General features: G+C 35.9%; 1 protein-coding gene, 1 non-coding gene and 1 pseudogene across 4 annotated transcripts; 1 reads left to right on the top strand and 2 right to left on the bottom strand.

Annotated features, from left to right (window-relative positions):
- The first annotated feature begins 751 nt into the window (after positions 1-751).
- LOC130464575 (uncharacterized) lies at positions 752-852 on the top strand (annotated as a pseudogene).
- Positions 853-13,980: 13,128 nt separating this feature from the next.
- Positions 13,981-14,067, bottom strand: LOC130464697 (small nucleolar RNA Z195/SNORD33/SNORD32 family). The gene has a single exon (XR_008925052.1). It is a non-coding gene; the product is annotated as a small nucleolar RNA Z195/SNORD33/SNORD32 family (small nucleolar RNA).
- Positions 14,068-50,990: 36,923 nt separating this feature from the next.
- On the bottom strand, positions 50,991-61,034 carry LOC110787460 (protein GID8 homolog). Of its 3 annotated transcripts, none has more exons than XM_021992093.2 (7): positions 60,827-61,034; positions 60,522-60,596; positions 60,214-60,373; positions 59,996-60,099; positions 52,209-52,340; positions 51,574-51,730; positions 50,991-51,434 (listed from the first exon to the last, which is right to left on the bottom strand). In XM_021992093.2, the coding sequence occupies exons 2-7, from the start codon at positions 60,570-60,572 to the stop codon at positions 51,313-51,315; spliced, it is 726 nt and encodes a 241-aa protein (XP_021847785.1). In that variant the 5' UTR covers positions 60,573-60,596; positions 60,827-61,034; the 3' UTR covers positions 50,991-51,312. The 3 variants fall into 3 exon arrangements, with proteins under 3 accessions (XP_021847785.1, XP_021847778.1, XP_021847791.1); XM_021992086.2 differs by having other exon boundaries at positions 59,996-60,102; positions 60,827-61,031; XM_021992099.2 differs by having other exon boundaries at positions 59,996-60,102; positions 60,522-60,545; positions 60,827-61,030.
- Between the last annotated feature and the right edge of the window lie 11,055 nt (positions 61,035-72,089).

The raw sequence follows: 72,089 nt of genomic DNA, 5'->3' as shown, positions 1-72,089 counted from the left end.
TCCACCTTGATGGTTGGGATTATAACTCCCTTGGTTGTATTGGCCTTGATTGCCAAAACCTTGAGATTGACCATAGGGCGCTTGGCTTTGATAGCCTTGTGCTCTATAGCCACCTCGATTTTGGCTATCATACCCACTTCCTTGTCCATAGCCTTGGTGGGGACCATACATGGAGGGCCCTCTAGGTTGCCTAGCAAAATTAGGATTGTTAGAGTTATCATTCCTAGACCTCTCATTTACGGCATTAGCATACTCTACATCAAACTCGCCTTCATACGAAGGGCCATAATCCAAAAATGACAAGTTATGAACTAAGGGGCATGCATCGGGGGAATGACTATAGTCTTGGCAATTTTCGAAAAAGAAGGTGCCCGGAGGCATTGAGCCATAAGAACTAACCTTGCCCTTCCCCTTAGAGAGAAGAGTTTCCGAGGGAGGAGGGATTGTAGACGGTGATGGCGATTGGCTTGGTGTGTTTTCGAGCTTCTCCAAGCGTGAGGTAAGCTTCTCTATCATCCGTGCTTGCTCTATGGCGTACACCGAACCCTTACCATCTTCACTCCTACCTTTCCAATCATAATTCCTTGTGCCTACATGCCAAGATTGATAGTTTTGAACTACATCCTCAATGATTTCCTCTATTTGATCCTCAGTTTTATTCATGATGGGGCCTCCCGCCCCCGCATCAAGACTTGTCTTCGAACTTGGACTCAACCCCAAGTAAAATGTTTGGAGCAACAACCATTTAGGAATCCCATGGTGAGGGCATTCCCTTTGGTACTCCTTAAAACGATCCCAAGCTTCGAAGAGTGACTCATCTCGCTTTTGCTCAAAGGATTGAATCTTGTGGCGACACTCCGCCGTCTTCCCATGCGAATAGAACTTGTTTAAGAATGCACATGTCACTTCGGTCCAAGTGCGAAGTGAGTTGGGCTTGACCTCCTTGTCAAGCCAATCACTTGCTCGCCCAAGTAGAGAGAACCGAAACAATGTCAACCTCACATAATCCGATGTGACACCATTGTGTTAGATTGTGTCACAATAGTGCTCGGATTGTTTGAGATGTTCGTGAGGTGATTCATTACTCTTCCCACAAAAGGGATGGCTTTGCACCAAATTGATCAAGGCAGGCTTGATCTCAAAGTTGTTGGCACCCGTTGTTGGGGCTTGAATACCACATATAGCTTCGAATTCCCCCGGTATTCCCAAGTTCTTAACCGGGAGCACCATGTTCTCAAAAACGTGCTCACTTTCTTTTTGTTCCTCACCAACACTCAACGATGTGAATCTGTTATTGCTTGATGAGCTAGACCGTACACGCCTTTGTCTCCTAAGTGTCCTCTCCAATTCAAGGTCAAGAGGATGGAGGGTCCTTTGACGAGCACGCCCCCTAAAAAGCATACAAACTCAAGAAAAACCGTGAGCAATGCCAAGGAAAAAGAAAGCTAAGCGAAATTGCAATGTTTTTGTATTTTCTAATGATGAATTAGTCTCAACATAAACTCAAAAACAACAACCGTTCCCCAGCAACGCCGCCATTTTGATGGGGCATTTTTCTGTCGTTGAAAGATCAACGCCTCAATCAAACAAAATTTATAAACCACTAAACTAACCAACTATATCAACCATAGTGGAAACTAAAGGGATCGTCCCAAAGAAACGATGGTTCTTGAGTTTAAATGTCAAGCTAATTCGAACAAGAGGTTTGATTTTAATTATCACTAAGATGCTAAACTAACAATTACACTAGATTGAATCAAGGAAGCTAAACGTTAGGGAGTTGGGGATAGTCTAGGGAAATCGGGGGGAAATGAACTACCTTATAGTAATCATGAATAATGCAATGAAATAGCACTTAGGGGAATGAAAACTAATGACGTAATCGCCACCTCTCGGATAGAGCACGCGAAGCAACCTAGCCTATGGAAAGCTTTCGCATAGGCCTAAGCTAGATTAGCAAGCATATAATAGGTGATATCATTCACTTGCATGAATTAGGCTCACAATGTCTTGCCAAACCTAAATCATACATTCCAATCTAACTCAATCAACTAGCATTTGCAACTACTACTCAATTGATCATGGAAAATCCTAGCACTAAATCAATTTAATCACATCAATCATTAATCAATTAAATCATCAAATTCCCCTAATTAGGCCCCTAGATTCTCCCCTTTCCCTAACCTAAATCTACTCACTAGCCATTCTAGGAATCAAGAAATCCATTAATTCCACACTAGCAAGCATGAAATTGAAGGATTAAGAAGAGAGAATCAAATACTAGAACAATCAATTGAACAATCAACAAGAGAATTAAGAATCAAAGTAACTAAGTAAAATCAAGAAGAATTCAAGAATTGAAGGAATTATAGAACAATCAACAATCACAACAAAAGCAACAATTAAGAAATCGAATTGAATTGCACAAAATTAGAAGAAGAGTTTAGAGAATTACAAATTGATGCTTCAATGGAGGAGAGTTTCTCTCTCTAGAAATGCCGAAAAACTAACTTTTTGAATCTCCAATTATCAACTAAAATTCTACCTCTAACAAAATAATCGAAAAATCTATTTATAGGTTTCCCCAAATAGAAGCCAAAATTCGAATAAGAGCAGCCCGCGCAACCATTCGGTCACACAGAACTTTTGTGCGATCGAACGTAAATGAGTCATTCGAGCGCATACTGGGGCCTGTGCGAGCGAAGGCAGCGAAGAACATTTCCTTCGTCATGTGCGACCGAACGAAGAACCATGTTCGGTCGAATGGAGTTTCTTTGGCTCATAATTCCTCTGCAGCACGATTCGCTCGAACGAAATGCCTTGTGTGGGCGCACAACTCTTGTGCGGTCGAGTTGATGACCTTGTGCGGTCGCATCCCAAATTAGGGACATTCTGCCTCCAAAAACCAAATATGTGCGACCGGACAACAGAGCACGTTCGGTGGCACAAAACCTGTGCTGTCGAATTGTGGGCTCTGAGATTGCATCCCAAATTAGAGACCTTCTGACTCCAAAAATCAATCATGTGCGACCGAACAACAGAGCACATTCGATCGCACAGAACTGGATATTCCTTGTACTCATTTGCACTCCTCTTTTCGGGCGCACAAACCATCACTCGATCGCACAAGCCCTGTTTTGGCTTGATTCTACTTGTTTTCCATCACTTTTCATCATAATCACCTATAAAGCACAAGATGGAACGAAACTTATAAAATTCACACAAAAAGCTATTAAAAACTATAAAAAAGTATAAAAACTAACATAAAATCCTAAGCTAAGAGCGACATAAATGTCGCTCATCAATACTTGGACCAAGGGCATTATTTCCTTCACTGGTTGATCAAGGTACGTGTATGTAACTAATTATTATATGATTGAAATATATGTATGGTTTGACTATTAATTTCGAATTATTAATTGTTTTCAAATAGAAATTGTGAATCGCTAATTTTGAATTTATTTTGGATTTGTGCAAATTGTTTAAGGATTTTCGAAAGGTTAAATATTTTTGTTTATTTTTAAATTATGATGGATTTGTTCAAATGGTGTTCGAAATATTTGGTTAGGTTTTGATGATTTTTAAATCTTTATTTCAAAATACGTTGTTTTCTTTAAAAATACGTTTTATTAAATAAAAGGAGGATTATTGGTTTATATTATGGTTGGAATTGGATGGTCTTTCATGAAATTATTGTACTTTTATAAAGTCTCGAGGTGGAATGGATTTCATGGAACTTTTATGTGTATATGCATCACTTGTTGTGTAAGTCGAGGGTCACTTGTTGTCCATTATTTGGTTAGTACCCCAATGCATAGAATTGTGATGGAATACTAGCTTGGGGGTGTGCATATTTAGGAAGGAAGGGGAGATAAGAAGAGGTGTTTAGTTTCCATATTCTAATTGAAATCTATTTTTGTAAAGTTTCTACTTTTGAAATATTTCTATTTTGGAAAGTTTATATACTTGGGATATTTCTATTCATGGAATGTTTCTAATTTTGGAAAGTTGCTATTTTAAAAATCTTTATTCTCCAAATGTTTATACTTTTGAAAAGTTACTATATTTGGAAAGTTACTATTTATGGAAAGTTTCTAATTATTGAAAATGAATCTTCTATGATTTTAATTAATCAAGTTTGAATTAAATGGTTTGTAAAAGTATGTTCAACTATATATAAATGTTTTACATGTCTTGCATATATTCGTACATATCTTTCGCTAACCCGTATTTCCTATTTGTTTTGGCTTGATCCAGTTCACCTTTTGGTGAGTAATTTTCAAGAACTGAGTGATGATGTGGCATGCTTACATACGCGATTAATGGAGAATTTGCCTAGTTAGAATTTTGTTTAAGTTTATTTTAAGGATTTGATTTTCTTATAAGTTAGTGTTATTTTAAGGATTTGATTTTCTTATGGTTTTGATTTTAAATTAATTCAAAAATACATTATTGTTATTTCAAGTATTATTATAAAATAAAGAGAAATATTTTGATTTATTCCGCTCCATTAGTTGAGTTAGTTAGCCTTTAACATAATTACGTGGCGGTAATACTCCTAAGTTTCTCTTAAGGTTGACTTTATTTAATTAAAGGTTGGTTTTTAAAAAGAGAGAAATTTGGGGTGTTACATTGTGCCTCTTTCTAAATTGAGTTTATCAAATTGGTGTTGAAATTTTCTAATTTTGTCTCATGAACAAACAAATGGTGAGGGGAGTGTTTGTTTATTAAGCTGAAAATTACTTCTCTTGACTTTTTCCCAAATCCACGAATATTCCATGAGAGAACAATCATCAGTGATCAATTTAATCAAAACATGGAAAGAGAGGGGGATTTATTGTGTTGCATGCCAGTCCTCATCCTTGCGCTTCAAAATTGGCTCAATTCGGGCTTGTAGATTGCTTGGTGACCCATCATATTTGAGGCCCAACTGGTTTGCAAGAGCAAGGAAGGCAGCTATTGTGATGGGTTGAGGATGCGCATGGTTGGTTAGAAGGGGATTATTACTGAGGGCATGAGAGGAGGATGGGCGATTTTTGGTGGTCGTTGTGCTTTCTTGAAGGATTTTCTGGCTCTTTTTGCTGCGGGAGTTTTCTTGACATTGAGGGGAATGTTATCCTTGAAACATGGTGGGAATAATGGCCCATATGAGAAAGAGGATGATGAAGCAGATGAGAGGTCCAAACTTGTTGGATATTGAGATAAATGAGGCTTTTTTGTGAGGAGAGGATCGTATAGGAGTGTTTGGTTGGCCCAAATTTTGATTGGGCGGGTGGGAGTTGAGGGGATGGTTGAGATGAATCAGTTGTGTGTCTGTTTGACTGCAAGGGAATATTGTTATCTGATTTGGCAGGGAGTTTCAAAGGGGTGAGTTTTGTATTCCCAATAATTCTATCTTGGGAGGAGGTGATATTAATGATGACAACATTATTGTCTGGTGACTCAAAGGTTTTGATTAGAGAATCTAGAAAGTCACGAGGACTGAGACTGGATTGCAATGGGTTGTAGGCGTCGTCTTCTTCATTAGAGGAGAGGGGATTTTGCAGTGGTGTTGCGGTCTTCACCATCTCCCTTGGATAATGACACTCTTTTGAGACACACATTATGTGAGATTGTTCCACAATTTCTATTGCTACCTTACAACTGATTGAAAAAGACAATCAATTAGAATTGTGACTTTTGCACAGTCAAGCTTTGAATATTTAACTGACAAGATTTTGCCAAAGATGCAACCAATATTATAAAAATTAATTGTTGTATCCCCATTCACTCAAAGACACTCCATAAATCTTGATTATTATTTCTCTCCACTTTGATGCACACACTTCATTGACATTTCAGATGTTCATAAACCATATTTTGAGTCATTCACTCTAAATCATTGCTATTTTGTATAAAATTGGTTTCAAATGATAGGTGGAGCATTCCACCCATTGGCTTGATTATTATACAGGTTACTCCCTCTCCAAGGATATGTTCAAGAATATTGTTTGATGTAAACGAAGAATTATTCGTTGCTATAGCACTTCTTTTGAAAAGTTCTTCATTATCAGAAATTTTGGAGCCTTTAATGGTGATAAATTCTTCACCATTTATCTCCTTGAAAACCATTTCATCCCTGGGTTTTTCAATGTGTTCCCCCAATATGCGAGAACTCATTCTTCTCGCGAAGGAACGGTACAAATTTGAAACAATTCGGTTGGGGTGACGATTCATTGGGGGGGATTTTTTGTTAGTTGTAGTTAGGGATTGGGTTATGGTGGGGTCCTGGTTTTAGTTTGGGTGGTTGGTTTTCAGAAGCTTGGGGTTTTTTTTTTGGTTGAGGGGTACTTCCTTGTAGGACCCGTGGTCTCTGGCGGAGGGAGAGGTATTCTTGATGGGTGGATTTTATGAGGATTTCCTTGGTTGGGGTTGGGGATTGGTGGTTGAGGGTGTTACAGCAGGAACGTTTTTGTCCTGCTTCGCTGGATGAATGCGAAGGCGGTTATTGCCCATGATCCTTTCGTCTTCACCTCTAATTGCACTGGAGAGGGATAAGCTGGATTTGAATTTGACGAAAGTGTAACAATGTCGTCGGTGAGAACGGGGAGTTGCAGGTATGTGAATGTTTTTAGTTTCCCCGTATCTGCAGAAAAGGTGAAAGAGCTCTTGCCAGCAGGTGTTTACGGGGAGGAAATAGATGAAGCAGGTTTTTTGGGATATAGTGGTGGTGTTTCTGGGTTTTCTCCGGCTAACCATTATCCATTGGTTGGGGTTATGGTTTCTCTCTCTAGGCTCTCTCTCTCCATTTGATCTGCGACGTTTTGAACTTTTATCGAAAATTCTTGACATTAATCCCTTATTTTAGTGTTCGGTTTGGGTCAAATATGTGTGTTTCAAGGTTGTAACTTGTCAACTTCTCATATTTCAAGATCCACTGGTGGAACCGTGGAACTAAACGGGATACTCCGTACTTGAGGAGGCTAGTGTCGTTGGTCTTTTGTTCATTTTGTAACTTTTTTATGTGAAATTGGAACTTTACATGCTCATCATAAATATAGAATCTTTCAAATCTTTTCATCGTAACTGGGGATGGCAATGGGTAAGGTTTGGGTAAGGTCTAGGCGTCTAGCAATACCCAAACACGGACCCTAAATTCTTGACGTATACCCATATCTTACCCTTACCCCATAGGCTGTAGGGTCTAAAATTACAAGACCCTTACCCGGACCCAATGGGTCTGGTAGGGTATAGGTAGGGTCTAGGGTCTGTAGCGGGTCTCCAATGCTTATTTTTTCAATAACTTTTATCGGAATTTTTTGTATATAATCAGATTATTTTTTACTAGGTAAGAAGAAGGGACCCCACTTAACCAACACCTATCATAGGTTAACCAGTCCAGCTATGCAAGTATTCTCTTGAGCTACTCCCAAATATTTCGTAGTTGTTGGGCTCGACCTTATGACCTCTAAGAAACAAGGTGAGTTTTCCACCAACTCTACCAACTTATGTTGGATGTATATAATTAAATGTAATGCGCAAAAAATAATGCAAGACCATGATTAATTTGACAATTTAAAATAAATAAATAATTAGTCTCCAAAAAGCATCATTGTCTTTCCTTAAACACATCACAATTTGAGCGAATTGTTGGAGGTTTCCAAAAGCTCACAAATTGTAAAATCTCAAGTTCCCAACTACACAACGTCAATGTTGGAGGTTTCTTTGACTGAGAGAATTATAGTGTCGACTAAAGTTTAGAGGAGTGATTTTGTGAATTGCTTTAGGGTTTTATTTTTTTGTTCATTTTATTTTCTTTCATAAAATTTGAGCGGTCTAGTTTAGGGTTTTGATAGGGTTTAGGTCTTAAGGGTCTATGGGTAGGGTTTGGGTCTGAAAAATTGGGACCTTATCCTATCCTACCCGATAACTCATATACCCATATACTCATACCCTACCCTTACCCTTACCCTTACCCTTACCCTTACCCTGTAGGGTCTAAAAAATTAAGACTCATACCCTAAGTTTAGGGTAGGATCCAACAGATTCGGGTAGGGTCCTGGACCGCTGGCGTCCCTAATTGTAACTCAGATAAGAGTTATCAATTTATCCACTTAGTAAAGAGACTATAAGGTACATTCTCTTCACCTAAAATCACTTGAACTTATTTCAAAAATGAACTTAATTAAATGAACCGATCGATTAATTGTACCTCATTGTAATTTATCAGACGTGTAAAATAGATTTGATTGAAACTTATCTGAATTTATTGAACATGAAACTTGTTTTAATTTTAACTTTTTTTAACATAAACTTGTTTTTATTAAGGTAAAGAATAAAGAGAGGCAGAGAACACATCCTAATTGACATTTGACGAGTTTATATTAAAATAAGGAGCAAGTGTTTCATCAAATTGATTGTTTGAATAGGAAAACTAATGTTTCAACTTTCAAGTGATATTTGCACGACAATGCAGGAAATCGGAAAGAGGAAACATAGCCCAAAATGGAGAAATCTCATGTGCTTTATGAGTTTAAGAACAAAAACAACAAGGAATATACCGAGTAGTTAACAAAATGACACCTTATACACAAATAGAATTAGCAATTTCTGCTCTCATAAAGCAATATTGACGTTACTGTTAGAAACTATGCTTTGAACTATGGAAACTAAAATACAAAAATTAGATTAAGATGAGTTAATCTCTGTCCTCGGGATAATATTAGCCCCCATTATATTGTTGATGGAATTTAAAGCTAATCTATCCCCAGGATTCCTTAATCGTACGAACGGAATACAACAAGATCATCCATTCTCATGAACATGTGTTTTTGTGAGAATTATGAGAAAAACGTAATTAAGCATTAACCTTCTGCATTAGATTAAATAGGAAACCAATATGATAGTTACTATATAACTGTCCTTGGTGTTATCCTATTAAAAGAAATAATTAATAACCGCAAAAAAATTAACGTTAATTATGTCATTAAATAAACCGTGTGCGTGTCACATGCTAAGTCTTGATTAGTACTATATAGCCACATTATCAACCCAATATTACATGCCAAATATATGCCCGGCTACTTGGCCGAATAACTCAAGTCCATATCATATTCAATATATGTAATGTAGCACATAGATATATTTAAAGACATTTTAAACAACATATTTTTCTACGTGGGAGGATACTCCTACATACTCCGTATACAAAGTGAAGACTATTATCTAATATTTACTAGACTTTTAGTTAGAGTATCACAAGACACAACAAAATTCTATTTATTTGAATACTCCCTCCTTTTCGAAATATATGGAGACGGTTTTCTTATATGAGTGTTTCAAAACAATAGGCAAAATGTGTATTATTCTACTTGTGGTAGATGACTCACCATATTTAATGCATTCACGCTATTTTTTTTCTCACTTTACTTACAATATTCTACATTTCTACTCAATGTATTTTTATATTGGCCCTATTGGGCAACTAGCGGTTAGCTGTAGCGGATTATATTAGCAGATTTGGCTAGCTGTTGGTATTAGCTTGTCCGACTAACTGATTGTATTAGCTGATTATGTAAAAGTGTTTGGTATATAACTGATATATAATAGTTGTTTAATTGTATAAAATTACCAATAAAGACATTGACTTATTTCATTATAGAGAATTAGTAATTGCTTAATGTATGGATGTGTATGGTTAGATTTTTTATGGGAGTAAAACGTACTAACATGAAAATAATTAACAATATTTATAAAAAAAATTCAATTTGTTAATCCTAACAACTTTTACGAAAATACATTATTAAATGTCTCAAAATAGGAATGACTAAGAAATAAGTTCACATTAAATTCATAAAGAAACTCGTTTTAAAAAAATGTATTATACATTATTTATTTAAGAAAACTATCTAGTCAAATAAAATAAAAATAAAAAGGTAAATAAAGTAGGAAAGTACTAAAGTTAAGTACTAAAGTGAATAAAGCAAAGAAAAGTATACCAACCATATTTCACCCATCCTCCCTCCCACTGCCTCCTCGTTCTCCTCCTTTTTCTTGTCTTACTCCATGCCTCCATGAGCTCCATCCTCTGATTATCCTTTGATATGTTTTCCTTGGTTTTGCATGATTTTCTTTTTAAAATTAGTTTATTTGTGTTCTCTTTTGATGATTAATTTTATATTTATTTTGCAAATAAATAGCGTCTTGTAATTTTGTGTATAATTTTTTTTTACTCAAATATTTATGACATTTTCTATGATTTAATCATAGTATGATTTAATCTTATATGTTTTTGCAAGGGTTGTTACCTTTACTTGAATTAATTGATTAAGCTACCGCGAACCGGTTAATCCAATGATAAATTTGTGGGCATGATTTATATAGTGTAATTTTTGCAAACTTGAGGACTAAATCATCGTTTCAGTTTACCCAATACAATTCTCTAGTTGAAAAAGCTGCATGGGGCAACTTTTTTGGAATTAGAAGATTCATCTCAATCCCCTATTTCATCCTCTTACTTCCAAACACCTAGATTGGTCAAACCTAATTCTTGTCCAAATGCTCTAATTTTTTGCCAATCCTCTAACAACCAAACACAACAAATTATTTTTACTCGTAACTTTCCACTCACCCGATTTTTCATTTTCTTTTCTTACACCTCTTCACTCAATCTAATTTTTTATTATTCTTTTTTTACAACATTCCACTTTCCTCATACTTATTTCTTAATTTCCAATCAGGTATGTTGGTTGTTGTGAATTGTGTAAGTGTCCTTATTATTTCGAAACAGAGAAAGTATATAATCATTCTAAATTTGGTTAATTTGTGGTACTCAGTAGTTAATAATCATAACTTTGTGTTGTAAATATTTAACGATATTTTTATAAAATGCCCTCAAAATTTCGCGAAATGCACCAATATCCTCCAAGTTTTCAAAATACATAAAATTCCCATATTATTTCAGAAATGTACTAAATATCCAAATTTTAGATAGTCCGTTAGTGCTCCATAAGTCATAAACTTAATTTTCACCAAATACAGTATGTTCATAAACTTATTGCATCAAATACACTTATTTAAAACTTAACTCACCAACTACCCATATGTTTTAAAGTGTTTAAGATGGCCTAGTAAACTCACCCATCTGCACAACCATTGTTGCAACCTTCAAAGAGACATCCACAAGAACCCAACCACGGGCATACAATATGTAAGACTAGTATTATATGCACGCGATGCATGCGGAGTTTTACAAATATTAGGCACTAAAAATCATTCGCAAAGTAGTGAGGTCTTAATTATTAGCAACACGATAGAGAAAGAAATGGATCAACACTGCCGAAAAGTTAATGGCAGAGAGCGTCACAAATAGGACATAAAACAAACCAATATACACGATAGAAAATAATACATACTTAAAGCTAATAGTAGATGAAATTTGATCACGGCGTTTGTGAAACCTATGTGAGCCCGATAAAGCTCAAGAGGATCTGCATTGCCTCAAACACCATGCCATTAGTTGGACCTTAGCGGTAATCTCCTGTGCTTAGCTGCAGCATTGTCTGCATTAACAAATCCTTCTTGAGTAGACTTGAAAAGATCAACAAATTTCAGATTACTTTTAATCATTAATTACAATCATCAGTATTGGTAGAATCATACTAAATGATGTTTATACCATATACACGCCCATCAACAATCATCAACAATCATATTACTTTGCTCATTCTAATTCAAAAGTCATCCATCTCACTATATGTCAATTACAATTATAACACTAAAAAGCATATGGACATCATATGGATTTATTGTGAAATATGGGTTACGAATTGAAAAAATTGATTTTAGGCATGGAATTGTTGTTTAACAGTTGAATGATTATGCTTATCCTTCGTTATTGCGATGAAAATTAATATAAAAAGCATCGCAACATTAAATTGTTAACCATTGTTATGCTTTGGTTTGAAGTATGACATAGCCTTTTACCTCTCTAGAGCTCTGCTATCTTAACCTCTGATTTCCCTGTATGCAGTAAATGGATTTTTTCTGTCCATATGCTTTAAGTTAGTGTGTTTGGTACCTTTTGGCTGTATTAATTGAGTAAATTAGCAGGAACTAAGAACAAATTAGTGATGAAATTAAGTTGAAATTAGACGATGAATTGATTACCTTTGGCTTGGTGGAGAGGAATTGATGGAGTTGTTGGCTACTTCCATGGATTTAGAGCTCATTTTCTGAATTTTTTTTCTGTCTCACTCATTCTCACTCAGACACAGAGTCAAGTGTGTTCATCTTTTGGAATTGGCAACGTGTATCTTGAAGCCCTATCAGCAAGAGTTTGGTTTCGAAAAAGGTCAAAGTTTGATATCATGTCAGTAGCAAGACCTAAGCTGCAACTCGAAAGGTAGCTTCTGAGTTGTCAGCTGCGCTAAGATTGAATGGTAGCTTATTTAAACCTTGTTTCCTTATAGTCTACAAATATTTTTAGGCTTCCTTTTCTTTCTAAGTATGTTTATTGAACTTTTCCATCTCAAATACTTAGAATCTCACTTAGACATAGGTCATACAACACCCAAGCTCAAGAGAAGTCAGGTTTTGCAAATTCTGCACAATTTCCTTACAGAACTATCCTCAGCTCAAAAGTTGGGGAACATATACAACTACTCATAATGATAACTGTAGCACACATTTTACACCTTACCAGAAGACAAATCTTAATTATAACACTAAAGGAGCCATAAAGAACTCTACCAAACCCGATCAACTCCAGACTTAAAGCATACTGACAAAAATTAACCTTCTCTCCTTGCCTTGACTCAGGTACATTGTATATGAATTTCAAACAACGACCCCTTACCAATCAGCTAAGAGGTAAGTATTTCTATAGTTCTACAAAGCAATATCATAACTTTTCCATTTAATTTAATCAATCAACACAAATCAAAGGAAAGAACTATCAACAACCTACTGAATTGCAGCAAATTTTAAACTCAAGCATAGCAAAAAAAATTACTCATTTGGGGGAGGGGGTTGGGGTTGATGGTAATTAATTAATTTTAATCAAATTTTGAGGAAAGATAGTGAAGGTGGGAACGAAAAAAACAAAGAGACAAAAGAAGCCGAGAGAAGGCACAACCTACAACTGATACGGTGATACTTGATCTCCCTCAAGCAGATTCTTCACTTCAACATAATCAATAAAAACCATTTCAGCAATATATTCTACATCAGGGGCTGAATCAGGACAGGGAGCCAAAACATCGACATGAACTGTGCTGAATTCAGTAGACCCTGATGTCTCAGACCCTTCAACTTCGGGATGGTTTATCTCAACCTCTCTTTATTCATTAGGAGTAGTACAGTCAAGTTCATGATTCAATGCCTTCTCTGCTGACACGGGATCCGAGCCTGTTGGGTTCACATAATTATGAGAATCAGCATATGTACCCTCTTAATTATCCAAAGGCTTATGAGTATGGACTGAAAAACCTAAAGAATTAATGACGTATCCCATTGATTACACTGTCAACTATACACATTGCACATTCATTAAAAGGGTAATGATTTTGGGGAAAATATAAAGATATAAACAGAGAATAAAAGTAACAGAAAGGTAGTGGAAATCAAACAATATTTGTCCCAATATCTGTTCACTTTGCGCCCAAAAACACGAAGCACCTAACTATCAGCTAGTTTAGGCGCTAGATACCTTGGGAAAAACCATTATTCAATAGAAATATTATGCAATCTCCGCCGAAATGTGGTGATTACTATCATATTTATCACTGAAATTAACTCATGATAAATTCGGATAAAATTTTCATCAAGGAAAATTCGATAATATATATTTAAAACTTTTTTGCAAATTAATTCATTTAGTGTAATCTCAGTTTAATGGTTTACATTCATTTTATTTAATCTGTGGAGAATTAGGTTTAAAAATAGAAAAATTCATCATCGATGACACACAAAACTTAAAAATTTGGATTAAGAAGCACAATATCGAGATCAGATGGTAGTGCATATTAAATAGAATTCATCAATTTGAATTCAGACAAATATATTGGGTATTAAATCATCATATCTTCTTGCAAATCTGGAATAAAAACAAAATTAAAAATAAAAACTCGGTAATTTTTTTTTTAATTGAATAAGAAAGTGTAAACTATTACAGCAACAAACTAATAACAAAGTTGACATTAACGAAATGGAACCAGCTAAAATAAACTACCAACTGGTTTGACTCTATTACTGAAAGTTCCAAAATTGCTGTTATATGACTCATATCCTGTCCATATTCTTTCCAATTTTATAATATGGTCTTAGAAAAGTTTTATTATTTGTGGTCATATTGAAGTAATAGAACTGTTACATCCAATGATAGATTAGAAAAGTTCTAATGACAGCATATGATAGATTAACATCCATAAACAATATATTTCAGGAAATAATCCAAGAATTAAATCAACAGACGCCATAAGACCAAAAACAATAGAACTTTTCCAAGCAAGGTAAATGTGAGAGACGGAATTAAATTCGCTTCGCTCCAACCGCTACTTGAACTACTCCCTTCTTTCTTCCCATCACCAACAAACCACCCACCACCACTACCATCTTGATTCATCTCTTCAGACCCAGAGAAACAGAGAGCAAGGAATCAAATTTGACACACATATTCTAGAGCAAGAAATAGAGAATTTGACACACATATTCAAATTGTATCAGTTTTAATTCAACAACAAACAAAGTCACATAATTTTTTATTCAAAATACAGACACACATATTCTAAAGCAGGGATTTGAAAATTTGACACACATATTCAAATTGTATCGGTTTAATTCAACAACAAACAAAGTCACATCATTTTTTATTCAAAATAAAGATTCAAAGCTCAAAAAAAGATATGGAACCTAGAAATACAAAATTCAAGATTGAGAGTCAGGAAATACCTAGAACTACTCTCCTTAAACTGATTAGCATGATTTGCCACTTTATTGAAATCTACAAATGGCTGCTCACTGTAAAACATGGAACATATCCATTTTAAAGTTACAGAAATCAAGCAAAAATAAATTTAAAAAACCCAACAAAAATTGAAAAAATAAAAATTAAACTCACAGAGCTTTTCTCAAATCGTCAAGGATCTTTTGATACGCCTGTAATCCCTGAGCCTGGTAAGAAATTCAAATAAAATCGGAGAAAACACATCAAATCAACAAAAATCTCCAAAATCTATTGGAAAAAAAATGAAAATTTAAACAAACTTATTGAAATCTCACCCGAATTCAATTACGCATTATCAAGTTCAATAACTCTTATAGGAAGCCCTTCACGAAGAAATTGAACAAAAATCAACAAATTACAATCAATTGTAACCTGCAACAAAACTAAAAAAATTGGAATTGTAATTAAAACCCTAAAATTGAAATAAAACCCAGAAAATTAAAAATAATAGATAATTAATTTGAATTTAGAGGAGGGTGAATTGGAATTGCAGGATCCTCTGTTGCGTTGGCGGAATTGTAGAGCGTTGAAATCGTTGCTCCGATTGTCAGTCGTGAGAAGTCTCTAGAGAGAGAAAGTTATTAGAGAGAAATAAATATGTGGAGGTCGTCTGAACAATGGTGGCGACTACGATCTCCTCCGTCGCAATTTCCGATGGAGGCGACATCGAGAGACGGAGGACAGAATGAAGCATTTAGGGTTTAGTGAGAGACGGAGGAGATAGGGAGATGGAGTAGAGAGAGAAAGAGTAAGGGTGCAGTGAAAGAGACACAAAGAATTTAGGGTTTGGAATGGAGGCCGGTGTGTAAATTAGGAGTGGGGATATTTTAGTCTTTTTTCTTGGGGACACCAAAAGTAATGTTACTGAAATGTCCCTCCCCTCTTGGCTTATATAATAGAGATGATTCAAATCATGGAATTATGATACTGGTTCGAGTGAATCAGGATCGTTGTGGCGAAACTCGTTCTCTGAGTATCAACAAGAATATAACCCCATCCCCAATTGTAAATGCAATAAGGGAAGCTCCACATGCATTTGTGGTTGGTCTTTGGAAGCAAATTAAGAGAATTTCAGCTGAAAATGAGAATGCAAAACTACTCCATAACATGAAATAGATCATAAATTGAGGCCAAACCCCAAAGCTTTTTGCCACAAAAATGCCAAAATCTATATATCTATACCTAGTCTTTAAAAAGGAAGACCATAGATTATTAGATGACATGTGTCATTCCCATCTTTAATCCATTAATTTGTTCCCTTTTTTTCTTTTGTTATTTGTTATACGGAGTATTTTACAGTTTCAACACCTTTTCCACTTCATCTTCCTCATTAATTCACCATTTAATTCATATTTTTTTCAACTTTTAAATTTCAGCTCTATATAAATCATATATTACCACTAAAATCACAAGCCCTCAACAAAATTAGCACTTTCAAATATTGTTTATCAACCACTATATCAATGAACGGGGTCAGAAGCTAGTTATGCTTAAAAAAGAAGCAGCTTCAACTTGCGGCAAATAATGCCTCAAGATATCTTGCTCTTTCCTCCTAAATGACCCTCCTTGAACAAATCTTTCAATTGCTTTGTATATTAGGAAACCAACCAACCCAATTGCTCCAATATATAAACCACAAATAGAATAATGATACTTTGTTGGTTTACCTTTTGAATTTAGTGAATTTACTGATTGTTACAATTATTCATAAAATCTAAACATTGGAGAAAGGTAGGATTTGTCGTGCAAGGGCACAACCCTCATGTTAATGGGCATGATGTGGAATCTCACTTTTGTGAGAAGGAACCTGGTAGTAATTTCACAAGTGTCTTACCTTATTGATCACAAGTCCTAAAGCATTAAAATAAGATCGTTTTGGTTGTTGTTTATTAAGTGTATGTGTGTATGAGTGTTGAGTCTTGAGTTCACCTTTAATAAAGTATTAATAAACGTAAAGTGCAACCAGAACAAGCTTCAAAACACTTGGAACGTATATATCTTGAGTATGAACAATGGGGGGAGACTTGCCGGAAAGCTTGATCTCCTACTAATGATACAAGACGTTGTTTCATTTATATTATGCACAGGAATTCCGTCGGTATGGCCCGACACTCGGTATGGCCCGATTTTATTATTTATTATTTGGTGTATGGTTGGCTCCCATCACCCTTCCTTTATGGAATATTCATTTGGCCCGTTCGAAGCTTATTCTAATTAAATTGTGAGTCAAGAGTCGAGTCAAGAGTCGAGTCTTGTATTCATGATTTGTTTGTTAATTATTAAATGGCTTTTGCATGTTGATTAGTACTTAGTGAGTGATGTATTTTTATAGTTTTGTTTCACTCTATTCTTGTAAGTACTCAGCTTTTGTTGACTACGTGCTTTATGTCTTTTGGTCATGGCCTTTGCCTTAATGATGATCTATCATTTGCACTTGCATTGATGGGGAGTAGAATAATATAGCAGGTTGGTAGATCGAAATCATGTGGCTTGGGATGATTGAGAGAGTTGCATTCTTTCGTACTTTGAACTATTTTATTATACTTTAATTATGTTTGAATTCGTTGAACCTTTTATACTTTGGTTTTTGGGCCGTCATGTTAGGTTATGATACATATGACAATTCATAAATCATGCGGAAAAACCATAAAGCCAGGAAAGCATATTATATTCACATAATCATTTAGCATAGAATTGATGCATACATGTTGTAGCGTGCCTTCCCTAACTGTGCCCGAACCGAACAAGAACAAGTCTTTAGGACTCCAAATGTCGTCCCTCCGTAGATAGTCCACAGTACGTCCGGATCCGCCTCAAGTTAGACCAACTAGAATCGCCCTTAAGGTTACTAGGAATTTCGGCTAGTGTTTGCAAGTGTATGGTTAATTTTATTTCAAAAACTTACCCTTTGAATACTTCAATCGTTTCTGCAAATAATGACCTTAGGCCCTTATTTATAGAGGTATGGAAAAGGAACTGGATTCTTATTAGGAAACTAATTAGTTAAACTAGAATCCTAGTAGGACTCTAACTAATTAATTTTATCCTTTTAGGATTAGGAATTTAATCATCAAACAAATCCTACACAATTTAGGTTTCGTATGTGAACACAAACTCTACACGAGCATGACCCACGAGCGTGCAGGCCATGCCCGCGCACAGCCCACACGGCCGCTCGGCCCACGCGAGCCGCAAGCCCACGCGAGCAGCAGCACAGCTCGCAGCCCATCGCTGCGCGCGCTGCCATGGCCTGCTGGGCCTGGCCTTGTGCTGGGCCTGGCGTGGCCTTGGCTGTTCGTGTGGCGCGCTTGGCTTGCTGGGCGATGGCCTGGCTTCGTGCTGGGCCCTCGTCCGGCAGGCCTCGTCCGATGCTTATTCGTACGATACGCTTCCGATTAAATTCCCGGTTCCGGAATTCATTTCCGATACGAACAATATTTAATATTTTCGATTCCGGAATCAATTTCCGTTTCGAACAAATATTTAATATTACCGTTTCCCGAATTATTTTCCGATTCCGATAATATTTCCGATTCTGACAATATTTCCGTTTCCGGCAATATTTCCGATTCCGGCAATATTTCCATTTCCGATAATATTTTCCGATACGTACCATGTTTCCGTTTCCGGCAACATCTACGACTTGGATAATATTTATATTTCCGATACGATCCATATTTCCGTTTCCGGCAATATCATCGTTTCCGGAGTATTCATTTCTTGCTTGTGACGATCTCAGCTCCCACTGAAACCAAGATCCGTCGATTCCGAATATCCATAGATAGAGTATTTAATGCCATTAAATACTTGATCCGTTTACGTACTATTTGTGTGACCCTACGGGTTCAGTCAAGAGTAAGCTGTGGATTAATATCATTAATTCCACTTAAACTGAAGCGGCCTCTAGCTAGGCATTCAGCTCACTTGATCTCACTGAATTATTAACTTGTTAATTAATACTGAACCGCACTTATTAGACTTAACTTAGAATGCATACTTGGACCAAGGGCATTATTTCCTTCAGTCTCCCACTTGTCCTTAGGGACAAGTGTGCATTTCCTAATTCCTTTGTCGCTCGATGCTTGCTCTTGAACATAAGGTAAGAGTTGTCATCCTTATTATGTCCAGAGGTGTTCCTCGGTTTCAGAGTTCAACTGATCAAATAAACAGATAATCATAGCCTATGATTCATCCGAGCACGGCCATGCATTTCACAGTTTCTAGCTCTCCGAGTGGCCTTGTACAACTTTTAAGCATCTCATCCCGATTTATGGGAGGACAATCCCAATCTTGCGATCTTGAGATTAGACTTCGTTTGATAGGTGATTACCTGAGCGTTGCCTTTATAGCCTCCTTTTACGGTGCGACGGTTGGTCAACGTCAAAGCAACCAGTTCTCAAACAAGTAATCTCAAATCACTCAGGTATTGAGGATTTAGTGTCTAATAATTTTAATGAAATTTACTTATGACAGATATTCATCTCTTACAGTAAAGTTTCATAGGTCTTGTCCGATAATAGTCTTCCCAAAGTAAGTATCTATGCAAATGATTATGACATTGCCATGTCCACATAGTTCAAGAAACAGAACTACTAGTCATCTTGCATTCTAGTCGTCTAACGTTTTCTATGCGTCCATCTTTATAGAAAACTCCGACCAGAGACCATTTTCAACTTTTGACATTCAAGTTCACTTGATAGACATTTCTTAGTCACATGACTGGTCCTGACAGTCTATCTTGAATATATCGTCAAATTTGAAGGGACTCATCATTTAATACTAAACCAAGATTAAATGGAATATGAAAATACATTTCATATATGATAAATGTTCAACCCCAATGTTTTATAACCATGGGCCTCAAACCCATCTTTAAAACAGTTCATGGAATTCAAAGCTATGCTTGATTTCCAGTGCCACAATGTGAGTGTTGTTTCTCACTTGTTGCATAGGTTTAGTTATCATGCTTTGCGAATCTTAATATCCTTTTCATCGAATGTTCTTCGAGATAGATGATAAGATCTTTTGAGTATGTTTATTTTGTGATCTAGTCTTTCTTGCTACAATAGTGGTTCTACGCATTTTGCAATGAAGAACTATTAAGTCAACAGACATGTGATCTACCCAAGTTCAGTGAAGAACTCTTTAACTTAAACAACCCTGTTTCATTGCTTCTTAGGCAATAATTACTTTTACTTCAACTGTATAGGTTGCTAGTGATGCTTTGTTTGGATTTTCTTATCCAAGCAGTTCACAAATATGTGGAAGACTTTCCAGCTGTATCTTAGAACATAGAAATTAATATTTAATTTCCCACGCAACAACTCATGGTCTCCAATCCATGTTGCCATTTCAAAACACAATGCTCTATAGCTCGTCCTTGTCAATGGTTAACTTCAAAGGAATCTTGCTTGATCCTTTGCCAGTGTTTATGCGTGTAGCATCAATATTTAGCATATCTTTATTTCCTTGAATCAAGAACTATTCCTATGTACCTTTTCAAGTACCATAAGTTTTTCTTGATCTCAATCTAGTTGATCTTCACTTAGATCAATAGAGATTGGTATATGTCCGTTATGCCTAAAGCCATAAGATACGTTTTTGGCGATCCTCATATTATATCATACATGATAAATTCTTTTGCAGAATAATTCCCAATTGAATTCTATTCATGTAAGTTTAGCTCATCTAGTTTCAGTAGATACTAAATCTAGCTAAATTCTTTGACATATAATATAGGTTAAGAATCGTACTTAGATCCTTTGATGTTTAACTTAGTAAACGCTTATACATAGTTAAGACATCTTTTACTTAGATTTATTCACATGGGTCGAATATCTCCAATGGAGTATTTCGTGTTTGATTTAGTAAATGCCATTACTTAATCCAAAACAATATTATAAGATCTTTGTAAATAGATATTAATACCCAGTATGTACTAAGTTTCTCCATGGTCCATCATTGATGAATAATTTCAAATCTAAGTCATTAGCATTTGAATGTTATTTCACAATAGAGAGATATGTGTGATACACATAGGACCAATTAAGTTTTACGTACTCCCACTAAACTTCTTATATATCTATAAGAATCATGTACATTTTATGAAACTAAAATGCTTATTAGCTTCACTAAAATACAGTTCCAATTCCCAATTGCTTGCTTAAATCTGTACTTAGATTTCATAAGTTAGTATTCCTTTTCAAGCATTTATTTGGATCCACAAATCCTATGACATGCCATGTACATAGTTTTCTTCCAACATTTGATTGAGGAATACGTTTTGTCATCCAATTGTCATATGTACCAATATACAATCATTGCTTGAATTATAGACTTGAGCATTACGATTATGCATGAGGTTTCAACACAATCCATGTCATGAATTTGCTTGTAACCTTTAGCAACTAATCTAGCTTTGTGTGTGAACACAATTCCATGTTTGATGGTTTTTATCCTTAAAACAAACTTGCAACCAATAGGTGTGAAACTATTCTTGCAAATCAAAAAAATTTCAATTTTGTCATCAAAACATTGGTTATGTTTTATGGCCTTTAACCATCTAAAACATTTGAGTCTATATATGGCCTCTAACCATTTTAGGGAATCTGGGTTTCGTCATAGCTTTCTTACAGGTCACAAACTCATTAATAGTTTGACTGCAAGTTGTAGGTTTCTTCACTATTAATAGAAGAATCTCATAGTTTCATTGACCTGAACTCTATGCCTACTTGGGTATAGAACATCAAACAATAGAATATCAACAGGTAATTTGAGAGTCCTTTGAATATTCTGTTCTTCTTGAAGCACTTGTAAAGTCTTCTAAGAGATGTCTATTCTTTAAAGCCACTTCTAAAGTCCTTAAAGAATACGTGTTCGGATTTTCTAAAGAACTTCGAAAAGCCTCCGGAATGTCCGTCTATGTTTGTTGTTCGCCTCGAAGACTTTCGAGGTCTATTTTCTCCCACTTGTCATTTTGGAAACGAATCTCCAAAAGGACATTATTTCGAGCAAACAAACATTATGTTCTCAAAAATTCGTGGTAGAAACAATACCCTTGTGTTTCATTTGAATAAATCACAATGAAACATATATCTATACTTGGGCCTTAGTTTGTTGAATAACAAACACTAAGCTCCCACTGAGTTTAGGAACTCTCTAGATGTATTTTACGAAAAGTTATTCTGAAATTACTTTTCAATAGCTTTGACGAATTTGGTTTAGTTTGGTGGTAGTTGAGCATTTTGTTTTAGAAATTATAGGAAAAGTCTTTATGATTCATCATTAATCGAATCAAGTACTAATTGACTTCGATTATTCCAACTAAGATATGCCATATCTTATGGACCTAGATTGTGAAATTACAACACACAATCATTGATGGTCATATTTGGTCTCAAGTAATCATCAACATGATCTAACCTAGATCTTTATGATTTCTTGCCAAGTGGATTTTATACTTCTGAATCTTTGAACTAGTCAAACAGATTCAAACTTATATCACATTGAGTAAATAAACCTATATTCACTCAAATCCATGTGAAATAATAAAGTCATAAAATCTTTCTTTAGCTTTGAACTCTATTGTCTAGGCGTTCTAACAATAGTTCATATCTTTTGTTACTTTCAACAAGTAAGACTAGTCGTCTTAAATTGATCTAGAAATCAATGAACTTTCAAAAGTCCATCAAAATAGAGCTTTTGAATGTTAACTTTTTGATATGGTCTAAGCAACAATGCCAAAGATTAGTGGAACTCAAATCAAGGGGTTGATTTGAACCTAGTAAAGTTTTTATTGTTAAAGAGTTGTTTGTTTTAATCAAGCATACTGACTCAACCCGTAATTGACCATTTCACTCAAATAAACAAACAAACATTGTTTTTGTTTTTCTTGAATGTGAGTCTTTCTGTGTTTGAAAAACAGAAATTTAGGTATGCTGATTATGGAACAAAATAGCCATTAAGTTCCAGCCTTTGAAAGGACTTAAAACAAACTAGATGACCCTACAACTAATGTAGCATTGCCATGCTTCATTTCCCACTTGTAGGCCATTAGTGTAGCCTAGCTTCCATTGTTTGAGTTATTACCGAAGTAAGAACCTCAAGCGGTATATGATACCAAGGAAGTTTGATTGCTAGGTCACTTTTCTTTAAACATAAACTTACAGGTAGAAACGGAATTGTAAATTCCTTTCATCTGTTCCTTTGTTTTCCTATTTCTTGTACCCTTTCTTATAGCCTTAAGAATTGAATTCTCTAGTGTTGACTTTTATATTTTGTTAGACATGTCCAATGTCACTCCAACAAGGTTCTTTCCATTTAATTTATGTTGAATATTCTGTTTCAACTAGATGATCTTACTAGAAGCTTCTAAAGTTCTCTAAGCATCGATCTATTCGAATGTCTAGGGACTAGACTCATTCGAGAATCAAATGGGCAAAGATATTAGGTTGTTAACCATTGGTAAAGCTGAGCGTTTAAGCTCAATGCTTTATGATCTCAAAACTACAGTGTATTTTGAATTCACAAGCACCAATTGGTTTGCCATTCGATTTTGATATTCGAAAACAACCATAAAAGTCGCTAAAAGAAACGTACATTTTAAATTGCTCATTTTCTCTCATTTCCGTGAATCGTTCTTGGATTCACTACCAATCGAAGAAATTTACTGTTACCTTTCTAAAAGGATTTACCGCAGTGCAAGATATTTAATTATAAACAATAATTAAAACATACATTGAAGCATGCAAAGTCTAAACATTTATCATGAATAATAACTTGAAAATTAAAGCAATCATGCAATTAAAACAAGTTATTAGCATTTTATTCGAATTTATTGTTCCGGCAGGTGCGAATAAAATGATTCCAAGATCCTAAAACCATTGAAGAATTAAGCACAGTTTGTCGACTCAATTCTAAAACATTTTAGGTAAGCAAAAGCCTTTTGCTAATAGTCTAGAAACTATTCTTGGTTGATAGGTACGTCTAAGAACTTATTAGGTAAACCTATCGATTTTGCCACGACATAAAATGACTCCTTACTTATATTGTTGAGTTTCACCAAAACTAACATGTACTCACAATTATTTGTGTACCTTGCCCCTTTAGGACCAATAAGTAACACCTCGCTGAGCGAAAACTATTACTAGATTGATGTAAAGGATATCCAAGCAAGTGTATATTTTTGCATGGCACCTTTTAACTCAATTTTTAAGTTTGGAACTTAATGCTCTTACTATGTTGGTTAGATTTTAAGTGAACTAAAATCCTTAATCATGCAACATAATCAAGCCACAATCTCATGCATAATTAAGACATATTTAAAGCAATAAATAACTTAAAGCATGCATAAGATAAATGTGATCTAGTATGGCCCGACTTCATCTTGAAGCTTTAACTTCAAAGTCCGTCTTGAAAATCTCCGTGGGAGGCACCATTTTCTTCAAATAGGATAAGCTATAACTAATTACAACTATTTGATGGTACGCAGACCATATTTGAATTGAAAAATAACTTTGGTACTTTAGACCAATTACATTCAAATTAATGGTACGCAGACCATATTTTCTATCCTATTTGGGCCATACTAGTCACTTCATAACCTGCAAAACAGTACATATACAATATATACCATTCACCCATTCATTATCATGAATGGCCCACATAGCTGGTTAGTAAAACACATTATGCATCACATAAACATTTGCAGCAATTAATCAAGGGCACCAATAATCTACAAATTATTCAGTTCTTATTAATTCTAATCAAGTTGTTTTAACCTTAAGGATTTGTAGACCTAATCAAGAGTATATGACTAAAAGGGCTCCCACTTAAACCAATAAATTCATATGCTTTACTAATTTTAAACATAAAAATGTATTTCTAGTCTAACCGGAAACATACAAATTTAATTAAAATTTAAAGCTCATATAAATTTATAATTAAATCCATAAATTTAATTTAATTTCAGTCGTATTTAAATTAATTCATGATTTTAATTTTAGTAAAATAATTAGAATAAATAAAATTTATTACAATTACAATATTCAAAATTAAAATCCAAGAAAATAATTTAAATTATTAATTTTAAAATTAATTAAAATTACGTAAACTGAAAATTTCAAACTAAAATTTCAAAGCGATCTAATCGCAACGCAACAACCCCACGCAACGCACGCCCATGGGCCACACGCACACAGCCATCGCTGGCCATGTGCGCGCAGCCCATGCGCTGCGTCGCATCGCTGCTGCTCCCCATCGCAAGGTGCGCGCCAGCGTTCGTCGCAACAAGCATGCTGCTGACCATCGCTGGGCGCAGCGCTCGTCGCACGTCGCAACAAGCACGCTGCACACCATCGCTGGGCGCAGCGCTCGTCGCACGTCGCAACAAGCACGTTGCACGCCATCGCTGGGCGCAGCGCTCGTCGCACGCACACTAGCGCTTGCTGCGCGCGAGGCTCCGCATGCTTGCGCGAGGCAGTGCGCGCTGTGGCGCAGCACGCTTGCTGCCCACACGCGACTGCTCGCTCCTTGCTCTCGCCCTTGCCCATGCGCCCATTGCTCACAGCCCACGACACAAGGCAGGGCTGCTGCCTTGTGCTCGTGCACCATGCCCTTGCTCGCTGCATTCGTACCGCATGGGCGACGAGCTCCCTTGCTCGTCGTCGCATGCCCGCACTATACAACACCCCTTAAGGGTAACACGTAGCGTCCATTGCTTTGTGCGTGCAAGTTATATGAGCGAATCGCATAAAAAAGTAAAAATTTATATTCAAAATTAATGACAAATTAATAAATAATATTAATTTCATAATTTTAGGGCGAAAAATCGAAAATTTATTATTTAATTGATTTCCGATTAACATGGATTCAAGTCTAGGTCATAAAAATTTAAAATTTAACATAAATTTACAATTTTTATGGTGGTCTTTAATCATAGGTATCTAATTAAATTATAACTAATTATGAAAATCAAATTAATTCTAAATTATTCCAATTTTCAACAAATTAATCATAATTACAAATTAGATTGCATAATTAACAAGGCTAGGCATTCAAACTTGTTAAACATATACAGTAGGTCAATCAAAAATTCAAGATTTATCAACAAGAATCGCAAATATTTAATTTAACATCTTAAATTTACGAAATTTTGCATTCGAAAAACTAAAACCTCCGAAAAGTCATAGTTAGGCTTCGAATTTGAGAATTCTGGGTTCGGCCGAAAACTACTATTTTTGTCAAAATTTTAGAATGCCTTTTACATGCGGAATTGACACAAAAATCACTCGATTTGGATGAGTAACGAAGAAACTGCCGAAAAACTGCGTACATATAATTAAATAAACGCAATTTGCAATTAATTAACAATTACGAAAATTAATCACCCCTTTTTAATTCTTGCAAATTTGTAATATTTAACCATGTTTATGCAATTTAGATTATGAAAATAATAAGAGGCTCGTGATACCACTGTTAGGTTATGATACATATGACAATTCATAAATCATGCGGAAAAACCATAAACCAAGGAAAGCATATTATATTCACATAATCATTTAGCATAGAATTGATGCATACATGTTGTAGCGTGCCTTCCCTAGCTGCGCCCGAACCGAACAAGAACAAGTCTTTAGGACTCCAAATGTCGTCCCTCCGTAGATAGTCCACAGTACGTCCGGATCCGCCTCAAGTTAGACCAACTAGAATCGCCCTTAAGGTTACTAGGAATTTCGGCTAGTGTTTGCAAGTGTATGGTTAATTTTATTTCAAAAACTTACCCTTTGAATACTTCAATCGTTTCTGCAAATAATGACCCTAGGCCCTTATTTATAGAGGTATGGAAAAGGAACTGGAATCTTATTAGGATACTAATTAGTTAAACTAGAATCCTAGTAGGACTCTAACTAATTAATTTTATCCTTTTAGGATTAGGAATTTAATCATCAAACAAATCCTACACAATTTAGGTTTCGTATGTGAACACAAACTCTACACGAGCATGACCCACGAGCGTGCAGGCCATGCCCGCGCACAGCCCACACGGCCGCTCGGCCCACGCGAGCCGCAAGCCCACGCGAGCAGCAGCACAGCTCGCAGCCCATCGCTGCGCGCGCTGCCATGGCCTGCTGGGCCTGGCCTTGTGCTGTGCCTGGCGTGGCCTTGGCTGTTCGTGTGGCGCGCTTGGCTTGCTGGGCGATGGCCTGGCTTCGTGCTGGGCCCTCGTCCGGCAGTCCTCGTCCCATGCTTATTCGTACGATACGCTTCCGATTAAATTCCCGGTTCCGGAATTCATTTCCGATACGAACAATATTTAATATTTCCGATTCCGGAATCAATTTCCGTTTCGAACAAATATTTAATATTTCCGTTTCCGGAATTATTTTCCGATTCCGATAATATTTCCGATTCTGACAATATTTCCGTTTCCGGCAATATTTCCGATTCCGGCAATATTTCCATTTCCGATAATATTTTCCGATACGTACCATGTTTCAGTTTCCGGCAACATCTACGACTTGGATAATATTTATATTTCCGATACGATCCATATTTCCGTTTCCGGCAATATCATCGTTTTCGGAGTATCCATTTCTTGCTTGTGACGATCTCAGCTCCCACTGAAACCAAGATCCGTCGATTCCGAATATCCATAGATAGAGTATTTAATGCCATTAAATACTTGATCCGTTTACGTACTATTTGTGTGCCCCTACGGGTTCAGTCAAGAGTAAGCTGTGGATTAATATCATTAATTCCACTTGAACTGAAGCGGCCTCTAGCTAGGCATTCAGCTCACTTGATCTCACTGAATTATTAACTTGTTAATTAATACTGAACCGCACTTATTAGACTTAACATAGAATGCATACTTTGTCCAAGGGCATTATTTCCTTCACGTCATGGTTCCAATTTGTTGGAGGCCTCGATAATTTATTATTTATGTTTTTGAAAAGTTAGTTGACATTAAATTCCGCTGCGTAATTCTGGTAATAGCCTTAACCGTTATCACGGTGGCGGTAATACTTTAGTAATTCCTTTATTTTAAGTCGGAAAATGGTTTTATAAAGGCAAGGAATTATTAGGGTGTTACACTATAGGTCTAAAGTCTTTGACCTTAGTAGGGTTAGGCACCTTTGGAACAAGGGTAATAGAGGTACAGTTATATTGAGCCAGCAAAGTGTTAGTTCTAAACACATCCAGTACAGACTTGTAGACATCCATCTTGATTATGGGCCAAGTTTTCTTAAAGAAAACAACATTGAAGCCATCCAAACCTGGTACCTTGTCATCATCAATACTATTAAGTGTCTGATCTATCTCAGTTGTAGTAACCTCCATAGACAACAAGTTTCTTGCTGAATTACTGAGTTTATTCCCACTTCTAAAGGTAGGAATATGAACAGCAGGCAAGGAGCCAGCAGCAGACCCCATCAACTTCCTGTAGAAAGCTACAATTTCTTCTTGAATAGCATCAGGTTCCACTAGCTTAGTGTCATTCTCATCAAATAACACCGAGATCCTATTCTATCTCTTTCTCTCTTTCACATAAGAGACAAAGAACTGATGGTTGGTGTCACCCACCTGCAACACTGGATTCTAGATTTTTGTCTCAATGCAATCTCATCCACCTTGAGCCACTTCCTAAGATTTTCAATGCAAGCTTTTTCCTGCACATACACATCAGAATTAGGAGATGTTTTTAGTGAGTTTTGAACAGAATCAAGAAGATCCCTGGCCTGGTCAATCCTCCCTTTTATACTAGCAAACTCTTCTTTATGCAGATCTTTCAATTTGAGCTTAACCAACTTCAACTTATTCCAAAGTTTGAACATATCAGAACATGGACCTCCAGTAGTACTCCAAACATTCTCAACCAGTGAAGAGAACTTACTGTGTTAAGCAAGGTAATTCAGGAACCTAAATGGTTTACCACCCTCAGCTTTATCAGGAAGAAAATTCACCAAAACGGGAGAATGATCAGAGATAAATGGGTTAAGGTATTCAACCGGCACCCCCACTGAACTTATGCACCCATGCAGCATTGCCTAAACACCAATCAATCCTGCTAGCAGTTTGTCCTTCACCGGGACTTTTGTGCCAAGAGAAGTAGTGACCTACACTCTGAAGGGGCCAAAGGCCAGCACCAACAATGAACTCATTGAATTCCTTAACCTCAGTAGTAGTAACAGGGGCACCATAATTCTATCATCATCAGACAGAAGGGAATTGTGTTAGTTTATGATTCATATGACAAAACATAAATCATGCGGAAAAACCATAAAGCCAGGAAAGCATATTATCTACACATAATCATTTAGCATAGTTTAGATGCATACACTTTGTTGCGTGCCCTCCCTAGCTGCACCCGAACCGAACAAGAACAAGTCTTTAGGACTCCAAGTGTCGTCCCTCCGTAGATAGTCCACAGCACGTCCGGATCCGCCTTAAGCTTGACCAACTAGGATCGCCCTTAAGGTACTTAGAATTTTCGGCTATTGTAGGCAATTATATGACTGAATTTTTGCTCTCAAAAATCACTTTGAATACTTGAATACTCGATATAAATTATGAGCCCTTAACTCATATTTATAGACCATGGAATAAGTAATCGAATCCTACTAGGATACGAATTAATTAAATTAGAATCCTAGTAGAATTCTTATTTAATTAATTTATCTTTTAGGATTAGGAATTTTAATCATTAAACAAATCCTATACTCTTTAGGTTTTGTATGTGAACACAAACTCTACACGAGCATGACCCGCAAGCGTGTAGGCCATGCCCGCGCACAGCCCACACGGCCGCTCGGCCCACGCGAGCTACAAGCCCACGCGAGCTGCAGCAATGCTCGCAGCCCATTGCTGCGCGCGCTGCGCGCGCTGCCATGGCCTGCTGGGCCTGGCCTTGCGCTGGGCCTGGCGTGGCCTTGGCTGTTCGTGTGGCGCGCTTGGCTTGCTGGGCGATGGCCTGGCTTCGTGCTGGGCCCTCGTCCGGCAGGCCTCGTCCGATGCTTATTCGTACGATACGCTTCCGATTAAATTCCCGGTTCCGGAATTCATTTCCGATACGAACAATATTTAATATTTCCGATTCCGGAATTAATTTCCGTTTCGAACAAATATTTAATATTTCCGTTTCCGGAATTATTTTCCGATTCCGATAATATTTCCGATTCTGACAATATTTCCGTTTCCGGCAATATTTCCGATTCCGGAAATATTTCCATTTCCGATAATATTTTCCGATACGTACCATGTTTCCGTTTCCGGCAACATCTACGACTTGGATAATATTTATATTTCCGATACGATCCATATTTCCGTTTCCGGCAATATCATCGTTTCCGGAGTATTCATTTCTTGCCTGTGACGATCTCAGCTCCCACTGAAACCAAGATCCGTCGATTCCGAATATCCATAGATGGAGTATTTAATGCCATTAAATACTTGATCCGTTTACGTACTATTTGTGTGACCCTACGGGTTCAGTCAAGAGTAAGTTGTGGATTAATATCATTAATTCCACTTGAATTCAAGCGGCCTCTAGCTAGGCATTCAGCTCACTTGATCTCACTGAATTATTAACTTGTTAATTAATACTGAACCGCACTTATTAGACTTAACATAGAATGCATACTTGGACCAAGGGAATTATTTCCTTCAGTCTCCCACTTGTCCTTAGGGACAAGTGTGCATTTCCTAATTCCTTTGTCGCTCGATGCTTGCTCTTGAACATAAGGTAAGAGTTGTCATCCTTATTATGTCCAGAGGTGTTCCTCGGTTTCAGAGTTCAACTGATCAAATAAACAGATAATCATAGCCTATGATTCATCCGAGCACGGCCATGCATTTCACAGTTTCTAGCTCTCCGAGTGGCCTTGTACAACTTTTAAGCATCTCATCCCGATTTATGGGAGGACAATCCCAATCTTGCGATCTTGAGATTAGACTTCGTTTGATAGGTGATTACCTGAGCGTTGCATTTATAGCCTCCTTTTACGGTGCGACGGTTGGTCAACGTCAAAGTAACCAGTTCTCAAACAAGTAATCTCAAATCACTCAGGTATTGAGGATTTAGTGTCTAATAATTTTAATGAAATTTACTTATGACAGATTTTCATCTCTTACAGTAAAGTTTCATAGGTCTGTCCGATACTAGTCTTCCCAAAGTAAGTATCTATGCAAATGATTATGACATTGCCATGTCCACATTGTTCAAGAAACAGAACTACTAGTCATCTTGCATTCTAGTCGTCTAACGTTTTCTATGCGTCCAATTTTATAGAAAACTCCGACTAGGGACCATTTTCAACCTTTGACATTCAAGTTCACTTGATAGACATTTCTTAGTCACAGGAATGGTCCTGACAGTCTATCTTGAATATATCGTCAAATTGAAGGGACTCATCATTTAATACTAAACCAAGATTAAATGGAATATGAAAATACTTTTCATATATGATAAATGTTTCAACCCCAGTGTTTTACAACCATGGGCCTCAAACCCATCTGTAAAACAGTTCATGGAATTCAAAGCTATGCTTGATTTCCAGTGCTACCATGTGAGTGTTGTTTCTCACTTGTTGCATAGGTTTAGTTATCATGCTTTGCGAATCTTAATATCCTTTTCATCGAATGTTCTTCGAGATATGATGATAAGATCTTTTGGGTGTGTTTAGTTTGTGATCTATTCTTTCTAGCTACAAGAGTGGTTCTACGCATTTTGCAATGAAGAACTATCAAGTCAGCAGACATGTGATCTACCCAAGTTCAATGAAGAACTCATTAACATAAACAACCCTGTTTTATTGCTTCTTAGGCAACAAGTACTTTTACTTCAACTATTTAGGTTGCTAGTGATGCTTTGTTTAGATTTACTTATCCAAGCAGTTCACAGATATGTGGAAGTCTTTCCAGCTGTATCTTAGAACATAGAAATTAATATTTAATTTCCCACGCAACAACTCATGGTCTCCAATCCATGTTGCCATTTCAAAACACGGTGCTCTTAAGCTCGTCCTTGTCAATGGTTAACTCCAAAGGGATCTTGCTTGATCCTTTGCCAGTGTTTATGCGTGTAGCATCAAAGTTTAGCATATCTTTATTTCCTTGAGTCAAGAACTAATCTTATGTACCTTTTCAAGTACCATAAGTTTTTCTTGATCTCAATCTAGTTGATCTTCACTTAGATCAATAGAGATTGGTATATGTTCGTCATGCCCAAAGTCATACGATACGTTTTTGGCGATCCTCATATTATATCATACATGATAAATTCTTTTGCAGAATAATTCCCAATTGAATTCTATTCATGTAACTTTAGCTCATTTAATTTCAGTAGATACTGAATCCAGCTAAATTCTTTGATATATAATATAGGTTAAGAATCTTACTTAGATTCTTTGACGTTTAACTTAGTAAATGCTTATACATAGTTCAAACATCCTTTACTCAGATTTATTCATATGGGTCGAATATCTCCAATGGAGTCTTTCGTGTTTGATTTAGTAAATGCCATTACTTAATCCAAAACATTAATATAAGATCTTTGTAAATAGATCTTAATACCCATTATGTACTAAGTTTCGCCTTGGTCCATCATTGATGAATAATTTCAAACCTAAGTTTTTAGCATTTGAATGTTATTTCACAATAGAGAGATATGTGTGTGATACACATAGGACCAATTAAGTTTTATGTACTCCCACTAAACTTCTTATATATCTATAAGAATCATGTATATTTTATGAAACTAAAATGCTTATTAGTTTCACTTAAAATACAGTTCCAATTCCCAATTGCTTGCTTAAATCTGTACTTAGATTTTATAAGCTAGCTTTCCTTTTCAAGCATTTATTTGGATCCACAAATCCTATGACATACCATGTACATAGTTTATTCCAACATTTGATTTAGGAATACGTTTTGTCATCCAATTGCTATATGTACCAATATGCAATCATTGCTTGAATATAGACTTGAGCATTACGATTATGCATGAGGTTTCAACACAATCCACACCGTGAATTTGCTTGTAACTTTTAGCAACTAATCTAGCTTTTTGTGTGAACACAATTCAATGTTTGATGGTTTTTATCCTTTAAAACAAACTTGCAACCAATAGGTGTGAAACTATTCTTGCAAATCAACAAAATTTCAATTTTGTCATCAAAACATTGAGTATGTTTTATGGCCTCTAACCATTTAAAACATTTGAGTCTATATATGGCCTCTAACCATTTTAGGGAATCTGGGTTTCGTCATAGCTTTCTTATAGGTCACAAACTCATTAATCTACATGATAATAGTTTGACTGCAAGTTGTAGGTTTCTTCACTATCTAATAGAAGAATCTCATAGTTTCATTGACCAGAACTCTATGTTTCTTTACTTGGGTATAGAACATCAAACAATAGAATATCAATAGCCACTTGAAAGTCCTTTGAATATTCTGTTCTCCTTGAAGCACTTGTAAAGTCTTCTAAGAGATGTCTATTCTTTAAAGCCACTTCTAAAGTCTTTAAAGAATAAGTTCGGATTTTCTGAAGCACTTCGAAAAGCCTCCGGAATGTCCGTTTATGTTTGTTGTTCGCCTCGAAGACTTTCGAGGTCTATTTTCTCCCACTTGTCATTTTGGAAACGAATCTCCAAAAGGACATAATTTCGAGCAAACAAACATTATGTTCTCAAAAATTCGTGGTAGAAACAATACCCTTGTGTCTCATTTGAATAAATCACAATGAAGCATATATCTATTTTTGGGCCTTAGTTTGTCGAATGACAAACACTAAGCTCCCACTGGGTTTTGCAACTCTCTAGATATATTTTATGAAAAGTTATTCTGAAATTACTTTTCAATAGCTTTGACGAATTTGGTTTAGTTTGGTGGTAGTTGAGCATTTTGTTTTAGAAATTATAGGAAAAGTCTTTATGATTCATCATTAATTGAATCAAGTACTAATTGACTTCGATTATTCCAACTAAGATATGCCATATCTTATGGAGTTAGATCGTGAAATTACAACACACAATCATTGATGATCATATTTGGTCTCAAGTAATCATCAACATGATCTAACCTAGATATTTATGATTTCTTGCCAAGTGGATTTTATACTTCTGAATCTTTGAACTAGCCAAACAGATTCAACTTATATCACATTTGAGTAAATAAACCTATATTCACTCAAATCCATGTGGAATAATAAAGTCATAAAATCTTTCTTTAGCTTTGAACTCTATTGTCTAGGCGTTCTAACAATAGTTCATATCTTTTGTTACTTTCAACAAGTAAGACTAGTCGTCTTAAATTGATCTAGAAATCAATGAACTTTCAAAAGTCCATCGAAATAGATCTTATGAATGTTAACTTATTGATATGGTCTAAGCAACAATGCCAAAGAATAGTGGAACTCAAATCAAGGGGTTGATTTGAACCTAGTAAAGTTTTTATTGTTAAAGAGTTGTTTGTTTTAATCAAGCATATTGACTCAACCCGTAAATGACCATTTCATTCAAATAAACAAACAAACATTATTTTTGTTTTTCTTGAATGTGAGTCTTTCTGTGTTTGAAACAGAAATTTAGGTATGCTGATTATGGAACAAAATAGCCATTAAGTTCCAGCCTTGAAAGGACTTAAAACAAACTAGATGACCCTACAACTAATGTAGCATTGCCATACTTCATTTCCCACTTGTAGGTCATTAGTGTAGCCTAGCTTCCATTGTTTGAGTTATTACCGAAGTAAGAACCTCAAGCGGTATATGATACCAAGGAAGTTTGATTGCTAGGTCACTTCTCTTTAAACATAAACTTATAGGTAGAAACGAAATCGTAAATTCCTTTCATTTGTTCCTTGTTTTCCTATTTCTTGTACCCTTTCTTATAGTCTTAAGAATTGAATTCTTTAGTGTTGACTTTTATATTTTGTTAGACATGTCCAATGTCATTCCAACAAGGTTCTTTCCATTTAATTTATGTTGAATATTCTGTTTCAACTAGATGATCTTACCAGAAGCTTCTAAAGTTCTCTAAGCATCGATCTATTCGAATGTCTAGGGACTAGACTCATTCGAGAATCAAATGGACAAAGATATTAGGTTGTTAACCATTGGTAAAGCTGAGCGTTTAAGCTCAATGCTTTATGATCTCAAAATTACAGTGTATTTTGAATTCACAAGCACCAATTGGTTTGCCATTCGATTTTGATATTCGAAAACAACCATAAAAGTCGCTAAAAGAAACGTACATTTTAAATTGCTCATTTTCTCTCATTTCCGTGAATCGTTCTTGGATTCACTACCAATCGAAGAAATTTACTGTTACCTTTCTAAAAGGATTTACCGCAATGCAAGATATTTAATTATAAACAATAATTAAAACATACATTGAAGCATGCAAAGTCTAAACATTTATCATGAATAATAACTTGAAAATTAAAGCAATCATGCAATTAAAACAAGTTATTAGCATTTTATTCGAATTTATTGTTCCGGCAGGTGCGAATAAAATGATTCCAAGATCCTAAAACCATTGAAGAATTAAGCACAGTTTGTCGACTCAATTTTAAAACATCTTAGGTAAGCAAAAACCTTTTGCTAATAGTCTATAAACTATTCTTGGTTGATAGGCACGTCTAAGAACTTATTAGGTAAACCTATCGATTTTGCCACTACATAAAAGGACTCCTTACTTATATCGTTGAGTTTCACCAAAACTAACATGTACTCACAATTATTTGTGTACCTTGCCCCTTTAGGACCAATAAGTAACACCTCGCTGAGCGAAAACTATTACTAGATTGATGTAAAGGATATCCTAGCAAGTGTATATTTTGGCATGGCACCTTTTAACTCAATTTTTTTTAAGTTTTGGAACTTAAGGCTCTTACTATGTTGGTTAGATTTTAAGTGAACTAAAATCCTTAATCATGCATCATAATCAAGCTTTGATCTCATGCATTTTAAGACATATTTAAAAGCAATAAATAACTTAAAGCATGCATAAGATAAATGTGATCTAGTATGGCCCGACTTCATCTTGAAGCTTTAACTTCAAAGTCCGTCTTGAAAATCTCCGTGGGAGGCACCATTTTCTTCAAATAGGATAAGCTATAATTAAAACTAATTACAACTATTTGATGGTACGCAGACCATATTTGAATTGAAAAATAACTTTGGTACTTTAGACCAATTACATTCAAATTAATGGTACGCAGACCATATTTTCTATCCTATTTGGGCCATACTAGTCACTTCATAACCTGCAAAACAGTACATATACAATATATACCATTCACCCATTCATTATCATGAATGGGCCACATAGCTGGTTAGTAAAACACATTATGCATCACATAAACATTTGCAGCAATTAATCAAGGGCACCAATAATCTACAAATTATTCAGTCCTTATTAATTCTAATCAAGTTGTTTTAACCTTAAGGATTTGTAGACCTAATCAAGAGTATATGACTAAAAAGGGCTCCCACTTAAAACAATAAATTCATATGCTTTACTAATTTTAAACATAAAAATGTATTTCTAGTCTAACCGGAAACATACAAATTTAATTAAAATTTAAAGCTCATATAAATTTATAATTGAATCCATAAATTTAATTTAATTTCAGTCGTATTTAAATTAATTCATGATTTTAATTTTAGTAAAATAATTAGAATAAATAAAATTTATTATAATCACAATATTCAAAATTAAAATCCAAGAAAATAATTTAAATTATTAATTTTAAAATTAATTAAAATTACGTAAACTGAAAATTTCAAATTAAAATTTCAAAACGATCTAATCGCAACGCAACAATCCCACGCAACGCACGCCCATGGGCCACACGCACACAGCCATCGCTGGCCATGTGCGCGCAGCCCATGTGCTGCGTCGCATCGCTGCTGCTCACCATCGCAAGGCATCAATCGAACACGCGAGCAGGTGCTCGCTGCGCGCGCCAGCGCTCGATGCACGCGAGCCATCGCTCGCTGCGCTCGCTTGCCAGCGCTCGATCCATGCGAGCCATCGCTTGCTGCGCGCCTGCCTTTCCCGCACGCGAGCTTGCGCTCATCGCACGAGGCAGCAGTGTGCGAGCTGGCGCTCGCTGCGCGTGAGCCATCGACGCTGTGCGTAGCGCTCGTGGCACGCGAGCTTGCGCTCGCTGCGCGCGAGGCTCTGCATGCTTGCGCGAGGCTCCGCATGCTTGCGCGAGGCAGTGCGCGCTGTGGCGCAGCACGCTTGCTGCCCACACGCGACTGCTCGTGCCTTGCTCTCGCCCCTGCCCACACGCCCATTGCTCACAGCCCACGACACAAGGCAGGGCTGCTGCCTCGTGCTCGTGCACCATGCCCTTGCTCGCTGCATTCGTACCGCATGGGCGACGAGCTCCCTTGCTCGTCGTCGCATGCCCGCACTATACAACACCCCTTAAGGGTAACACGTAGCGTCCATTGCTTTGTGCGTGCAAGTTATATGAGCGAGTGGCATAAAAATTAAAAATTTATATTCAAAATTAATGACAAATTAATAAATAATATTAATTTCATAATTTTAGGGCGAAAAAATCGAAAATTTATTATTTAATTGATTTCCGATTAACATGGATTCAAGTCTAGGTCATAAAAATTTAAAATTTAACATAAATTTACAATTTTTATGGTGGTTTTTAATCATAGATTTCTAATTAAATTATAACTAATTATGAAAATCAAATTAATTCTAAATTATTCCAATTTTCAACAAATTAATCATAATTACAAATTAGATTGCATAATTAACAAGGCTAGGCATTCAAACTTGTTAAACATATACAGTAGGTCAATCAAAAATTCAAGATTTATCAACAAGAATCGCAAATATTTAATTTAACATCTTAAATTTACGAAATTTTGCATTCGAAAAACTAAAACCTCCGAAAAGTCATAGTTAGGCTTCGAATTTGAGAATTATGGGTTCGGCCGAAAACTACTATTTTTGTCAAAATTTTAGAATGCCTTTTACATGCGGAATTGACACAAAAATCACTCGATTTGGATGAGTAACGAAGAAACTGCCGAAAAACTGCGTACGTATAATTAAATAAACGCAATTTGCAATTAATTAACAATTACGAAAATTAATCACCCCTTTTAATTCTTGCAAATTTGTAATATTTAACCATGTTCGTGCAATTTAGATTATGAAAATAATAAGAGGCTCGTGATACCACTGTTAGGTTATGATTCATATGACAAAACATAAATCATGCGGAAAAACCATAAAGCCAGGAAAGCATATTATTTACACATAATCATTTAGCATAGTTTAGATGCATACACTTTGTTGCGTGCCCTCCCTAGCTGCGCCCGAACCGAACAAGAACAAGTCTTTAGGACTCCAAGTGTCGTCCCTCCGTAGATAGTCCACAGCACGTCCGGATCCGCCTTAAGCTTGACCAACTAGAATCGCCCTTAAGGTACTTAGAATTTTCGGCTATTGTAGGCAATTATATGACTGAATTTTTGCTCTCAAAAATCACTTTGAATACTTGAATACTCGATATAAATTATGAGCCCTTAACTCATATTTATAGACCATGGAATAAGTAATCGAATCCTACTAGGATACGAATTAATTAAATTAGAATCCTAGTAGAATTCTTATTTAATTAATTTATCTTTTAGGATTAGGAATTTTAATCATTAAACAAATCCTATACTCTTTAGGTTTCGTATGTGAACACAAACTCTACACGAGCATGACCCGCAAGCGTGTAGGCCATGCCCGCGCACAGCCCACACGGCCGCTCGGCCCACGCGAGCTACAAGCCCACGCGAGCTGCAGCAATGCTCGCAGCCCATTGCTGCGCGCGCTGCGCGCGCTGCCATGGCCTGCTGGGCCTGGCCTTGCGCTGGCCCTGGCGTGGCCTTGGCTGTTCGTGTGGCGCGCTTGGCTTGCTGGGCGATGGCCTGGCTTCGTGCTGGGCCCTCGTCCGGCAGGCCTCGTCCGATGCTTATTCGTACGATACGCTTCCGATTAAATTCCCGGTTCCGGAATTCATTTCCGATACGAACAATATTTAATATTTCCGATTCCGGAATTAATTTCCGTTTCGAACAAATATTTAATATTTCCGTTTCCGGAATTATTTTCCGATTCCGATAATATTTCCGAATCTGACAATATTTCCGTTTCCGGCAATATTTCCGATTCCGGCAATATTTCCATTTCCGATAATATTTTCCGATACGTACCATGTTTCCGTTTCCGGCAACATCTACGACTTGGATAATATTTATATTTCCGATACGATCCATATTTCCGTTTCCGGCAATATCATCGTTTCCGGAGTATTCATTTCTTGCCTGTGACGATCTCAGCTCCCACTGAAACCAAGATCCGTCGATTCCGAATATCCATAGATGGAGTATTTAATGCCATTAAATACTTGATCCGTTTACGTACTATTTGTGTGACCCTACGGGTTCAGTCAAGAGTAAGCTGTGGATTAATATCATTAATTCCACTTGAACTCAAGCGGCCTCTAGCTAGGCATTCAGCTCACTTGATCTCACTAAATTATTAACTTGTTAATTAATACTGAACCGCACTTATTAGACTTAACATAGAATGCATACTTGGACCAAGGGCATTATTTCCTTCAAATTGAAGTCCCCAGCAAGCAACCAGGGATGGGAACCAATACTAGGAAGAATATGTGACAAAGAGTGCCAAAGATTCCTCCTACTTTCTACAGTATGCATACCATAAATTGTTGTAAACACCAAGAAAACATTTCCAACTCTATCTCTAATCTCACAGTGGATGAACTGCTCAGGGCTAGCCAGTAATGATAAATCAATCTCAAGATGTTTCCATCCCAACCAAATCCTACCTCTAGGGTTGAAATTGTAGTTAGTCTCCCAACTCCAATGTCTACCAAGTTTGCAAGAAACATTAAGAAACCTACCTACTTTTACTCTAGTTTCTAACAAAGCAATAATATGAATATTGTTATTTTTAAGGAGATTCTTAACCTCTAAAGCTTTAATAGGATCAATAAAGCCTCTCACATTCCAGGTATAAAAATTAACCTTCTTCATGAGGCACATGTAGAATAGATTTCTCCACACCCCATCACTTAGATCTATCTCACCGGTAATCTCCTTGAACCCCAAATCTTCTGTAAGAAATGTATAAGGATTGCTTAGACTCATATTCCTCAATCTAGCTACTAAGCCCTCTTGTTCTTCTGGTTACAATTTTCCAATCCTGCTCCCCTGACTGAGGCCTAGAAGGTGGAACATGAGGTGGTGTATGAGCTTGTACTGGCTCATGTTGTTGTTGTGGCACCACTTCTTGATGCTTCTGAGCAGGCTTGGCCACCCAAACCTTCTTAACTGCTTTAGGAGGAGGCAAAACCCTAGTACTCTTGTCACAATCATGGCCAGCAATGTTACACACCTTACAGTATGCAGGTTTCCAATCATACCTCACTTCCTGTTTGAACAATGTACCATAAGCATCTTCAATCCACACATGGTCAGGCAACACAATGGTTATGTCCTTCCCAATCAACATTCTAGCAAAGGAAACCTTGTCTTGCCTAGTAGTACATTCATCAGCACAAATAGGAACCCCCAACAAACTACTGATCCTACTAAGAGAGTCACTCCCCCAGCAATGAAGAGGAAGATTAGGGAACTTGACCCACAAGGGAATCACTTTTAGCACCTTCTCATAGAAATTGAAATCCGATGTCCAAGGCTTGATGATCACAGGTTTACCATAGAATGTGTAAGGGCCACCTGACACAATATTGTTCTTCTCCTCAATACTAGAGAATCTGAGTATGAAATACCCATCATCATGAAAGAACACTTGAGGTTAAGCAACATCCCCCCACACAGCAGTCATAACCTCTTTACAGAGGCTATAGTTGGAGACTCTTCTACTACATACATGACAATGGTCGCCTGCCATTTGTCAGCCATGGCATCAAGCTCAGGTTGTTGCAATTGAGCTATCTTTTTACCATCCTTAACTAAAGGAGTGACAAACCCCAGTTCAACTCCCGTAGACGCCATTTTAGCACCAGAAAATAGGTTTTTCCATGGCTCTTTAGGAGCAACACCCTCCCTATTAGTTTGAACATTACCCTCATTCGAAGTCACAGGGGATTGGGGCTTCCCTTGTGTATTAATAGCTCCAATATTATCTGAGTTTCCCAAAACACGGTCTGTACTACATTTCGCAATTAACCTACCATCCCAGTAAGACCCAGAGATTGATTCAGAACAATAATAGCATTATGGAGGTCTCTAGAAATCATACCAGCAGATGAGTGGACCAGATTCGAGTTAACGAGTTTCTTATTGTCAAAGTTCATCGCAAAAGTTGAGTTATCTGCGTACAATTTTCCACCATCTTCGCGGCCTAAAAACATGTCATTTATGGGATGAATAAGTGTGGAATCATCAGTCGAAGCAGTTGGTGAAATCACAGTCGCATTTGCCTTCTTCTTCGCCATCAATGGAGGTGGCGCACGTTAGTGAAGCACCCTTAACATACACCCTCACTCAGCGTGGGAGAGAAGAAAACTTAGAAAACTTCTTCTTTTCCTAGTCCATACTTAAACACAAGATTAGGAGTAATCCAACATGAATCAATGATGTGGTGTCACTGGTATGCCTTTTCATGAATTAGCGATGTGGTGTTACTGATACGCCTTATCACGAATTAGCGACATGGTGTGCCCTATCATTCTGGTTCATCTTTTAAATCTCCTTCATCTATCATCTTTTTTCGTTCTTATTTATATGACACAATTGAATTTTTGACACTATTTACACAAACTACTTTAACTTTCTTTTGTGATTTATACATAGAAAAAATAAAGTCTTGTGAGGACTTATTAGATTCGTCTCAATAAATATTTTTTAAATATCAATTTTTTATAATTTTTTTCTTATCCATGATGGAATATATTTATGTTTGAAACCGTGCATTGACAAACGTGCATAGATAATTATGCCATTTAAAAAAGATTCTTCCATATTTCTCTCATGTCATTTTTGGAATTTTCAATTTGAGGAGAGAGAAAGATGGAAAAATCTCCGATAAACATTAGAAAAAACCTACATGTGATTAAGATCTTGTTAAAAAAAAATTGATACAATATCATAATATCAACTTTTAGGTAATGTGTAGTTACAACTATCTATGCTCAAATGTTTGTAATAAAAACTGTACAAAAGGAATGAATATTGATGCTCGAGAGGAAATAAAACTATTGATGAAATTGTTAATTGAAAATATTTGATGCTCGTGTGTGTATCGTAAACTGTACAAAAATGCACTACAAGAATTCGTATCTTTAACGACGATCTAATTGCGACGGGTTAAAAATCTTGTCGCAAAATCCTTTTGCGACGGGGCTAACAACCAAACAAAGACGGGAACAACCGTCGCAAATGTTTTTTACGACAGGTAAACGACGGGATTTTTCATTAACGACGACCCTCTTTTATGACGGGTTCGCGACAAGAAAACCCGTCATTAATCAATGATTATTGGCATTTAGCGACGGGATTCCCCTTCGTTAATGGTACAATATATTTGTAGTGATGGTACAAACATAAAGGAACAAATAACGTTCTAAATTAACAAGGAGTTAATCCATTCACATTGGCATTTTGCGAGGATGTTGCCAAAAGCAAATACAATTATAATTAACTCCCTAATTAAATCCATAGTAATCTCTAATTTTTTCGGAATTAAAATTTGGGACGGTAATACAAATATTCGTACAGTCGTACTCCATATATTGATATACATCGAGATGTATACTCGTACTGAATATTGCATCTGTAAATTAGGTAACACAGAACATGAACAAGAATTGCATGGCTGTAAATAAAACGACGAGTACATTACGTATTTGGTGGAGTTATAGTGAATACATATTGGATTCTTTCACTGGGAAAAGAAAGTACTTGAAAGATCGGAAGATGATAAATAAAAGTACAAATTAATTTTACATTTTTACCCTTAAGTAAGGTTGGGTATTATGGTTAATTTTGGTACAACGGTTGTTGCAAAGTCAGATCGATACATACACCTTTTAACATGGGATGCCAAATAAACGCAACCTTGTTTTATTAGCAACTTTAGCAAATGAATAATTTGACCAATCACACTCACTACACTATATTAGGAGTTTGCAACAAGAATATATTAAACTATATTAAATTATTAGGTTGAATTACCAATATTAGAAAATACGAAGTGTATAAGTGTTAATTTCAAAGTTTTATTGAGTAGTTTTACGAGTTTGGTAAAACAAATTAGTTATAAATGACAATACAAATTATAATTGAAGGAAGGAGGAACCAAAGGATTTGAACCCTGACTTTATACTTAGTACTTCCCCTGTCCCTTAATACTCGCACCGTTTTAACTTTTTGCACTATTCACATAATTCACTTTGACCCTATTTTATTTCTGGTATATGAAGAAAAATGTTAGTATTTAATATATTGTTGGTTTCATCTTGATATACATTTTCAAAATATTAATATTTTTATAAATTTTTATAATATGTAGTTAAAGATATTGGTGGTCAAAGTTATGCTTTAGCAAGTGTGTCTAGTCAAAATGGTGCGAGTATTAAGGGACAGAGGGAATATGTTATAAGTACATAGGCCTTCAATATTTGTGGTTATAATAAAAACCTAGTTGGTTCTACGAGTTCTTAAAAAAGTGTTAGATTAATTACCTTGTAGTATGACTATTACAACAGTGTATGTCCTTTATGGCTTTCTTGGTTGAATTACGTACGTACCAAAATAATCACTAAGAATAAGTGAATAACTACCATAGTAACCACTCTCCCATATCAGTAGGAAAGTAATTTTACAATGTTGTAACCTCCAACATTAGCGTTTCCTTAGAGTTATGTTTCCTAATATATTTCTTAGTGAGTTTAAGTAAGTAACTACATTTGAATATAAATACTTGATCACATTAATGAGAATGACAAGTATTGTTAATTAGATGATAGAATTATTTTTCCTAATTCTATCTCAAAAGAAGTATATAGGGATTATGAGGATCATGAAGATGTTATTTTTCATGTACCTTTAAGGTTTAGAAAAACTTGTTTTTTGGATAATTTAAATTTTTTATCCAATACATTAATTTCTATTTTTATTTTTAATGGGATCTAAGACCTTATCTTGTTCACCTTATTCAGGTGTATTAAACGAAATGAAATGAATCAAAAAACCCATTTCTTGAAAAAGAGGCTGTAAACCTAAAGTGTATCCAAATTCAGACAATGCTAGATTGCTAGAGATCAAAGATGTCCACCATTGGCATTAGGTTAGGGACAAAGCTAGATTTTGCCCTGTATGGAAGAATGACAGGTCATTTTGTAAGACCAGTGCACCCTCCACATTTTGGAAACAATGAAATTAGTCATTAATAAGGAGGCAAAATTTGAAAATGACCATGCCATGCAAAATTATTTATTTACAAAAATAATAATAATAATAATAAATATTGCATTATTTTCATTTATATTGAAGGTTGAATAATTCTTTATAATAAGGACAATAAGGGAATTTAATGTTAGTGGAATATGTAAAAGCAAAATGACTTTAAACATGATGACAAAAAGGAAAGTGATAAGAATCAAATACAAAAGATCAGTGAAAAAAAAAGAGTATTATCCTGATTAAAACAATTTGCATTTTATTGAAGACAAAACAGTTAGAGCTCAGAAGAGGAACTTTGAATTGATGGATCATTGGGTGTTTTTTTAATATTTTTTTTTTAAAAAAATGGCTTTTGTTTAATGACATTTTTGCAATGTTTGAGAGTGATTTCCTTCAATATTGTATAAAGATCCAATAATTCTCAAAATACGTTACTTTCTAAGTTAATTTCCACCATATCGTCAACGTCAGCAAGGGAGAAAGAGAAGTAATTTTTTTTCCGGTTCAGCGTTCAGCCGCCATCTGAGATTGCGGTTTCGTTTTAAAGCAAAGATGGCGGTTCAATGTTAAAAACCGCTATCTGAGATAGCGGTTCGCTTTAAAACAAAATCGTTATCTCAGATGGCGGTTTTCTTTAAAACATAACGGGGGTACGGTAAGTTTTTGTTTCGGAAGCTCACTGTAAGGTTTGATTTAGGGAATATAGTAAACCGCTATCTCAGATAGCGGATAGCGGTTTACTTATGTCAACCCTACCTGAGTTAGCGGTTTAGTGCCGCTTTGTTAAAAAAAAAATAGACCGGTTTTAATGCTGACGTGGACGGTATGGTGGCACTACAAAATTATGCATCAATTAGAGATGGATTTTGAGACGGATACAACAAACGTCTCAAAATAGAGACGGATTACTAAATTTCGTCTCTAAATTAAAATTGAGATGAAATTGTATAGGGAGTTTCAAAAATTCCGTCTCAAATTTGTAATGGATTTGCAAGAATTCCGTCTCAAATTGTTTTGAGACGCTCTCTATAGAGACGCCTTATTTTCGTCTCAAATCCGTCTCTAAGCATCATTTTGAGACGGATCTGGACTATATAGAGACGAAATTCCTCGTCTCTATAAAATGATTATTTTGTAGTGTGGGAATTAAGTTAGAAAGTGACGCATTTTGGGAATTTGACATTTTTTAAACAATATTGAAGGAAATCGCTCGAGTTAAATCAATAGTACTATATGAAAGTATTGGAAGAGTTGCTTTATTCATTAGGAATACTAGAGTATTTATAGTACAAGTGTTTAGACTTATTATAAACGTAATATACTATCCTAGGAATACTACAGTATTTATAGTACAAGTGTTTAGACTTATTATAAGTGTTTAGCTAGACTTATTATAAACGATATTATTCTTCTACACTATATGTATTGTCTCATATGTGAATTTATTAAAATTAATACTCCCTCCGTCCCGGAAAACTTGACCTGTTTTCCTTATTGGGTCGTCCCTTAATACTTGACCAGTTTCTAAAAATGGAAATATTCTATCAATATTATATTATTTCTCACTCCACCCCTATTAACCCACCTATCCCCTACTCCATACAAAAAATAATTAAAAATTCAACCCTACTCTCCCCCAACTCCACCTCTTAACCCACCTCCCACTAACTACATTAAAATAATACCCACTATCAACTACTACCTATTAAATTAAATAAGTCAATTTAAGTCCCTTAAACTCTGTGCCGGTCAAACCGGGTCGAGTATTCCGGGACGGAGGGAGTAGTGTTTTGTCAAAATAAAAATAAAATAAAAAAAACTTAATAGTTGTAGTGTAGGTTTAAGTCCATCCTTTTCAATAGTACTAATGCATGAGTTGTAACTTGTAAGATGATCGATTTAGCAAGCAAGCTAGCCCTTGTTGGACCACCTCTTCTATCTTAGAGACACTATAGTGGGTAGATATCGACTTTATTGATAATTAGAGGTAAGATGTTAGCAACTTTGATTAATTGAATAACTATTACTAGATGTTTTGACAATTTGACTAATTGATTAAATTAAATCTTATAGTTCATGTTTAACAACTTTTTGATATTTTATCGCCATTTCAGTGATTTCACCACTACATTTGCAAAGTTCAAAACTATGAAAATCAAGTTTTTAAAATCATCTTAGAATGGGTAAGGGCTTAGTTGAACCTTAATTAATACTTCACTTGTGTGTCCGGTGTATAGCTTTTGGGTTCAAAGAATTTCAACCAAACATTCCAACTCCATATTACATGTTTGGATTAGTCAAACCTCTTTTTTATTTTTAGTTTACCTTAAACCCTCTTTTTCCCCTTAAACCTTCATGTTTCTATAAACCTTTCTCAATGAAACACCATCAACAATTTTAGGGACTAGTTTAGGTTTTAGGGAGTAAAAGCTTTGGTTGGGGGTTGGGGGTGTTTTCTAACACTAAGTTCATGTCCATGATTGGCTTGTTTCGTACTCGGTAATATTTTTTAGCAAATTAATAAACCCGATACAACTTCAATGATTAATGATTGAAAATTAATAAAAATGCAAACTTAACTAACGGCTGCTTAGTATTAGACAGTTAGACCAACTGAAATCTTTTAAAGACCATTCCCAAAAACCTAAACTAAGGGAAAAGTTAGGGTGCAATCTCTAACTTCTTTTTATTTGAAAATTTCAAAGTTATTGAACCTGACTGAAACTTATCGGATTTGATTGCAAGAGAGCAAACTTAAAAGTGTGATATAAATAAAAATGATTGAAACATATATATATCGGCCCTCATTGAGACTTATCTCAATATTCGTTAGTCCACAAAATAGTTGATGCCTCCTAATCTATCTAACTATGTTATACGGAGTAGAAAAGTTGCTTAATGTGCCTAAGTTTTGATAATAAAGTCGTTAAACTCCTAATTATTGTATATCCGGCAAATTAGATTCAACCAAAAAAAACCGTGTTCTTCCGACGAATGTACCAAAATCAAGTTTTGATGTGCCAAAATAATTTTCCTCTCTTCGGATATCCTAATACGGGTATGCCAAAGTCTTAAATTTGTTTCCTGTGTTACAACCATGTTTGAAAGTGATACGACAATAAAGAGGGCAAGGGGGGGACTCTCTGCCCACTGGCCACTGCATCATCCACCATCTTCTCCAACCTCTTTCTCTCTCTCTTTTTTTTTTCCTCTCTCTCACAAATCATGGAATTTGAGTATCCCAATGCAGCCCAATACACAGTTCCTGCTTAGGTTAACCCATCAAAAGCAACAGAATTTTGCTAAACTTCTTTAGATTTCCCGGGAATATAAAATAAAAAAATACTAAAAAAACTCCCCCTTTTTTTCCTTCGTTTACTACCTTCCTATTTATAACTCCTCTTCTTCAACTTCTTCCTAAACATTCCAATTGCAACCAAAAACGTCTCAGTTCTCTCTCCAGAAACCATTTTCCCTTCATTTTTCTTGTTTAATTCGAACTGGGTAATCCTCAAAATCCGATCTTTCTCCCAATTAGCCCATCAAATTTAACAAAAAATTAATAATGGGTTTATCCTAAAATTTCCTTTCAAATATCAAATTCCCATCATTTTTCTTGCTTAGTCCGAAGTGGGTACTCCTCAAAATTGAATCTTTCTTACAATTTACCATAAAATCATCCAATTTTGGGTTAAATCAGTGATGGGTTTTGCCAGAAGTTTTGGGTGGATCAACAGAAATGGGTGTAAGAAACAATGCAGAAGCTTATTCTGGAAAGTAAGAGCAGCTGTGAAGAAGAGTATAATGAGTAATCATCAAAAGAGCAAGAAAAAACATGTCACATTTCATTATGATCCTTCAAGTTATGCGCTTAATTTCGACGAAGGTGGCAGCGGCGGTGAAAACAACAACTCCTCCATTGATGCAGGATTGAGGAACAGAGGTGGTGAAGGAGGAGAAAGAATCATTATTGGAGAAGAAAATGCAGTTGGATATTATTATAAGTTTCAATTTTTCTTTTTATTAGCTGCTAATTCTACTTTAGTCTATGTTTTCTTGATCAAACTTTGATAAATTAAGCATTGGTAAATGTAGTAGTTACTGAATTAGACTCTTGTTTTCCCTCAACTTTGGCAAAATTTTGCATATAATTTAGTAAAATATTGGCTTTCTATGCTTAAATTAATCCAATTGGGTTTTCAGTTTTTGGGTTACTTTTTGTGGATCTTATTCTTCTCCTTTTTTTCTTTATTTTCCTGATTATTACATGACCCACCAAAATAAATCTAAATAAATAAGGTCCAGATAAAAACATCAGGCCAGAGAAGGCTTTTATAGTTTAGGTTAGTTTGTTTTTTATTTCTATAGTGTACGGAGTAGTTTTTAGTGTCTGGTTTCGGGTTTGCTTTCTTCCGAAGGATGAGGTGTTATCATATATCGTTCGGCTATTTGTCTATCTTTAAAGTTTGTGGAGTAGACTTGGAACAACACAGGGATAGTATGAAGTTAGAGCGTAAAGTTTCACTCTATCCTATGTTCTCTATCTTGTAACTCCATCTGTCCCTAAAATATCGTCTCATAATTCAAGATTCATTTTATTAAAATTGGTTGTAAAAGATGCACATGGATCATGGGATATAGGGAAAAATTAAGGTATAGGGCAAACTCAAAGGAACATTCATACAAGGAATATAGGACAATCGATGGATGGAGCAACTCGGAGTCATTGTACTTCATCCGAAAACTGATGATTTTTTTGAAAAAGAATAAAAGAAAAGTTGAATACATCATCAGCCTAACAAGTCGAACCGAGTATGAACTCGTTCAACAGCAATAAAATGAGTCGAGTCAAGTATAGAACATGTTGCTTTCGAAGTGTTTTTTTTTACTGTTGTAATTTTACCTGTTTTGGGTAAATGTGTGATGAAGTGACCGAGTGGTAGTGTACAGGGTCTACAGAAGACATAGATGAGTAGGGTGTAGGTAAGGCAGAGGAAATCAGTTGCACGTGGGTCCCTCTGGGATATTCTCTCTACTGAGAAATGTATCAGTACTGTAGTTTGTTTTGTGGTGATTTCAAACTTGTGCCAAAAGCATTCAATGAAACAATTCCTGGTTTTTGCTAGAGCAGTTGGGGCAACTACTGTTACAGTGAGTGAGTGACTGAGTATACAATGCTTTACTTAGTTACTTGTATGAGTAAGTAATTGAGTAGTAGAATCTCATCTGCAAACACAATCTATATGGAATCCATGTTTTCTTGCTCGAATGACAACCTTCATCATTACTTTTATGGGAAATTGGAAGATTATCATTGTTGAATAATCATATCGTATCAGTAACGCTGTGTTCAGATTAAGTCACACGGAGTAGATAAGTTATGATAAATTCAGACAAATAAATTGAGATGACACATCTAATGGCCAGGTCGAAACTAAATACAAGTACAATCTAAAACATTTGGTGTTTCGGAGTAGTATTATTCCAATGCTTTGTGCGGAATATAAAGTACTCGTAGTCATATAAAAAAAATTAAAAATAAAAACGACACTTGTGCTCAACTCGATATGGAGTATATACTTTTCCAATACACTGCGTTGTGCAGTTGGTTTCAGCACGTTGTATGATTCTAGGCGAGTCGATGAGGTTTAGTATGAGTATTAACCTGTTAGTCATTGACGATTAAGCTCATTCAACGAGTGGATAAATTTGAAATTGTCAAAAATGGAAAATCCTTTTTAGTGTTCGCTAATAAAGGGACAATCTTGTTAAATGTCAACTCGGAACAAGTGGGTTGTTTGACTTGTGTCAAAGCCGGCAAATCAAGAACCCTAGACTCAACGCAACCAATTGCTAGCTTTAGTTCCAAGTTTCCAACTATAACAAAGATCAATGGTAAAAAATATTTGCAAGGATCATGACAATAAAATGTATGAACGGTTCCTCGTATCTTTCAAAATATCCACCTATACACTGTAATATTATCTTGATACTGCAAACAATATCCACCTATATATTGTGAACATTTTTTTAATACTGAGTCATCCGTAGTAGATATTGTACATTTGAATTCACCTAAATCTCAAACTTATAGATGAAAATTTTGTGTAGGATTAAGGGAATACTCTTAAAAATTCTTTTCTTTTATTTACACTTCGTACTTTTTTATTTTTTATGTTTCGAAAGGTAGGAAAATTTCATTTCAAATGAAAAAGGCCCAGTTGGAACTTTTTCAGTTTCTGGATGTGTCAACATCAATATATTTTAAAAATACGCAGGAGAATAAAGCCTGATATCAACTCATGAGTACTTTCTATTTTCAAATCGTCACGTGAAGAAGTAAATCAAAACCAGATTAAGAATTTCTTTTGTGATCACAATTTGCAATACTCTCAGATATGATAAACTTAAACGTTTTTAAAGCTGTGAAAGCATGGGATGAATGTCGTAACCGAAATACAAAAGCATGGAATGAATGTCATCAACCAGAAACCGAGCTTCCTATGGAAGTCGAAATCATCAAAGAAACCTATTTGAAAACTATAAATTGCCAAAAATACAATACACAATTGTTAATCAAGTAGTAATTGGAGACTAAACACATAGATCACCCATCACCAACTCTCTTTAATTCCAATTGAACAGCAAGAACTTAAGAAGCACAGACATCAATTAATTAACATCTGTGCAAAGGCTCAAAAGTCACTGAAAAGATTTTTAAGAGAATGGTAAAAAAAATGGTCCTAACTATTAACAGTATGTTTCAGAGTAAAGACTAACTACTGAGTTTTCAAATTACAAGCTTTGAATCTGAGATACAAGCTAGAGGAGGCTAGAACTTTTAAACGGCCGGGTCTTCTAGGTGGGCAGATGTTAAATCGTTAATTCGAGGATAAGCTGCTTTTTCATCTAGTTGATTCTGAGCCCATATCAGCATTTTCAATAAGCTTGGTAGCTTGGGATCTGGTAGTGCAGACAATTGCATGTAATAGGTAAAATAAACAAGCACAATGTACCAAAAATGGAAAAGCAATCACAATATAATGAACATTTCGAATTTGTGAACTCAGAGACAGAGAGATACGAACAAAGTTGAGTTTACCTTTTTCATGACTCTGACTTGTGAGAATGGCTGCATTTACCTCACTGGCTGTCTTCAAACGCTGAGATATGTCCAAAAGCTCCCCAACTGGACAGTTAGAGACGTCTTCAAATGCAAGGAGTGCAACCGTTCTTTCCAACTCTTCTAGGAAGCTTTGCTGTGAGACATCTGATTTAATCAGCACCATAAAAAAAAGGACTATATTGAATATAAACAGAGAGGATGCAAATCTGACATGATGAAAGACGAAAAAACTAGGGATAGTTATTCGAGGCTGATTTTGGCAAGTGGGTGCTATGATGTAGAAGAGAGACATGGGAGAGGAGAAAAAGGAAGCGGCAGGAGAGTTGGGAGATGAGACAAGGAATGAAGCAGAGGATTTTGGCTAGCAGAGGACACGGACAAATGATCCCATACCCTTCACAACCCATCCTCAATACAACTAGTTTGACTCTCTTAAGCAGTGGATGGACTTGGAAAATATTACTCCTCTGCCTTCCCTTCACCCCTGAACTTCTAAGTTTCAGGATTAGGAGTAGCATCAACAGGATATGGCAAAGCAAGAAGAAAAATTCATTCAAATTGTTTGATAGATGAGCAGATAATATAGCAGCTGTAAGGAAACAAAGTGTTACATTTTCTTCACCCCTTGGAGCAAGCTCTTCTTGAGCAAATTCCAGAGCCTCTTCTATCTTTCCATTCCTGATTAGTTCTATCATTCTTTGTTGTTGAAGATGGAAAAACAGCTGCGGGTTTGTATCTAGTATCTGCACAGGAAGTTGTCAAGCAGAGCAGTCAGGTCAACATACAGAAGAATAAAATGATTGTACATAAGCAAGCTTGTGATTTATGAATATATAAGATTTTTGTCAATTAGTTGTTTACAACTATCATGAAACAAACATATATCGGATTTGGAATTGGGAATGTATACTCTACTGCCAGCATCTGTTACCCGGACTCTTCATTTTACCTCAAATATCTGTGTGGCATCCTTGACACATGGTATGGACATTTCGACAATTCATTTGGACCAAAATCATGCAATTTTTTCACAAAATAGCCGTGTCGGACACTTGACACGTACCTGTGTCCGATATGGGTATCCAAGTCCGGGTAACATGGCTGCCAGCCACTAACTCTTCAGTAATCAGCACCACAGTGAGCCTGCTTCGCGGAAAAATAACATACCCAAACATCTATCACTCTACTGCAACAGAGGTACTCATAAACATTTTTACTAAGTTAGAATCTCTCCAAAAATAGTATACTCCGTACTCTTCAATTCACCACCTCTCCTAATAAAAAAATAGAGAGAGAGACAGTCCGCTCTATTTGGGATCTTGTAGAGTGATAAACAACATATACCATTACATTTCATTAGGGTAGGGCTAAATGCATGCTAGCTAAAACAGAAAACTCATGGCCCTAAGTCCTAACCAAATACATGGAGAAAAACATCTAAACCATGCCTTCACCTGTCTCTACTCCCATTTCAAAGACCAAGGTTCCAAGCAAGTGAAATATAAAACTGTACATACATAGATCCTCATTGCACTATCAGCTAAAACATGTAATTGGAAATTAAATGTCCTGCGAGTCATGAAGTGCTTCTGTACTGCCTACTGCTTTCAAGCACTAAAAGGTAATTCAGATAGCACAAAGGGCAGAATAGGGGTGATGATAAGGCTATTCATAAGCTACCTTGGGATTAACCTAGTTAAAACTTAAAACTCAAACCATGCTACCAGCTTGGTTAAAAATCCACTCAAATCGAGCTTGACTCTATCTCGAACTCAAGTCCTCCAGAAGACGAGTAAAGCTACCCTGTCATCAGTGACGTGTGCTATAACCAACAGTCTTTAAGAAACAAAAGACATAGACGTCAAATATGTATATGCTGCAGAAATAGTGATTCTGTACAATTTTCATAAATGGGCACTCATACACAGATTAACATGTGGGGACTTGCCATTAGTAAAAAATTACCCAAGTAAAGCAGAATACTAAGGATAATGTGTCAATCCAATTTGGCAGCAAGAACACGTGAGAGATTCCAACTTTCATTCTGTTGACTCTCCCAATTTAATGACCAAATAGCCCCAGCCTCAAACTTGAAAAGGAGGAAGATTTTAAATAAAAATTAATATGTAGTAATTAGCTTAAACTTCATTTCAAAAAAGAAAACGGCAACTGAAAGGAAAACATTTTTATATCCTTTTCGTTTCTTCTCTTTAACCTTGTTCAGTCTTTGATTATCAACTACTCTGTACTCCATAGATACTCCATATGTTGTTGTATGGTTGCACCAAATAGCTCTAAGTAAAAAGCTTAATAAGTTAATAAGATACCTAAAGTTCCAAACTGAAACCAAACTGGCAGAACTAAATCAGAAAAGTTATAAAAAAAAAAAAAAAGAGGCTTATGTAGTTATATGGTATGCAAGAAACAATGTAAAATTTTATATTGCCAGCCAGAACATGTGAGAGACTCCAATTTTCATTCTGTTGACTCAACCAATTTAATGACCAAATAAGCCCCAACCTCAAACTGGAAAAAGATGAAGATTTTTAAAAATAAGTAACAGTAATAGCTTAAATTTCACTTGAAAAGGAAACGAAACCAGAAAGGAAGATATTCTTATATCCTTTTCGTTTCTTCTCTTTAACCATAAGAGTGGTAGTATTCGAAACATGAAAGAAAACATCTTCATTGTTCAGCCTTTGATTATCAACTACTCCGTGTTCCATAGATATTAATAAGATACTCCGTATTTGTTGTATGGTTGTACAAAATGGCTCAAAGTAAAAATCTTAAAAAGATACCTGAAGTTCCAAATTGAAACCAAAGGAGCCAGAACCAAAACAAAACCCCAAAAAAAAGGCTTAATCGGCATGCAAGAAACAACGTAATCCTAGATATCGAGAATGTCCTTTGAACAAAATTGTATTCTAACTAAGACCTGCTTACAAAGATTGGTCTTTTTTTGAACATTTGAATACAGAAATCCGTCAAAGAAGAGAAGAGACTGATATAAACGTATCACGAATTCTGCAGATATCAAGACATTGTGGGAAGTCAAACCTCTACGAAATTTCCGACACAATGTCTTTAAGCTAACAAATCGATGGGTCAAAACTTCAAGATGGTAAGACAACAGTAGATATGAAGATGTGAAAGTGATCATGGATGGGTCCCGAGCAACACGAAAAGATAGCATTTTGGTGGCTTAAGTGCTAGCTCTTGGAGGAGCTTTAATGGGTTCATAATAAAAATATTTGTCATTGAAGAGGATTACATCCCTGTCATCAAATCAATCAAGACGATATTAAGTTTCTAACCCTGGTAATGGATTGGTAATTCGCAAGGCAGACAAAACAGTCGATTTCATGGCTTATTATGGGCATCAGTGTTCGCAATCCTGGATGTGTTTGACACTAGCAACGTAATTTTGCTTGTCCATTATAAGTGTTTCCCATTAGACTTATCTCCTCAGGTCTAACCTAGATTTCTTTCCTTACCAAAAATCATTATGATTCTGATGACGGAGACAGTGATAACGATGAAAGCGACAATGAAAAATACCCATACATATACCAGAGAGAAAAGGGAGAATCTGAAAGATGAGCTAAAACTACCAAAGAGAATACATGCTACAGGCACATAAAAGTTAGATTAGACCATTGAGAAGGCCATACGGGCTGGAAGCGTAACTTATTGAGCATGCCTAGACATCTACTCCCATAAAACAAACACTTAACATTCATAGATTGATGTGAGGAACAAAATGTGACCAAGACAAGATAAAGGCATCCAACTTACTGTTGTTGAAAAGCAAAAGTACTGACTTGCACGACCCGTCTTGTAACCTTGCTTGCACATACTTTTGTGCTTTAAATGGCTTAGAAGTTAGAACCTTATTTGAGTACATTAAGATCATTATAGATCTTTAAGGATTAAGAGAATACTCCATTCACCATTAATCTCAAGAAAACCATCAAGAAGAACTCCATCCTAGTAACAGTTCCATCTTCTTGAGCAAACAAGGCAAGAATAATTCACTAAATAATCCACTTCGAAATAGCGGTAACATTTCATTGCAATTAACCCCAAATTGTGGATATTGCCCTTTACATACAAGCTTGGCTTCATACACGTGAATAAATGAGCGAAGCTATCTAAACTCCACTTTGTCTTATAAATCCAATGGTCTCCTTTGTGCATTACCTTGTCAACAAGAAGCTATGTATCCAGATTTTTCTCTGAATCCAATCATTTTATACACGAACCTAGAAAGTTTCCGTACAGTTTCAACCTTTTTGCTCTTGTCACAATCAATCTAAAGTATGATGGGATAGGGAGGAGGTTGGAGAAAACCCAATACTGGAAGCCATAAGAGGGAACATTCATTTTGAGTGAATATGGACTTGTTTCGGGCATCACTATAGCCTTCTAATTGGCTTACTTCATCCATATTCCACAGTGCTTCTTCATCCAAACTTTATTAATGGAGCCTTAAATTTCGATGTTTTTTAGGCAAGATGGACTGTCTCATGTCAATAAGAGCTTTACCTTCAAGAACTCTTATTACTAGGAGCTATGTAGGTAGTCCTTCTAACATGAAACTAGTTGCCTTCATGGTGGTTCGGAATATAATGTAGCGTAATTCTAAAGTCAATTGCCAATCAAAAGGTCTTGCACGCACAAGGTGTACCAGGATAACTTTTACCTAGTTTTTTTGTAACTTTTAATATGTTTTGATTATATTATAGAAAACAAAAGTTGATAGATAAAGATTTTAAAGATTAAATGATTAATTTTATACATTATTGGTGATTTTGAAGAAATAGTTTTTATTAAAATGAAAAAAATTTATAACTAACAAAGAGATAACTTTTACATATATAAGGTAACTTTTAAGTATTTTGAGTTAACTTTTACTCCGGTGTACAATATTTATTGTGCACTACTTGTAATAAGAATTTGTGATTGCTAATATGAATCCAGCACTCCATCTAACCATCAAAAGGAAGCTATCATTCCATCGGTAGGATGATATATAAACTGGTAAGAATATAAAAATGGAAGCCCTCAATTGATGACAATTGATATAGGCAACGACATAAAACACAGAAATTTGATGACCTTGTAACCTTAGAATGTTAAATAGAGGGTTGCAAAATTGCAATAAGCTAGAAGACAGACAACCTAAGTTCTTCAGTACCCCAACCCTTATCTTCTCTTCCTCAGCTATTATGTTTTCCATTTTCTCTTTAACTCCCAAAACAAGGAAAAAATATACCTCATGAATTACATATTGGATAAGGGTAGCAGACGGCAGACCGGCCTAATAAAAATTTCAAAGGCCTAGAAGCTTGATTATCAAAATCATTTCAAATCAGATATGGGAAACATCCAGTTTCATGTATGATGAACCCAACATAAATTTCAAATCAACTGTCTCACAATCCTGACCCCTGTACATTCCTCTGGTCCTACTAAGTAATAGCATCTATGTCGTACTTTCTAGAGATGGAATGTATAGCCCTATTGTCCTATCAAATAAAAGCATACAACAAAAACAGCAGCGGTAGCCAGCAGGCAGTCGGACCTGCTTGCAATATACTAAAAGTTAGAGCAACAAGCTTGACCATTGTGGGTAATTGTAGGTTGTTGCTTTACAAAGCTAAGTGGCTTTCAAGAGCTAGTTGCTTTGTAAATTTTCAGTTGGAGCAAAAAACACATGGTGGAGACTGGAGAGAGTGAAGCAAACGCATGCAAACTACTTCACCGTCTGATGCAATTGCTTGGAAGAATAGACTGAAGTTATAAAAGTGGTTCCACCACTACTAATTTTGTTACTTTTTTCATTTGTTATCTGCATACTAACTAATGAAATTGAGAAAAAGAGTATGTGGGACCCACCTAAGCAACATGTGAGATTGTGGCTAACCATTGTAGCTTGGGGAGTTATGGATTTGAAAGCTTATATAGCAAAGAAAGCTACAAATGTTGTGACTTGCTATCGCTGGTGCTCTAAGTCATACTTCCTAAGGACAGATAGCATGCTGATAGATCTCAAGCCTCGTGTCTTAGAAGCCCTGGCACTAGTGCTCATTCCTAGAAAGCCTTGACCCTACCGCTGCTGCCTCATTTGACGTATCACACTTTCTCAATAAAATAATACTCCCTCCATATTTTATCCAGTGATACACTTTGACCGGCATGGAATTTTAGGAGGGTGAGTTGATTTTATTACAATAAGATGGAATTGGGGTAGTAAGTTATTATTTATTGTAAGAAATCGATATTGGGTGAATTATTTATTGTAGTAAAAAGAGGATGTGAGTAAGTGGAGGGACCATAAGAGTGAGAGAAAGATTAATATAATTGGAGGTGGGGGCAATGACATGCCAGAAATAGAAAGTGTATCACTTATCAAAATACGGCCAAATAAGGAAAGTGTATCACCTAATAAAGTACAAAGGGAGTAACAATAACCTGAATATTGAGCAACCATCCTGTTGACATGTCTTCAGACTTCAGCAAATTAAGAGCTAAAGGAATGTGTGATTGGTGGCTAGGTATTGAGCAGCCAGAATTTTTATACTCTACATCCCAGAGAGATAAAACTAAAACCTCTTAAAGTAGAGAAAAGCTGTTTCTACATTTCTACGTTTCTGTTTCCCATGCTACATATTGATATCTGGTAAGGATGGCCCTACGAATATGCACAAGATTAACTTAAACAAATTGATTGATATAACTTATACGGCCATATGAAGCACAAAATGAAAGACCTGATATTACCAGTACTCCAGAGCAGTGTTGCCTGGTTCGCCCCTAACCCCCGCGAACCGCGAACCGGTTCGCCTGTACCAATTCGCGGTTCGCTGGCGATCCAATTCCTATTTTTCACGAACCAAACCAAAACCCTAGTTTTAACGATTGAAGGTCCGGGAAGGCGATAGAATGATAAAATATGTTGGGGCTTTTGTTTGAGAAGGACATACACGTTGATTGCGATCGTCAATTGTTGTTTTTGTTGTTCTTTCTTCTTGCTGAATCTAAGCACCTTAGGAGAGACTGGAACTCTAGATGTCGATGGTGAAGGATGAAGATGATGAATTGTACTTTTTGTTTTTATTTTTTTACTTTGTTTTGCACTTTTTGTTTTATTGATGTCCCATTATTTTATTAAGTTTCTTTTGGCCAATTAACTTCTGCCTTTTTAGTTTTCACGTGACTTTGCTAAGGATTGTGTAATTAGCCAGAATGATTTTTCCTTATCAACTTTAATACTATTATTATTTTTATCGCATATTACACTCCGTACTTTAAAATGTAACTACACAAAAAAAAATTCCATACTTCTCTCGCGAACCTAAAATCAGCTACCTACGAACCGCGAACCCGAATCCGTACCCCGTACCGAAATGAACCACGAACCAGGTAACTTTGCTCCAGAGTCCAGACCTCCGGTACCTCAAATGTTATTAACACAAAAATCTAAAGGGGTGATATTCATTCAAGGAGCCTAAGACACGATCAGTAGAGCATATCAGCCATATAACCCAAGGAACCTCAGGAGAGGACAATAGGTAAGAGAAACACGTTCGAATGACTTATGGAGGTCACTGGGGCCAACTTTATATTGGGGTCACATAAGGGCTAGTTTATGCCTAGTTACAATAATTGGAGAAAAAAAGATGGTCTTTGACAAGCTAGTTAGTCCTACTTGCAACAGTATGTTTATAAGAACGCAAGCTGACAACTGACAAGACCGTAAAAGACCAAGAAGGGTATATCATCTGCAGTCATAGTTGTGCTGCATGTGTATAAACGGTTCAATTTGAACCTCATGAGTAGAACAAACTATAATAATAAGTAGAGGCCAAGGGAAGCCTAGTTGGTGCAGCCATTCAGGCACAAATTGTTGCTACTTGACACTTATTATTCTATTTCTGGTTGGTCAAGAGCTATTTTAGATTGATGAACACCGTCTAGGTAATAGGATGCTTGTTAGGCATAGCAATCCCCTCCTCTGCTCCTAAGGTCCTAAGAAATGACTAATGATAAGTGAAGACTTAATTTGGGCTATCAGTATTTGAGATTTTGAGCTATACTGAACCACTAGGCTACAATTTTAACGTTTAACACTCTCTAGGTCAAAAGCCTCACCAGTAAGGCCTTTCTGGAGCCAAAACACTGGGTGAGTCGAAGGGATGAAGTTGTAAAGAACAGATTTTTACAGCAAAATATTGAATGGACAGGTGGGAAGCATCACACTATCAAGCTCATTAGCATACTTAATTTGAAAAGACGGGATTTTAGAAACAGAAAACCACTACTATTAGTTAGCAAAAAAGAAAACAATACTCTAATCTGATGAACTGCAACTGGTGTGTATAGGTGCACTGACCTCTGGATTTAAATCATTTACTTTCTCAATCGCGTCCTCCACATTCCCACACTGTACAGCCTTCTTAACCGCCATTCGATCCATGATCGTTGCGAGATCTATATCTGCTATTAATCAATAAGGAGACGCAAACTGTAGATTGCCACGACACTAAATAGAACTGAACTACAACATCATAATTTCGTACTGAAATAAATTAAATTACAAAGAAAGGATACGTTCGGTTCCAGACTCCGTACGGAACTTCTCGGCAGCATCAACATAACCCTCGGTGACAAGAAAATTCATCACTAATTTGTTCATATCCTCCTTTCTAATCTTTACATCTTTAAGTTTTTTCTCCCACTCTTCCTTTGTTATAACCTTTTTCGACGTAGCCTGCCCATGATACGATCTTTAACAATCAATCACACTCGAACGCACAATGTATGGTGATTGGTGAAAAACCGAAAAACAACAAAAAGAAAGTGACATAAAACTAATAAAATCACAATAATAAAGTAAATAGATATGATTTGATTATTACCATGGATTCCTGGATATGTGCAAGCTGACGAACAACCCAAAATATTGACATCAGTTACAATACCTTCAAACTTATCTGAAAATCAAAGAACTAATACTACTAATTCTCCTATATATTAATCTGAAAAGCACTAATACGAATATTCTAACTCAATTATGAGCATTTATCATGAAACAATTTAGATACACAACAGTTTTTCGATTTTTTTCCTAATAAGTCCAGGCATTGCGAAAAAAAATCTTGAAAAACTGAAAAAACTGAACCCTAACTCAAAGCCGGGACGAAGAAGGAAGAGAGAGAATTACCTAAGAATGAATAATTCTGGTTCCGATTCCCGGGAGATTCGGCGATATTTCCGATCGATTTCGTCGGCAAAGTTCGATTTGGTTGGAATCTTTTCCGGTCTATCTTCTTATTTGTTTTCTCAAGTTGGAGGTGGTATGTTGATGAAGGAAATTGGAATAGGTGGAACTGGAGAGGACTAGAGGAGTATTTTGCTTCGGACTCTTGGCAATGTCTTTCCGTGACAACTCACAAACTAATCAAGTTCCACCCGTTTGGACAATAAAAAATAAGATTTCTAATTTATTTTTAAATTAGATTTTAGCCCGTGCATTGCACGGATTTTATTAATTTTTGAAGTTAAAAATAAAGTTTCTATTAAAACTGCTATATTTCATATACTCCGTATTAGATTAGATTAGTGTTTGATTTTGAATTGAATTTTATTTTTGATTTTTTTAAAATTATTAAAGTGTTTGATTTTGGAGTTGTATATATTTGTAATTAATTAATTAAAATATCTATGTGGCAACTACCTATTTATCTACGTGGCACTGGACTTTTTTAATTCAAAAATAACTTAGAAATCTTATTTTTCATTGTCCAAAACCATTAGATTTCCTACGTGGCACTCAAATATTGCATTAGTGTTTGACTTTGGGCAAAATTTTATTTTAAATTAGTGTTTGATTTTAGATTAAATTTATTTTAGATTTATTTTTTAATTATTAGAGTATTTGTTTTTGGATGGAGTTGTACATGTTATTAATTAATTAAAATATCTGTGGCACATAATTATTTATCTATGTGGCACTCGAAATTTTTAATTCAAAAATAAATTAGAAATCTTATGATTCATTGGCCGAAACCATTAGTAATCCTACGTGGCGCTCTAATAGTTCAACAAATATGCTTCCTTAATCAAAGAAGTAGCCATTGATAATCAAACTTAAAAGTAAAAGATGTGATTGTGTATGAGTTATGAATTAAACAATACGATTATTTTATAGGATTTAATTAATTATAAATTTGAATATGATTAGAACTTCCAATTTATATCTTGAAGAGTTATAATGCATTAGTATTAGTATGTAACTTTATTATTTGATTAGAATTTTCAATTTATCTAATTTATCTAATTTATCTAATAGGAGTAGTACCTAACAAAAAGTAAGAAAGTAGTTTTTAATTTATCTATCTAATAGGATTTGTCTTTATCTAACTTAAGCTTACACGTCACCCCTTTTCTGCCGTACACTCATATAGTCCTATTCTCTCTGTCGATTTTTTTTTTTTTTTTTTTTTTTTTTTATAATTTTCCTTTACCATGGGATGTTATGTCGCTCATGTGCATGTATCTAATAGGAGTATACGTAGGAAAGCAATAGTAATTAATTGTTAATGATAAAATTCATTATGGCCCTGTTTGGCAATTGGCTGTTGGCTGTTGGCTGTCGGCTGTTTTACTTGGCTGGTTTGACTGGCTGTTCAAGTTGGCTGCTTTTGTTGGCTGTTTGACTATGGATTGGTTACAAATATGTTTGGTAAAATCAGTTGTTGGCTGTTGGCTGTAGCTATGTAAAATGACCTTTAAGGACATTTAATGTCTTTTATTCATTTTTCAATACATACTGTGTATTGTGTACGGAGTAAAACGTAATTACAAATAAATAAATATAAATTAAAAATAAATTACTTTATGCAATAGTATTAATAAATTATTATTTTAATTAATAATTACGGAGTAATAATTAATAACTAATAATAAATAATCAATGATTAATAATTAATAATTAATAATTAATAATTAATAATTAATGATTAATTATTAATTAATTATTCACTTTTAGTTATTAGTCATTAATTAATACTCCGTAATTATTAACTTTTAATTATTAATTATTAATTATTAATTATTAATTATTAATTATTTATTACTAATTATTAATTATTAGTTAATTAGTAAAAAACAAGGACAAAAAAGTAATTTAGATAGTGAAAAGCCAAAAGCCAACTCCAAAAAGCTAGTGTTACTAGCTTTTCATTTTTGGCGAAAAAGCTGGCTTTTCAGTAAGCTAAAAATCCAGTTACCAAACACATTTTTTGGCTGTTTGACCAGATTAAAAAGCCAACAGCCAAAAGCCAACCAAAAAGCCAGCAAAAAGCCATTTGCCAAACAAGGCCTATATGAAAAACGTTAGATTAGATGTAAGTCTTGCACGAATTTTAATAAATTGTTAAGCTAAAATAAACTTTTATATATGTCATTTGCTATATTTATATATTAGATTAGATTATTTTTTATTTTGGATTTTCATTTTAGATTTATTTTTTAATTATTAGAGTGTTGATTTTGGATGAAATTGTATATGCGTAATATTAATAATTAATTAATAAAAATATCTACGTGGCGCCTAATTATTTATCTACGTGGCACTCGACTTTTTTTATTCAAAAAATTTTAAAATATTATTTTTCATTTGGTTAAAGCATTAGATTTCCTACGTGACGCTCTAATAGCTTTGGAATGGTAGTTGGCTATAACTGAGATTGTTAAAGGTGGAGCGCTTGTTCATGATAAAAAAAATTGACCACGACTTTATCAAAGTTTAATATTATTGTTGTAAATCGAATTTGAGTTATTAGGGGAGCGATTATGCTTCTATGATTGTTTATAATTATATTTTTATCATGAATCACAGAATCAGTAGTCTTGGTAGTTGTACACTGAAGAAGTTCTTTTTGCTAATCTCATATTCACATGTTCTTATAAAAAATTCCAGTGTTTTTATCCTTTGGAGTTAATTTTCTTTTGTTTTTCTATATACTACGTATTTTGGTAGACTTGGTTAAACTCTGACCTCAAAATCTTTGTTTGCATTTAAATATATCCATGTGTCATCTAATTAATTATCTATGTGGTACTTGATTTTTTTAATTCAAAAATAAAATAGAAATATTATTTTTCATTGGCCGAAGGCATTAGTAATCCTACGTGGCGCTCTAATATTTCAGCAAAAATGCCTCCTTTATATATATATATATATATATATATATATATATATATATATATATATATATATATATATATATATATATATATATTAGATTAAAAAATACTTTTAAAATTAATAGATTTCGGTCAATGATTAGGTGTCATGTAGATATTATTAATTAGTTAATTACTAATACAACTCTAATGATTAAAAAGTAAATCTAATAAAATAATAAACTTCTTATCCAAATATTATCTCAAATATACTACGTTAATTTGACAGGCTGTTTTGCAAAACAGTAGAGGAAGTGATGTTCATATTGTTGTTAATGGCATTGAGCAGCCAGAACCACCCCTCTTTCTTAGGATGTTCATTAGTCTTGCTCCACTAAAGGATGGGTTTGTAAGAGGTTGTCGGCCTATTATCGGGGTGGATGGGTGTCACTTAAAAGGAGCGTACCCCGGGCAAATCCTTGTGGCAGTTTCAAATGATGGAAATAACAATATTTTTCCATTAGCATGGGCCACTGTGGAGATTGAGAACACGGAGACATGGGAGTGGTTCTTGGAATGTGTAAAGAGCATGTTGAGAAGTGATCAAGGGGATGGCTTAACCTTCATGTCCGACAGACAGAAGGTAACTTTCTGTAGTTTTATGTTTTTCTGCATTTTGTGTACTTTTATTGTTTGAATAAAATAGAAAACTAACACAATGATGGTGATGTGACAGGGTTTGTTGGAAGCCCTACAAACTGTTGTACCTCAAGCTGAGACAAGGTACTGTGTCAGGCATATTTGGGCCAATTTCAAGTTCAATTACACCGGAACAACATTCAAGGAACTATTTTGGGGTGCGGCTAGGGCAACTACTGAAGTGAGTTAAATATATGTTGTTATTGTCATTGTTTTATTTCTGCTATTATGTTGTTGTTGTTGTTGTTATTTTGTTGTTGCTGCTGCTTACTGCATCTTTACTTACTGTTGTTTTTAAATATATGTTGTTGTTTATTCTTGTTCCTTTTTCACTAAGGTGAATTCAGTCCAAAGGTTCAAATAATCGAATGAATGAACTGCCAGAATTTTTTTTATAGATTGTAAGCCTTAATTGGTAGTTACACCATGAATATGTAGCTGATGTTTTGTGTTTTGTTGGGTATTATCAGTTAGACTTTGAGGTGGCAATGGAATGCATTCATTTCCTATCCGAAGATGCACATGAGTACCTAGCCCCGTCATTGGTCTAGACATGCATTCACGCCAAACTGCAAGTCCAACATGCTTTTGAACAACTTGTGTGAGACTTTCAATGCAGTGATCAAAGATGCTAGAGACAAACCTATTCTCACTCAAATGGAATGGTTAAGACGATACATGATGAAAAGGAACAATGACAAGTGGGAGGCAGCAAAGAAAGTTGAAGGGAAGTTCATGCCTTATGTACAAACTGTGTTTGATGGACTAGAGAAGTTAGCTAGGTCATGCATAGTGCAACAATCAAGAGATGATAATTATGAAGTTCAGTTAAAGGGTGATCAATGTGTGGTTGACTTAGAACAAAGGACTTGCAGTTGTTATCAGTGGGAACTAACTGGGATACCTTGTGTGCTTGCTTTTGCTTGTATGCTAGACAAAAGAGTGGATCCGGAGTTGTATGTTCACCCTTATTACTCTAAGGAGACATACCTGTTAGCATATAAGTCTCCTATTAAGCCTATGCCTGGACCTAAACATTGGGAAAAGGTGAACATGAGACAACCACTCCCACCGACATTCAAGGTTCAACCCGGAAGACCCAAAGGAAAGAAGAGAAAGCTTGAAAAGGGAGAAGGAAAATCTCAAGTTGGTGATGAGGCTAAGAAACCAAAGAGGAAGAACCAATGCAAGAATTGTGGTGGATTTGGGCATTATGCCAAGACTTGTAAAATCCCGTCTACAACGGAACCAAGAAAGACAATGACAAATGTTGGTAGACCACCACTGCAAACTCCATGGGTCAAAGAACAAAGGAAGAAAAATGAGGAAAGGATTGCAAGGAAGGTTAGTGCAGATTTCTTGTGTGCTTTTTGTGCCTTTTCTTGTTTATGATCATATTTTAATCAAATATCTTTCTCATTTACACATACTTCTTCTCAAGGGGCGGGGCCAAACAGCATCGCTAACAAGACTTTTCCCCAAGAAGCAGCTAGGCAAGCATCAACAAGTGAAGGAAATAATGCCCTTGGTCCAAGTATGCATTCTATGATAAGTCTAATAAATGCGGTTCAGTATTAATTAACAAGTTAATAAATTCAGTGAGATCAAGTGAGCTGAATGCCTAGCTAGAGGCCGCTTCAGTTCAAGTGGAATTAATGATATTAATCCACAGCTTACTCTTGACTGAACCCGTAGGGTCACACAAATAGTACGTAAACGGATCAAGTATCTAATGGCATTAGATACTCTATCTATGGATATTCGGAATCGACGGATCTTGGTTTCAGTGGGAGCTGAGATCGTCACAAGCAAGAAATGAATACTCCGGAAACGATGATATTGCCGGAAACGGAAATATGGATCGTATCGGAAATATAAATATTATCCAAGTCGTAGATGTTGCCGGAAACGGAAACATGGTACGTATCGGAAAATATTGTCGGAAATGGAAATATTGCCAGAATCGGAAATATTGCCGGAAACGGAAATATTGTCAGAATCGGAAATATTATCGGAATCGGAAAATAATTCCGGAAACGGAAATATTAAATATTTGTTCGAAACGGAAATTAATTCCGGAATCGGAAATGTTAAATATTGTTCGTATCGGAAATGAATTCCGAAATCGGAAATTTAATCGGAAGTGTATCGTACGAATAAGCATCGGACGAGGCCTGCCGGACGAGGGCCCAGCTCGAAGCCAGGCCATCGCCCAGCAAGCCAAACGCGCGCCACAAGCCCAGCCAAGGCAGCGCCCAGGCCTACCGCAAGGCAGGCCTAGCGCGCGCCAAGGCCGCGGCTGCGTGGGCCTCGCTGCGTGGGCTGCTGCTCGCACGCACGCGCATGGGCGGCCCATCGTGGCTGCCGTGTGTGTGTGTGAGTTTGTGTTCATGCACGATTCCTAAAACATGCAGAGTTCGGTTAATGATTAAATTCCTAATTCTATTTGATAAATTAATTAATTAGAGTTCTTGTAGGATTCTAAGTTTAATTAATTCGTATCCTAATAGGATTCCAATTCTCTTTCCATACCCCTATAAATATGTGGCCTGGGTTCATAATTTATAACGAGTTTTAAAAGTATTCAAAGTGAGTTTTTGAGAGAAAAATTCAGCCACATTCCTTGCTCAAAAGTGCCGAAAATTCTAGTACCTTAAGGGCGATTCTAGTTGGTCAATCTTAAGGCGGATCCGGACGTGCTGTGGACTATCTACGGAGGGACGACACTTGGAGTCCTAAAGACTTGTTCTTGCTCGGTTCGGGCGCAGCTAGGGAGGGCACGCAACAAAGAGTATGCATCTAAATTATGCTATATGATTATGTGTAAATAATATGTATTCCTGGGTTAATGGTTGTTTCCGCATGATTTATGTAATATCATATGTATCATAACCTAACAGTGGTATCACGAGCCCCTTATTATTTTCATAATCTAAATTGCATGAACATGGTTAAATATTACAAATTTGCAAGAATTAAAAGGGGTGATTAATTTTCGTAATTGTTAATTAAATGCAAATTGCGTTTATTTAATTATACGTACGCAGTTTTTCGGCAGTTTCTTCGTTACTCATCCAAATCGAGTGATTTTTGTGTCAATTTCGCATGTAAAAGGCATTCTAAAATTTTGACAAAAATAACATTTTTCTGCCGAACCCAGAATTCTCAAATTCGAAGCCTAACTATGACTTTTCGAAGGTTTTAGTTTTTCGAATGCAAAATTTCGTAAATTTAAGATGTTAAATTAAATATTTGCGTTTCTTGTTGATAAATCTTGAATTTTTGATTGACCTACTGTATATGTTTAACAAGTTTGAATGCCTAGCCTTGTTAATTATGCAATCTAATTTGTAATTATGATTAATTTGTTGAAAATTAGAATAATTTAGAATTAATTTGATTTTCATAATTAATTATAATTTAATTAGAAACCTATGATTAAAAACCACCATAAAAATTGTAAATTTATGATAAATTTTAAATTTTTATGACCTAGGCTTGAATCCATAATAATCGGAAATCAATTGAATAATAAATTTTCGATTTTTCGCCCTAAAATTATGAAATTAATATTATTTATTAATTTGTCATTAATTTTAAATATAAATTTTATATTTTTATGCGATTCGTTCATATAACTTGCACGCACAAAGCAATGGACGCTTCGTGTTACCCTTAAGGGGTGTTGTATAGTGCGGGCATGCGACGACGAGCAAGGGAGCTCGTCGCCCGTGCGGCACCAATGCAATGAGCAAGGCATGGTGCACGAGCACAAGGCAGCAGCCCTGCCTTGTGTCGTGGGCCACGAGCTATGAACAAATGGGCATGGGCGAGAGGCAAGCCAAGGCAGTCGCGTCTGGGCAGCAAGCGAGCTGCGCCACAACGCGCACTGCCTCGCGCAAGAGCGCGCAGCGAGCGCAAGCTCGCGTGCCACGAGCGCTGCGCCCAGCGTTGATCGCGCGCGATGGCTCGCGCGCACAACGAGCGATGTCGCGCGCACAGCGAGCGATGGCTCGCACGCACAGCGAGCGATGGCTCGCGCGCACAGCGAGCGATGGCTCGCGCGCACAGCGAGCGATGGCTCGCGCGCACAGCGAGCGATGGCTCGCGCGCACAGCGAGCAATGGCTCGCGCGCACAGCGGGCTATGGAGCGCGCGCAGCGAGCGCTGGCGAGCGCGCACTGCGAGCGATGGCTCGCGTGCGACGAGCGCTGGCGCGCGCGCAGCGAGCACCACAGCGTGCGATGGCTTGCGATGGGAGATGCAGCAGCTATGCGACGAGCGCATGGGCTGCGCGCACATGGCCAGCAATGGCTGTGTGCGTGCGGCCCATGGGCGTGCAATGCGTAGGGTGTTTGCGTTACGATTAGATCGTTTTGAATGTTTAATTTGAAAATTTCAGTTCACGTAATTTTAATTAATTTTAAAATTAATAATTTAAATTATTTTCCTGGATTTTAATTTTGAATATTGTAATTATAATAAATTTTATTTATTCTAATTATTTTACTAAAATTAAAATCATGAATTAATTTAAATAACGACTGAAATTAAATTAAACTTTTTGGATTCAATTATAAATTTATATGAGCTTTAAATTTTAATTAAATTTGTATGTTTCCGGTTAGACTAGAAATACATTTTTATGTTTAAAATTAGTAAAGCATATGAATTTATTGGTTTAAGTGGGAGCGCTTTTTAGTCATAAACTCTTGATTAGGTCTACAAATCCTTAAGGTTAAAACAACTTGATTAGAATTAATAAGGACTGAATAATTGGTAGATTATTGGTGCCCTTGATTAATTGCTGCAAATGTTTACGTGATGCATAATGTGTTTTACTAACCAGCTATGTGGGCCATTCATGATAATGAATGGGTGAATGGTATATATTGTATATGTACTGTTTTGCAGGTTATAAAGTGACTAGTATGGCCCAAATAGGATAGAAAATATGGTCTGCGAACCATCAAATAGTTGTAATTAGTTATAGCTTATCCTATTTGAAGAAAATGGTGCCTCCCACGGAGATTTTCAAGACGGACTTTGAAGTCAAAGCTTCAAGATGAAGTCGGGCCATACTAGATCACATTAATCTTATGCATGTTTTAAGTTATTTATTGCTTTTAAATATGTCTTAAAATGCATGAGATCAAAAGCTTGATTATGTTGCATGATTAAGGATTTTAGTTCACTTAAAATATAACCAACATAGTAAGAGCCTTAAGTTCCAAACTTAAAAATTGAGTTAAAAGGTGTCATGCCAAAATATACACTTGCTTGGATATCCTTTACATCAATCTAGTAATAGTTTTCGCTCAGCGAGGTGTTACTTATTGGTCCTAAAGGGGCAAGGTACACAAACAATTGTGAGTACATGTTAGTTTTGGTGAAACTCAACGATATAAGTAAGGAGTCCTTTTATGTCGTGGAAAAATCGATAGGTTTACCTAATAAGTTCTTAGACGTACCTATCAACCAAGAATAGTTTCTAGACTATTAGCAAAAGGCTTTTGCTTACCTAAGATGTTCTAGGATTAAGTCGACAAACTGTGCTTAGTTCTTCAATGATTTTAGGATCTTGGAATCATTTTATTCACACCTGCCGGAACACATAACTTGAATAAAATGCTTAATAAACATTGAATTATGCATGTATGCTAGAATTTAAGTTTATTAAGAGAAAGTGTGAATGGTTATTTATTTGTTTATTCTTTTCAATTGTAGTTTTTAATATGGCAAACAACAATTCATTCAACATTCGATCAATTCTCGAAAAGGAGAAGTTGAACGGGAAAAACTTCCTTGACTGGCAAAGGAACTTACAAATAGTTCTTATGCAGGAAGAAAAGGAGTATGTCCTAGATGAGGTGATGCCCGAAGCTGCAGGCGACGGGGTCACTCAGGCAGCCCTCAATCGTTAGATTGATGCCAACAAGGATGTGAAATGTCTAATGCTCGCCACCATGAGTGCGGATCTGCAGAAAACGTTCATCAACTCAGATGCTTTCACAATCATCAGTGAGTTGAAGAACATGTTCCAAGATCTGGCTCGAGTCGAAAGATTCGAGACTCATAGGCAAATTCTTGAGACCAAGCTTAAGAAAGGCGAGCCCGTAAGTCCACATGTTCTCAAAATGATTGGACTCATTGAGAATATGAGTCGGCTGGATCAACAGTTTTCTCAGGAAATGGCTATAGACACCATCCTCCATTCTCTTCATAGCGGGTATGATCAGTTCAAACTGAACTACAGTATGAATAGTCTGGACAAAACGCTCACTGAGCTTCACGGTATGCTGAAGACCGCTGAAAAGACGCTCAAAAGTGATAAGCAGGATGTGCTTATGGTGCGTGGGGGCAAGTTCAAGAAATCTGGAAAGAAGAGGAATGCTAAGAAAGGTGGCAACAAGGCCAGCCCAACTAAGCAAACTGGGGCCAAATCTGTAAAGAGGAAGGTCAGTCAACCCACTTCTGAATCCGAATGCTTCTACTGCAAGAAGAAGGGGCATTGGAAGAGAGATTGCTTGAAGCTAAAGGAAGATCAGAAGAACGGAACAGTCGTTCCATCTTCAGGTATTTTCGTTATAGACTGTATACTTGCTAATTCAACTTCTTGGGTATTAGATACAGGTTGTGGCTCACACTTATGTTCCAATCCACAGGGACTAAGAAGAAGTAGAAAGTTAAGCAAGGGTGAAGTCGACCTACGAGTGGGAAATGGAGCACGGATTGCTGCATTAGCTGTAGGAACTTACTATTTGTTGTTGCCCTCCGGGCTAGTTTTGGAACTGGAAGAATGTTTCCATGTTCCAAGTCTTACTAAAAACATCATTTCAGTTTCTTGCTTAGATGCTAAGGGATTTTCCTTTTTAATAAAAGACAATAGTTGTTCGTTTTATTTTAAAGAGATGTTTTATGGATCTGCTAGATTAGTCAATGGACTTTATTTATTAGATCACGACAAACAAGTATATAACATAAATACCAAAAAGGCCAAAAAGGATGATTCAGATCCCACCTATCTGTGGCATTGTCGATTAGGCCATATAAACTTGAAACGCTTAGAAAGACTTCAAAAGGAAGGAATTCTAGAACCATTTGACTTAGAGGATTATGGTAAATGCGAATCATGTTTACTTGGCAAAATGACAAAGCAACCTTTCTCTAAAGTTGGAGAAAGAGCAAATGAACTATTGGGTTTAATCCATACAGATGTATGTGGACCAATGAGTACAAATGCTAGAGGTGGTTTCAGCTACTTTATCACTTTCACTGATGACTTCAGTAGGTATGGTTATGTCTACCTAATGAAGCATAAGTCTGAATCCTTTGAAAAATTCAAGGAATTTCAGAGTGAAGTAGAGAATCAATTAGGCAAGAAGATTAAGGCACTGCGGTCTGATAGAGGCGGTGAATATCTGAGCTATGAATTTGATGACCATCTGAAAGAATGTGGAATTTTATCAGAATTGACTCCTCCTGGAACACCACAATGGAATGGTGTGTCAGAATGGAGGAACAGGACCTTGCTAGACATGGCCAGGTCAATGATGGGTCAGGCCGAACTTCCATTAGAATTTTAGGGACATGCACTA

The sequence above is a fragment of the Spinacia oleracea genome, chromosome 6 (genome assembly GCF_020520425.1).
Source record: "Spinacia oleracea cultivar Varoflay chromosome 6, BTI_SOV_V1, whole genome shotgun sequence".
Taxonomy (NCBI): domain Eukaryota; kingdom Viridiplantae; phylum Streptophyta; class Magnoliopsida; order Caryophyllales; family Amaranthaceae; genus Spinacia; species Spinacia oleracea.
This window is presented reverse-complemented; position numbering and strand designations above follow the sequence as displayed.

Bases quoted from the DNA above. Each gene is read 5' to 3' on its own strand.
- LOC110787460 (XM_021992086.2), bottom strand. From the start codon at position 60,572: ATGTCAATATTTTGGGTTGTTCGTCAGCTTGCACATATCCAGGAATCC. The intron at 52,341-59,995 runs GTCAGTGCACCT...CTTCCTGTGCAG, and splicing joins TAAATGATTTAAATCCAGAG to ATACTAGATACAAACCCGCA. The intron at 51,435-51,573 runs GTAAACTCAACT...CTGCACTACCAG, and splicing joins AAGTCAGAGTCATGAAAAAG to ATCCCAAGCTACCAAGCTTA.